The sequence below is a fragment of the Chenopodium quinoa genome, unplaced genomic scaffold, assembly GCF_001683475.1.
Source record: "Chenopodium quinoa cultivar QQ74 unplaced genomic scaffold, ASM168347v1, whole genome shotgun sequence".
NCBI lineage: Eukaryota > Viridiplantae > Streptophyta > Magnoliopsida > Caryophyllales > Amaranthaceae > Chenopodium > Chenopodium quinoa.
The window spans coordinates 2,957,995-3,013,390 of record NW_018743212.1 but is presented as its reverse complement, the minus strand read 5'-3'; the positions used below and the strand labels follow the sequence as shown (position 1 = coordinate 3,013,390).

Genomic DNA, 55,396 nt, shown 5'->3' with positions numbered 1-55,396 from the left:
AATTGGCCCTCCATTATCTTATTATGTGCTTGGAGTTGTTGGATGTTTGCATTCATCTCCGCATTGTTCCTTATTTGTTGAGTCATGAAAGTTTCAAGAACGAACTCAAGGCTAGTCTTTTGAGGAGGTGGAGGAGGAGGAGCGGGTTGGTTATATTGTGATCTTTGGTGGTTTTGATCCCTTTGGTTGGGATGGCGGTATGGAGCTTGTTGGTTTTGTGATTGAGGTTGGTTGTAGTGGTTTTGAGGTTGGGTTTGATTTTGGTTGTAGTTATTTTGTGGGGGGCCTTGGTTGTATTGCTTCCATCCCGTGTTATGTTGGGGCTTCCAACTTTGATTGTGGGATTGGGAGTATTGTTCATTCCTTTGCCCAATTGCCGCCGCTTGCTCTTGATTCGTTGAGTTGCAATAAGAGGACAAGTGATCATTTCCTCCACAAGTCTCACAAGACATGACTTGCGAGGAAGAGCTTGAGGGTGTGAGGGTGGCTTGATCTAGCTTGTGAGCTAGAATATCAAACTTTGATGCAATAAGATCTATTGCACTAAGATCATGAATTCCGCCCTTCTTTGTTTGAGGTTGCCTTCTATCACCTCCATATGCATAATGCTTGGCCACTTCTTCAATCATCTTGTATGCATCGTCCACCGATAGCTTTTTGAGGCTACCACCGGCCCCGGAATCAAGGTTGGCCCTTGAAATAGGAGTAAGACCGTCATAGAAGCTTTGTACAATGATCCATGATGTAAAACCATGGTGGGGGCATTTCCTTGTGTAATCTTTGAAACGCTCCCAAGCTTCACTCAATGTTTCATCAATGTCTTGATTGAAATTGGTGATCTTTCTTCTTAGTTCGGCGGTCTTTTCCGGAGGACAATACTTTCCAAGAAAGGCTCTAGTGACTTCGTCCCATGTACTCAATGATCCCTCTTCAACCGTTCTCAACCAATGTTTTGCTTTATCACGGAGGGAGAATTGAAACATGTGCATACGGATGAACTCTTCCGAAATGTTGTTTTGCTTGATAGTTGTACACAACTCAAGAAAGTTGTCCAAATGAGCAAAAGGACACTCATGAGGACTACCTCCGAATTGATCGCTTTGAATCATACGGATGAGTTGAGGTGAAAGTTCAAAGTTGTTTGCATTTGTGGTGGGAAGACGTATGCCACTCCGAAGTTGGAATGCGTTGGGGTGGTCATAGTCTCTTAACAATGGTTGAGGAGGATTCTCTCCCATGTTATCTTCTTCGTTAGTTCCAAAAACCTCTTCCGGATCGGAATCCGAATATACAATGGAAAACTCGGGTGTGCCTTGCAAGAGTCTCCTCACGTTTCTCAAAGTCCTATTTAGCTCTGGATCAACGGGAATAAGCGGTGATTGCTTACTCTTTCGTGTCATGCAAAGTCAAACAAAGCTAAGAAAAACGTTAGCAATGACTATCGCAATTTAAACACACATAAACAAAAATTAAGGTAAGAAAACTACTATACATATACACACATCTAGTCTCATTCAACAATAATACATTCAATGTGACTTTGCCTCCCCGGCAACGGCGCCAAAACTTGATAGGCCGTCGTCGAGCCTACCAAAGATAATAATTCCTATCTTGGTCTCACTAACAATAGTAAGGGTAAGAAAGGGTCGAACCCAAGAGAGGCGTTGAATCAACCACCGAGTACTACCGTTTAAATAAGCTAAACGAATTCTAAATTGGGTTGGTTTTTAGTAACTTCTTCTAACACAATTCAACTAAGCTAAGAGGAGGTTAACAATATTAAGAGGAATCTAGGGCTTGGGTTATACCACTCAACTTCATCACAAATCACAATTAGCATGCAACAATCAAGGTAAATTAATGGGATAAATTAGGGGAAGTCATCTAAAGCACCCAACTACTCTCTCAAGCTAGAGGGATTACTTGAATCATGAATACGACCTACTCTCGTGGTTACATAGCATAAAACAAGTGTTAAAGCATAATCACGATGACATAAACATTCCCTTGACCGGTAATCCCTATTCTCATGGCATTTCGGGTCAATCAAGCATAAGGGAGCTAACTCAAGTTCATCTCTCGATCCTTCGTTGAGAAAGCTTGGATAAATAGTTCTAGCAATGGCCATATACAAGAACTAAGCAATTAAACCACTTAAGCTCAACTAATTAACATCCCACAACAACCAAATTAGCACATGCAACAAGTAATTAGTGACTACATTGAGGGTTTTGCCCAAACCCTAGAATTTAGACTACTCACAATCCATGGGGGTTAAAGCAATTAAAGATTTCAAGCAATTCATGAACAAATTCAAACTAAGGATTAAGCTAATTAACAATCCAAAACATGCAAGAACTAGCAAATAATTAACAACAAAGTAATGAGAAGTAGAAAAGATGAGTAAGAAATGGTTACTATGAAGCTTCAAGGTGAGCAACAATGGTGGATTTTGTCTTCTACAATGATTGAATTTGAATAATTCCAAGCTAATAATTGAGAACTAACTAATGATTTGAGAATTTAATGTTCTAAGACTACAAACTAAGAGAAAAGCTCTGAAAAACTGCCTCCCCCCTACAAATGAGCTCTAAAGGGGTATTTATATGACCCCCAAATAAAAAGGACGGAGAAAACAAGGAAAGAGTTCGACTGCAGGTCTGCACGGACGTGCCAGATTTGGCACGGACGTGCAAGGCTAAGCACGGCCGTGCCAAGTTTGGCACGGACGTGCAGAGGGGGCAGAATTGAGGCAGAACGTACTGCTAAGAATCGAGCAGTTCCGCACGGACGTGCAGATATTGGCACGGACGTGCAGCTACATCTGCACGGACGTGCTTAATTTGGCACGTCCATGCAGGCCTTGGCAGAATGTTCTGAGTTTCTGGAGCACTTCTGCACGGACGTGCAAAGTCTGGCACGGTCGTGCACCCTCTTCTGCACGGACGTGCCAGATTAAGCACGGCCGTGCAGGCCTTGGCAGCTTGCTGAAGCTTTCTGGAACCTCCTGCACGGACGTGCAAGGTCTGGCATAGCCGTGCAGGGTCTTCTAAACCCCTTTTTTTCATCTTTTCTTCTATAATGCTCCTTTCCTTGGCTTCTTTCATCCATCTTCTTGCTTCTAACCTCGGCTTTGTATCCATGGGCTCCATTTGGTCGTTCTTTTGAACCTAGAATCTCAACAAAAACACCAACAACCCGTGAAGCATATGATACACAAGAATTGCATAATAATAGAGTAAAAATGAACCAAAACGCAATTTATATCAAGTAAACTAGGTTCAAAACACCCTAAAATCGTATCAAATAGCAAGTTATCAACTAACACGGGAGCTAACCGTGCTAATTTACAATAAACCATTCGTAAGTGGTGGAATTCCTGCGCATAAATAAAAAGGAAAATACAGCGTCCTGTACTCCCAGTAGAAGTTATGGTCAAATATAAGGTCGCATAACTCCCCCCCCCATGTTCATACTCAAGGTATATACATTCCAAGAGTTTTGGTGCGTAATCTCTTTCACTTTACGTTGTTTACATAGTTTTGTACTTGGTGATGACTCTCAAATCATAGCACAATTAGTGACCACATAATTTAATTGTTGAACCCTTTTTAATCTACCTCGGTGTCAAAGACACCTTAAACGCATAATGCGACGCAAATCCTATCCCTCGGTGTTTAAAACACCTTAAGTGCACCTAGCACCAAAATATAATTTAATCCTCGTGTACATAGACACTTAATAGCTCCTTCCTCATGCTTATAGCATCAATAAAAATTATATGAACCATAATAAAATTCCTTTTCAATATTCCAAACCAAATTAAACACTAGGTTTAATTAAACATGCTCCCTATCATGCCAATAATAAAAGTATGGTTCACAACCAACATGCCAACATAATTAATTCCAATCACCAATTCATCACAAATAATTCATACATCACAAATCATTCACCAACATCAATCCAATCAACAAATTCCAACCAACACCTATCATGATACTACTTGGAACTAATTAAACAAAGCCTAGCATGCCTCTACATATTCAAGTAATTACCAAGTACGCGAACGTACCTTGAATATGATCACAAAATCGCCACGACTAAATAAAATCACTCACTTGAAAGTCTCCTACAAACCAAAATTACAAAGAAGTATTAATACCTCTTCCACACAAATTTCCAGCAATATATATACTCTCTTTAAATAACTCATAAACCCTCTAAAATAACCTGAAATTTTATTTAAAACCCTTACTTTTATTCCCAATTAATGGGTAATTAGAAATCGTTTCAAGAAACTTAATTATAGCTTATATATAAAAAATTCCAACATTATTAAAACTTATAAAATTGCTGTAATTATGTTTTAAAACACCTATTTCAGTAATTTAAATCACCCACAATCAAATTCCATCAATATACATTAATTTAGAAACCTAGGGTTTTCAATTTGGGGCTTTTTAATTCAAAATCAAATCTGAAAATTTATATACAAAATACTTATTATTAAACACCATAAAATCATCACAAAACCCAAAAACAATAATTAGATTAAAGCTAGATTGAAATAAAAATCAAAGAACAATAATAATAACTTTTTTTTTTGTAAACCACCGGCGCACAACCACCAAAGCTGGCTGCCGCCGCCTGGTGGCTGCTACTGCCGACGAGTATTGTTGGTGGTGGCCGCCGGCCAGTGGTGGCGTGTGGTGGCCGGCCTGCGTGTGTGGTGTGTGTTTGGGTGGTGATTAAAATAAAATAAAATAAAATAAATTAAAGGGGAAGGGGAAAAATTAAGGGGAAAAGAAAATAAGAGGAGAGAGAGAATTTACCTTTGGGTGCACTCTACCTTAGTCATATGATGGGTATTTATACCCCTTCTCAAATTCCTCCTACTTAAAATTCCTTTACTTCCCTTACTGATCACTTTCCTAGTCAAACTAGTATTTTGACTTTAAAAATTATCTTTTTATAAAATAATATGCCCTAATATTTTTAAATCATGAAATAAAATATTTTCAAGATTATTAAAAAATTAAAAATAAACTTTTAATTAAAGTAATTCTTTTTAAATTAATGAAAACACCATAAATAATTCATTTCGAATTATTTAAATACTTTTAGGAAATACTTATTTAAATTAAAATACGTATAAAATTACGGGGTATTACACTGCCCCTCCACCTAGTGTAAATAAATATCCACTAGTAGATTTCGTATCCTTAGAGCAAGTTATCCAATTTACATCACTATAACCTTCAATTACAGTAGGATATTTAGTGTAATGCAAACCAAAATTTTGAGTTTGCTTTAGATAACCCAGGATATTTATTGATACTATACGAAACTAGTATTAAAGAAACAAATAATTATATATCTATTATATAATACAAATAAAACATAACACATACCTTTATAATTGATTCAAAATGTAGAGTATTATGACCCGAGCCCAACAAATCACGTTGTGTCCTTAAGACAATTTTGCTCCCTCTATGATACCCAAGGTTATTGACCAATTGTCTCCCATAATAAAACAGGTTTTGTTTCTTATAAAATGGTATTGTAATTATAAGAAACCAACGAACAAACTAGATTAAAGTAACTGCAACTATATACATGTAAATTAGAGGGAGTAATTTAAACTAATGTTCAGTACCCATAAATCAGAACAACCAACAATTATCTATAGAAAAATAAACATGGATGAAAAGGTGCAAGTAATGAACGACACAACTATTCATTATAACTAATGAATAGTTAATGAAATAGCACAACTATTCACATTAAAAATTACCATTGAAAAGTTACAGTTATCCAAATATACAATCCAAATAGTCATACAAATTGTCATACAACACTAGTCTACATTAGATACATAATTCTTCATTAATACAAAAATATTTACAAAATAAATATCCAACATCAATAATTGTCCTACAAGCTACTAGTCAAAGTTTGGGTGCAGACCCAAGATATAGATAGGGTATTGAGGCCAATTTTGCTAAACTTTAATGGTAAGAAAGTCACTTCACAATTAAAGATTATTCTGTTTACTTTAAAATAATATATTTAGTAAATTTAATTTTAGTTCAATAAAAATAATTTCGGTTCAGTAAATAGTTTCAATTCTGTAAAATAATTTCAGTTTGCTAAAAATCAGTAACTTTCTAGAACAGATAATCATTAAACATAATTTAAATTTAGCAAAAATAATACGACCTTATTTATTTTCAATTACAACCATAAAAAAAGTTGAACAATCCACTTGATACACTAAATTATATTGTGTTTTACAGATATCCTTCTCAAATATATATCAATAATATGGTTATTGTCTGCATCACGTTGGATACGCAATAATACTTTAAACTATATCACATCGGATACGCAACAATACCTTAAAACCATGAACACTTCAAGTTGACACCACTAAACATTGTTGAAAAATCACTTGAGATTTTAATTGCACAAAAAGTAAACAGGGTCGATTTCCTATATTAATTAAGATTGTCATTTATAGAGTAATACCTCAATCTCCTTCATAACTTATTAAATCAAATCCATTAAGATATACAAACTTTAAATTATGTCTTTCAACTGCATCCATAGTGCTATATAAGGAGTTTTCGAGGAAATAAAAATTTCAAAACAGCACTAACTACTAATCCACTGAATAAGAAAAGTTATGGCAACTACTAAGAAGTTCATGGCACTAGTCGTTGATGATGACTCTGTTAATAGAGCTATCAATCTCAAGTATTTGACTAGAAATGGTTTTGAAACTGAAGTAGCTAAAAATGGGCAAGAAGCTGTAGAGTATTTTCAAATGGGCTACAAGTTTGACTTAGTGCTAATGGACATGGAAATGCCGATAATGGATGGCTTTCAGGTACAACATATTTACTATACACTATCTCCGTTTCTTATTACGTGCAACAAAGGAATATTTTATGTCTCACAAATAAAACCCCTTTGTAACACATAATAAGAAACGGAGGTAGTATATGTATCTATGCAAAATTTACATGCTTTAGTACATATACAGGGGATACAGGGGTGGTTTTGAGCATGTGCAGGGTGGTCGATCGCACAGAGCCCTTAGTGAAACTACTATGGCCCGGTTTTTGAATTTAGTAACATATTTTTCCTAAAAAAAATGATTTTAGGGCCCAATTTAACAAAATTACACCGAGCTACTTTCAGTGTTAGCATTTGCAGCCCCGTATCTGTACATATATAATCACAAACATTAAGTCAATCATTAACAATAAACTACATTATTATTAATACCAGGCCATGCAATTGTCATGATAGAAAATTTTACGTATAGATTCTAAATAATTTATTATTTTTTCATCTTTCCAGGCTACAATGGAAATTCGAGCTTTGGGTGTGAAAAGTTTGATCATAGGCATGTCATCAACTGCTTCTCAAGTAAAGATTCAAGAGTTTGTTAGTGCTGGGTTAGATGATTTCTACCCTAAGCCTATGAATATGGCCAAACTTATAGCCATTATTCGACGCCTTGAAGACTAAGCTAATTATGTATTGCATGCATTTTATATGAAGTGTAAGAGCGTGAAATTTGGAATGAAATAAAAGTTTATAATAAATCTTGGGAATTAATAAGTTGATTATTATCATTATGAATATTATAAGTTCATTAATGAATATTTTAAGCATTGAAGCACGTATTATGAAATCTCCATTAAAGTGGCTTGTGGACTTTATCCTACAATTGAAGCATTCTACATTGAAGTGGTTTATGAGTTTTTTCCTCCATCGAAGCAGTTTCCAAGCTTTCTCCTCCATTGAAGCACCACCATCTCAACACCAACCACTAACCCATTGTCGAAGGTACTTTATTTTTAAAGAAAAAGGGAACGCCCGGAGATAAAATTAGTATCCGAATTCGTAATTAATTGATTTTCGTCTAATGTCTTTGTCTTAACAATTCTAGCTTAATCCTTGTTCATGATAATCCCAAAGTCAAATTAATCTAAAAAGGCTATATTTTGCATGGTTTTACAAATGAAAATGTCAACTTTATTAATTCGAGAAAGCAAGGTCGGTCTTCATATCAAGGGATTTTGGGTTTATTAAATTTATTGGGAAATTGGGATTTTGATTTGGGGGTATAGTGTTGAATTAAATTAGACGTTTGGGATTCTTAAATCAATTTGGAGGTTAGAATTAAAATTGATGTTTAGTAATAATCAGGTTTAAAAAATTAGGGGATTAGGAATTTGAACTGTTTATCAATTGGGTTCAAATTAGGTTTTATCATTATTCGAATTAGAGTTCATAAATTATGGTTTAATTATTAAATTAGAGTACAGTTGAGCTTTTTGTAGGAGAAATTGGATAAAAAAAAAAAGAAAAAAAAAAGAAGAAGTTGGGGACCACAAAACAAAATAGTTATTTAGATGGAAACCGTTAGTGGGAGGGTTACCCTAACTTGTTCGGTTTTGCAAAAAAAAAAAAAAAAAAAAAAAAAAAAAAAAAAAAAAAAAATTAAATGTAGTTGTTTTCAAAAGTAGTACTTTAATAGGTATTTTTGACAAAATTTTCTAGTACTTTAGGGTTCGAAAACGATGATGTAATTTGAATTATCAAATTGATGATGTAATTTGAATTAACAATATAACAACTAATTTTGATTGAGATAACATTATACTCTGTACGAATTAGTAAAGTTGATTAATTAGGTTAAATTGTAATAGGTTTAAAGTGGGTCTTTGGTGTTTTTTCCCATTTTTTTGTGATTGTTTGTTGCATTAAAAAAATGTAAATTTTTTTTCTTAAAAAACAGAAAAACTAGAGGAATCCACGTGTTATATAAATAATATTGTCTTATACAAACTAATAATTCGATCATATATACCCACAAATTTTTCGAATATTTATAAACATCGACATCTGTTCAGATATTCATCATCATCCATAAAATCAAATCGATCAATTAAGATCAACAAACCTCTTTAATCTAAGTTTACGTCTATATGAAGGAGTTGTTAGAAGATTTATTGATTACTTCAAAACCATTTACTAGTCTAGTAAAGAAGAAAAATTAAGTTAACTCCGAAAAAGTTCACTGCTTTGTTTGTTGGTGACGACTACACTAACAAAGCCATGCATCAACCTAAAATATATCGGTAAAAATGGACTGGAATTGATTTTTTGTACAGAAAAAATAGAGGAATCCACATGTTATATTAATAATATTGTCTTTTACAAAGTAACATTTTGATCATATTATCACAAAGTTTTTGGATATTTGTAAAGATCGACATCTGTTCAGATATTCTTTATTATTTATAAAATCAAATCAATTAAGACCGACATACCTTTTTAATGTAATTTTACGTCTATATAAAGTAGTTGTTCAAAGAAAATGATTACTTCAAAACCATTTTTTAGTTTAGTAAAGAAGAAAAAAAATGGTAACTCCTAAAAAATTCAATGCTTTGATTGTAGGTGATGACTCCACTAATAGAGCCATCAATAAAAAATATTTAGGTAAAAATGGATTTGAAATTGGAGTAGCTAAAAACGGGCAAGAAGCTGTAGAGTATTTTCAAGTGGGTTACAGATTTGATTTAGTGTTGATGGACATGGAAATGCCTGTTATGGATGGTCTTCAGGTACATCAACTGATTAATTGTATGCATCTTTAATAAAATTTACATGTGTTTACACATATATAATTATGTCAAAGCAATCATTAACTATATGTCTAAACACATTTACTAATTAATATTATGGCATTGTTACAACAATTAATTTTTTTTTTTTTTTTTTTTTGGGTACAAATTCTACATTGTTATGTAATTAATTTGATATGTCTTTTTCATCCACCTAGGCAACCGGGGAAATCCGAGCTTTGGGGGTAAGGAGTTTGATCATTGGAATGTCTTCAACATCCTCACAAGTGAAGATTCAAGAATTTGTTAATGCTGGTTTAGATGCTTATTACCCTAAGCCTATGAACATGGCTAAGCTTGCAGCCATTGTTGGTTGTCTTATTAATTGAGTCTCTATTGCATGATTGTGTCTTGCAGTTTATATGATGAAGTGAGAGTCAATAAATTCGTAAAATAGTATAAAGTGGTTAAAACCAAAAAATTTGTACTTGGAGTGAACTAAAATTTAAGATGTCTTGGAATTTGTTGGGTTCATAATATGTTCTGTATTTTTTTTTAAAGGTTATAGAGTGTTACAACACATACAAATATAACTCTCTGTATTCTCTCTATGACCCCCATCCCCGAAAAACCCTAGGAACTCGCCGGAGTTCCGGCGCCACAGCTATACTCCGACGAGTCTCCTCCGCTCCTTCTCCTACTTCCCTTCTCCTCTTCTTCTATCCCCTTCTCTGCGTTTAGGCGTTTCCATCATAAAAAAATCCGAGCCGACGCCCTCACCTCTTCTCTTAAAGATCAATTAATACCATATTAGAAGGTGTTTTTGTGAGTCCTTTTCCGACTAAGAAGATTTCGAGAAGGCCCTGTATAACCCAACTTAGAGTGGAAGTTTCACGTTCAAAGGATTTCGCCGGCGAAATAAGGTCTAAGGACTAGGCCTAACCACTACTAGAAAACAATCAAATTACGACGGATTGCTTCCGACGGACACGAAATTTCGTCAGAAAAAGCGAAATTTCCGATGGATTTTGTTTCCGTCGGAAATTTCCAACGAATTCAACAATTTTGACGGAATTTTGTGCTTTCCGACGGATTTTCCGTCGTAAATTACAATTTTCGACGGAATATAAATCCGTTGGAATATAATTAAAAAAAAACTTTTTTTTACCAAACCCTAAACTCCCCCTTCTATTTCCGCCAACCTTCTATTCTCCTTCTTTTTCTCTCTCCTCTTCTCCCTCGTTCTCTGCGCTTTCTCCTTCTTTCTCTTACATCTTCTCCTTCCCTTTCTGTCTTCTCTTTCCTCTTCTCCTTCCCTTTCTCTCTTCTCTTTCCTCACCTATTTTCTTCGTCACCAGCGTAGGGTTGGGGTGTTGATTTGGTCTTCTTTCTCGCCGGCGTGGAGGTGCGGTGTTCTCTAGAAATTAATGGTTATTCAGGTCAAATTCGACAATGAAATCTCTAGAATTTGGCCATAATAAACCAAATTCGAGGTGACATTTACAGCAAAATTCGATTTTAAAGGTATGTTTTCTTGTTTTATAATTTTTTTTTAATTGTTTTGTAAATTTTTGGATTGTAGTTGTGGTTTTGGGCGGTCGTGGTGGGTGGTTTTAGGTGGGTAGTTGGTCGGAATAGGTAGGGTTAGGGTGGTAGATCCGAGTTTTGTTTCGGTGGGTTTAGGGTGGTAGATCTGGGTTTGTTTGGGTGTGTTTAGGTTATGGACACTACTAGAAAACAGACTATTTCCATCAGAAACACCCAGTTTTCCGTCGAAAACGTGTTTGTAGGAAAAATGACCTTTTTCGACGAAATTCAGACTTCGGAAGAGGTTTCTCTGCCCCGAAAAAGTCCGTCGGAAATTTCCGACGGACACAATTCCACCGGAATTTCCGACAGAAAAATGCTACAAAAAAAAAGGCCCAACACCACCCCTACCAACCCCCCTAACCCGTATCACCACCCCACTAGACGCCCAACACCACCCACAACCCGACCACCAAAACCTCCACCAGAACCCCACCACAGCCACCTCTAACCACCAATAAAAAAATAAATAAATAAAATAAAAAAAACCACACAAACCAGACCCTTACCCACCACCTCCCACACCTACCACCGTCATATCCCCCAGATCTAGTCTCCTACCATCACCACCACCGCCTGAAAAACCCCGCAACCCACCCTAACAACTAGACTGACCAACTTAACCCACCCCACATTACCCTAACCTACCCAAATCCAGATCTACCACCTAAACCTACCCAAACCAAACCCAGATCTACAAACCAAATCATAACTAATCCAGCCAAACCACCCATCCTAAGCGAACCACCCCACCACCCACCTAAAACCACCGCTCACGATGCCGAAAACCACAACCCAAAAGTTAACAAAAAAAAAAAAAAACTACAAACAAGAAACAATACCTTTAAAATCGAAATTGGCTATGAATTTAACCTCGAATTTGGTTTAATAAGGCCAAATTCGACCATAAAAACATGGTCAAATTTGATCTTAAAAACCATTATTTGTTTGACACCACCACCACCACCATTTGCTTATGCTTGATAAAGAGAGGTGTGAAGAGACAAAGATAGAAGGGGCGTGAAGAGAAGAGGAGAAAGAAAGAGAAGAGGATTGAAAGGGCATGAGAATGAAAGACAGATTTCAAAGAAGAAAAGAAGAGGAGAGAAGAAAAAGAAGAAGAGAGAAGAGAGAAAGGGCGTGAAGAGAGAAGAGAATTGGGAAATGAAGGGGGCAGGGACGGCACATGTTATTAGGGTTTGTGGGTTTTTCGTTTTCTTTTAAATTAAAAAAAAATGCTAATTCCGTCGAAATTGGCCTTAAAATCAGTCGGAAATTTCCGACGGAATTAAATCCGTCGGTATTCTCTGACGGGGAATTAAATCCGTTGGAATTATTATATTTCCGTCGGAAATGAAATATTTTTCGATGGAATAAAATTCCGTCGGAAATTTCCGACGGATTCTCGATGGAAATTAAATCCGTCGGAAATTTCGTATTTTTCGACGGAATTTCATGTCCGTTGGAACATATTCGTCGAAATTGACTGTTTTCTAATAGTGAGATATGGGTTAGTTGGGTGGTTTAAGGTGGGTGGGTTCGTATTAGATGGGTTTAGGTGATAGATCTGGGTTAGTTGGGTGGTTTTAGGTGGGTTAGGGTTAGGTTGGTTAAGGTGGTTGGTTTGGTGGGTGGGTTAAGGTGGTCGGTCTGGTGGGTGGGTTCGGGTTAGGGTGGGTTAAGGTGGTGGGTTTGGTTTAAGTGGGTTAAGGTGGTGCGTCTGGTGGGTTAAGGCGGATTTGTTGGTTAGGCGTGGTGGCGGTGGGGGCTGGCAGCGGTGGTTTTTTTTTTTATTTTCTTCCTTGAAGTTTCCGACGGAATTCCCGTCGGTAATTTCCAACAGAATACGGCCCTTCAAAAATTTCTGACGGACTGTATTTCGTCGGAATAGTGTTTTCGACGGAAATTCCGTTGGAAAAAGTCGATTTTCCTACAAAATGTTTTCCAACAAACGGTTCCGACTGAAATTCTGTAATTCCATCGAAACGGGTTTTCCGACAGAAAACAGGATGTTTTCAACGGATTTTTTCCATCGTAATTTGGTTGTTTTCTAGTAGTGAACGCCTCCGTCAAAGGTCATTAGTAATTTTGCCCGTGACGAAAACGGTTAAGTTAGGGTTAGGGTTTCATGGGTCCTTGCGCTGGAGGGCTAAGCCTAACGCCGCCGTCACAAGTGGTTCGTGACGGAAACAGTGAAGTTAGGGTTAGGGTTTTGAGGTTCTTTGCTTTTATGGTTTCGAATTTCGGGTCTGAAAGGTGCTCTTTGATATGTTCTTATCTAATTATGTTTTTTCTTGTTGTCAATTAGAGTTTGCTTTACTTTATTAATTTCTTTATGGTTAATTTTAGTCTATCTTGGTTGTTGTTCTGCATTTTTTGTTGTATTGGCTATAGTTTATTGGATGGTTGTGTGCAGAGGGAGTTTGGATCCTTTGTTAAGGGTTTTGGTTTTGTTGTAGTGTTGGGAGAGTTAACAGGTGTTGTCATTGTTTGGGGGACGAACAAGAATTTGACCGTGGCTAGGGTGAAGTGTGTGTTGTGTTGGAATGATTATTGTTGTCATTCTTTTCCCTTCTCTGTAATGATCATTGTGATCGTTACTCTTGAAATTTTATATCCAAAGCAGGCGCCCAAACTTTGTTTGGGGGTTTCTTGAGCCTCGATATTGTCAAATCTTTCTTGCCAACAAGAACAACTTATGAATGAAAGGTCATGTGTCCAAGTGACCTGCTTTAAGGCTTTACTTGTTGATAAGTTGATCCCACTAGGTAAGGTTACACTAGCCATGATCGAACAATTTCGGTACTCTCTGCTCTCTTTGTGTTTTGAAGTATGTATTCGCTCCTTGGCCTATAAGGAAGTCCTAATCTGCAACATGTCCGGCCAACCCCAGTTATGTTATATTGTTTTTAGTGTCGAAAGTTGTAATGGCTTAAATGTTAAAAGTCATGTAGTGGTAAGTTTTAGTTTGTATTTCGTATTTTGTAAACTCTGATTTTATTAATATAATTTGCTATTGTAAGAAAAAATAAAATAAAATAAATAAATAAAAAAAACATTTGAGTTTTTTTGTTTTCCCTTTCACTTATATTTTATGAGTTTTTGGCAAGTAATGTATGTTATTTCATGCCCTTACCCAAGATGGATAAAATAAAATCACAAACCTGTATAAGATCAATTAACTTTATGAAGATTCTATATATCATCCCTTAAAATTCATTTTTCCTTATCGTTGATTTTTTTTTTTTAAATCACCTTTTATCCTAGGTTGAGGTTCCAATTAAAGCTACATCATCTCGACCTAGCCCATCGCTGAATTGCCTGGGCAATTGGTCTAAGTTGCACCCTTGTGCACTTATTCTAGCTGCAACACCGGGTCACTAGCCCAGTTTCAAACGCGCCCTATTAAAAAAAGCCCCAAACCAAAACGAGCGCACCCACAACACCGAACATAACATTAGAACGCAGCTCACCCACACACATTTATAGAAAACCGTCACTTCCAACCGCTCTTTTTTAAAAAAAAAACATAATTTTTTAATAAAAACCGTCACTTCCAAACTTAAATTTCTGAAATTTATTTCTCCTCTCTTTAATTTTCTCTCTCTAACAATCAAACACAATTCATTCTCTCACCTCTATATGATTTTCTCTTAGTAAAAAACTGAAAAAACAACCATGGACATTCGAGAAGAGATTAAAAATCAAACGGATTCTTCCAAAAAAAGGTGGTTCAAAGAGCATCAAATCTAAGGTCTAGCATATTTTCAATATCAAAGCTAGGAATACAATGGACATCCACCACTTATACTCTCTGAACTGATGTGTTCTCATATTTCATTGTATAATGTGTAGTGAAAAACTGGCCGTTTGAGGTAAGGTATTGAATAGTTGAATGGCTTTCCCTATTTAATGCATCAGACATGCACATTTTTGCAACTTTTTACTTCATTGACATCATTCAGTTTCTACTTCATGATCTCCCCGACTCCTTGTAACAATGGCTATTCATTATAAGCATTGCAGGTTGTTCTTGATTTAGATGATACACTAGTTTATGCATATGACAATTTTTTTTAAAGTATAGTATAAATGTTCATGAAATTTTCTCAAGAAGTCTGTTTATGCATATATTCACTTTTTGAAATGGATATGTTCACATTTTTTTTATGCATATGTTCACTTTCTAAAATGCTTATGTTTACTTTAAGGAAACCAATGCATATGTTCATAATTTGAATTCGTATGTTCATTTTCTAAAATGCATATATTTAAATTTTTAAAAAACTTATAATGCGTAGGTTTCATAATCATTTTATTTTTTCATTTCTTCAATTTTCTTATGTTCATAATTAAATACCTTATGATCATAATATTTATTCTGTATGTTCATTCCGTATGAGGAATTTATGGATGATTTTATTGAGTTGGTCAAAACTTTCTGAAATGCATATGTTCATATTTTTTTTATGCATATGTTCACTTTTTGAAATGCTTATGTTCAATTCACTTCGAGAAACCAATGCATATGTTCATATTTTTAATACTTATAAAGCGTATGTTTCATAATCATTTTATCTTTTATTTCTTCAATTTTCTTATGTTCATAATTAAATACTTTATGTTCATAATATTTGTTCTGTATGTTCATTCCGTAAGAGGAATTTATGGATGATTGTTGAGTGGGTCAGAAAATCAGATAAAATTCAATTTGTATGAATTACATGTTCACAAACCTAATCAATTGAAATTAATCACAAAATCACCACATAATAAATCGAAATTCATACATAGATCAAATTGATCGAAGCTAACCAAAAATCAAATGAAATTTAATTCATAGAAATTAAAAAAAATACAAATACAATTGAAGCTAACTTAAAAAAAAAATCTAATTACAAATCAAACAAACAAAACACTTACCTGTATTGATGATCTCTTCGGGAATAACAACTAATTCCATGTTGTAATCAACAAAAAGTGAAACAAAAAAGAAAAATAATTATATAAAAAAAAAACAGAGGAGAAAGAATGAAGAACGAAGGAGAAAAAATAGAGGAGAAGAAAAATATGATGAAAATTTGGATCAAAATTATCATAGGAAAGAAAAGTGAAGAGAGAATATTTGAAAATAGGAAACAAAAAATTTAAAAAAGGAAAGCAGAAACGCAGGAATAATGTTATAGCTGCGTATAGAGGTGTACATAAACAGGACCGGACCTGAAAACCGACCTGATCCGGACCTGTTGGGACCGGACCTGACCCGGACCTGTAGATTCAGGTCCGGTCCCGGTCCTTAAAATTCAAGGTTTCCGATCCCGGTCCGGATCAGGTCCAAACCCGGGGTTTTCAGGTCTGGACCTGAAACCCGGTAAAAATGTATTTTTTTAAAAAAAACTTTTTTTTCCCAAATATCAAAACAAGAAGTCAGTTCATTTCTAACCCTAACTTAATCACTCACTCCCTAACCCACTCAGCCAACACAAGTCACACAACACACTTACAAACCCACTCCCTCACGCTGCACACTCCTCTAGCGACCACTGAATCGCGCGACTCTAGCAACCCCAGCCACTAGAACGTGCGACTCTAGCAACCGCAACCACCACATTGCGCGACTCCAGCAACCACAGCCACCAAAACACGCGACTTTAGCGACCGCAGCCACCAGATCGCGCGACTCCAGCGACTGCAGCCACCAGAACGCGCGACACTAGAGGCCGCAACCACCAGATCGCGCGATTCCAGCGAACGCAGCCACCAGAACGCGCGACTCCGGCGACCGCATCCACCAGATCGCGCGACTCCAGCGACTGCAGCCACCCAATCATACACCAATCGCCCTCTTACTCGCTTCACGATCTACCCCGACCTTCCTTTGCGACCATCTACTTTGAAGGTGGTAGATCTGGTGGTTACTGTTGTCTAGTATTTTTGGTGTTTGGGAATTGGGACTTTAGTCAATTTATACAATTTATGTAGTATTCATGATTGATAATATCAGATTTTATGTTATTATTTATTTTATTTTTTAAATAAAAAATCAAAAAATAAATAAAAAACAGGTCTATTCAGGTCCGAACCCGGACCGGACCTGATTTTTCAGGTCTAGCCCGGAACCGGACCTGTTGAATCAGGTCCGGTCTCCGGTCCTCAAAATTCCCTGATTCAGGTGCCGGTCCCAACAGGTCCGGTCCGGTTTTGGACCGGTGTACAGCCCTAGCTGCGTATAGTGGGCTGCGTTTCATGCTGTTGCAGCTAGAATAGCTACACAAGGATGCATGTAAGAATATGCGTTACCTGGGTTTGGGAAGATTTGCTGGACATGGATTCTAAGCGTGGGCCAGCATACTTTTTTTTTAGCCGAGGCAAATTCAAAATCTAATTGTTAGTTATAACTTTGTCCCATCATGAAGATGACTCGAAATGGCAAGTATGATCACTATATCTTTTGCCCAAACTTGAGTCTAGCTTGGCCCGAAACTTTCTTTGTCATAGCTCGACCCATGATCAGGCTTTAGTTCCAATGCACTTGTATAATTTTTTTTTTTTTTTTTTTTTTTTTTTTTTTTTTTTGAGGTGGTGGGTTAGTTAAAACTTAAAAGACATATGAGACCAAAATCCCTTACGAGATAACTCGGCCCAAAACAGTAAGACACACACTGGCAAGTAGAGGAAAATGTGAAGTGACCTCTCCTCTAAAATGCATATAGTGAAAATTGAACCCTACATATATAGTTACATTAAAGTTCAAATGTTCTATCCTTTCCACCAGTTTAAGCTTAGCCAGTATATACTATATACTGTTACTCAATTGCTAAACATCGCCCGCGAATCTCCACATAAAGCCCACAAAATTAGAGTGAATTGTCACTTTTGCCCTCAAAGTAAAAAACACAATTTCTTCTCTCAATTCTCTACTTCCACTTTCTCTCTCTAAAAAACTTTCCGAGCGATGTCGAGGCGGCCCGGCAAGGAAGTGGCGGCACAGGCGGCGGGTGGACAGCGGTTTTCCGGCGAGAAGGTATTTTTTATTAATTTTGTGTTTAAAAATTAAAAAAAAAAGGTCGGAGGCGGTGGTGGCGCCTAGGCCAGACGCCACCACCACGGCGGCGGCGTCTAGCCCAGACGCCACTACCACGGCGGCGGCGCCTAGGCCAGACGCCGTGACGGTGGCGGTGGCGTCTGGCCCAGGCGCCAGAACCACGGCACCGGCGTCTGGCCTAGGCGCCGCCGCCGTGGTAGTGGCGTCTGGGCTAGACGCCGCCGCCACCGTCACGGCGTCTGGCCTAGGCGCCGCCGCCTTTTTATTTTTTTTTTTAATTTTTTTTTGGTTTTAAATTTGAAATTTAATTTTCGAAAATAATTATTTTTTTTTTGATTTTTTTTTAAATTTGTTTTTCTTTTTTTTAATTTTAAATTTTATGTTTCTGATTTTTTTTTTATTTTGTTTTAAATTTTGTTGGTTTTTTTTAAAAAAATTTTATGTTCCTCTTTTTTTTTTTTTAATTTTTAATTTTATGTTCTTGTTTATTGTTCTTGTTTTTTTTTTTTGAATTAGTTTTTTTACTTAAAAAAAATTTTATGTTCCCTTTTTTTTGTTATAAATTTTTTTTAAAATTTTGATGTTCTTCTTTTTTTAAGTTTTTATAATTTTATATTTTTCACTTTGTTATTGATGACTGCAACAGGCAGAGCTGTTATTGATGAACTGCAACAGGCAGAGCTGTTATTGATGAACTGGAACGGGCCCTTGAGCAGTGGCAGTGGGCGTCACAGAGAGATTATTGATATGTCGGCAGTGCATTTATAAAACATTTTCCTAGTTGTTTGTAAAAGTTAACATTATCTGTTCTTATAATTATTATTTTAAGTTCTTAGAATTTGACATTATATTTTTAGTTTTTATAACTTTTATTTTAAGTTGTAATTAGTGGGCATACGAAAACTAAATACAGGTTCACATTTAAATGGGAAAACTAAATACGAAAATTAGAATCCGAAAATTAAATAAATGGGAAAAACATAGCAATAGCAATATTAGGTCACATAGAAAAGGCAACTAGATTGTTCCACTGCTGCACCCGGTCATGATATAACGCATCCCAGCCCTCTACGCTTGCTGTACGAATGGTGTACCACGTTGGTATAATCGGTGGGACCGGAAAATCGGGTGACAGGTCCAGTCGGATGAAATGTCTGTATGACGGCCCCAGAAATCCAATAGCAACCTCTCTTACCGGTCTGGTGACGGTCTCACGCGAACACCAAGGCAGAACCGTGGTACACGGATAGTAAGCTCGACCATGCAAACCAAGGCCGAAATGCATCACTGCACACTTGTAGATGTTTGCAACGGCGAAGAGATCAAGGGGCGCGTCGAACCAATGATTTTGACCGCAACGTCCTCCTCCCCACCGGATACGCTGCAGAGACCTATCCAAGTCCTGTCCGTACACGTGGCGATAAACAGCTCGGTTTGAGGCGATTTCACTGTACATCAACTGACGCACTAAACCGTAGTTGTCTTCACCCATCTGAAACACATCAGCCACAATCCGAAATCCACAGTTACCATCTGCAACCACATCATTCCACCCGTCCAGGAACGGCATCATGATGTTAGGGATCCTGTCTTTATATGGAAAATGTTCAATGTCCATTCTGCCTGTTGCACACATCAAAAAACACAATTAACAAGTTAGCAGAAAACTAAACAAACACTCTAAAAAGTAAATTAAACTAAAGTACCGTACCGGTGCCGGGCATATTCACCGACGAAGATGTTTGACTACCACTTGATGACGATGTACGACCACGGCACGTGGCGATAAATGAAGAACTTGGTTTGTCCAATATTTGACAAACTTTTCCCTCTGAGGCACCCACTGCTGCATCACATAGTCTACGATTGCCGGGCACCATTGGTATGCATCCTTGAAGTTATCCAAGGCTCGGTCGTACTCTGCCTCCGTGGTAGCTTGCAGGATCTTCCGCCACTTACCATTTACCAATCTCTCTGCTGAATCTAAGTTCTTGTTGAAAAGGTTGTAGGCTTTGACTTTCACGCATTTGTTGATGTGCCATGTGCACAGTAAATGGCTCGACTCCGGAAACAGCTCCGCTATAGGGGCAAAGAGACCTCCCTCACAATCGCTGACGATGGCCGATGGCTGAACACTTGGGCCGATGTAATTTCTCAACTTCTCCAACACCCAACGGTAACTCGCAACCGTCTCATCCTTCATAACTGCATAACCAATCAAAAAGTTCTGGTTCGTTGGAGTCATCCCAACCATCTCAACCAGTGGAAACTTATACTTGTTTGTCTTGTACGTTGAATCGATCAGAATCACAGATGGCCAAGACGAAATCATATCAGCACAATCAGGATGCACAAGGAACAAATGATTCACCTCCGATGTGTCTTCATCAGATTCAAACCAGTACAGGTAACCACGTGCTTGTGCCTGGTGTAGAAGCTGCTGTATAGGGTTCCTTCCCTCTGACCGTTCAAACCTCAATTTATGTCTGACGTTGTAGATGTGTCTTCGGTTTGGCTGGTCTTCAGGAAATTTCTCCAACACAGATGCTAATATTTTAGCAGGCTTCACTTGAGCATCACTCATTTCTTTTACAATTAGTTTCGCAGCAGGACTTAGGCCACTTAACTGTCGATGACCCACTTCATATGCGATCATCTCATGGTTGTGATACCCCCATTTACCGTAACTCTTCACTTCCCAACCGTCACCCCTTTGCTGTTGTCGAACCTTTACTCTGAACTGACACCCACAACCTTTCCGCTTTGTATCAAACCGAATCGCTTGACTGAAATCTCGTTCCTCCCTTTTGCGATAACGGTCGCATCTCAAAATGCGATCCATTCTACCATCCCGTTGAGATTTATGAGTTGCTACTACTAAACAAAAACCTGATCTAATTGCAACCTGTTTCGCCCAATCAACCGCTTGTTGAGCATCTTCGAACAGACCATCGTGTACAAAAATCCCACTATAATCATTTCCGTCTCCACCATAATCCTGCAACAATAACATATAAATATAATCACATAAGAGTAGATTAAATTAATACATTTGACACAACATTAGCACAAAAGCAAAAACAATAATAAATTATAAACAACAAACAAAGAAATAAACAAAAAGTATTCAAAAAAAAAAAAAAAACAAAACACAAAAATAAAAAACATAAACAAAACTTTAGATTAAATAAATAAAAATAAACCAAAAAAATAAAAACAAAAAAAAAACATAAAACGAAAAAAATTGTAAAAAAAAAAATAAAAAATAAATAAATTAAAAACAAAAACAAATTAAAACAATTAAAAACAAAACAAAAAAAAAACCAAAAAAAAAAGAAAAAAATTGTAACACAAAAAAAAAAAAAAACAAATTTTAAATTAAATTAAAAAAAAAAAAATAAAAAAAATAGTGGTGGCGCCTAGCCAGGACGCCGCGACCGTAGTGGTGGCGTCTAGCCAGGACGCCGCCACCGTGGCGGTGGCGCCTGGCCAGGACGCCGCCACCGTGGCGGCGGCGTCTTGGCCAGACGCCACGGCCACGGTGGCGGCGTCCTGGCCAGGCGCCAGAGCCACGGTGGCGGCGTCCTGGCTAGGCGCCACCACTACGGTCACGGCGTCCCGGCAGGACGCCAGCCGCCAATTCGTGGTTTTAGATGGCTTCGTACCTCCTTTTCCGGCGTCAACGGCGTCTCTCCGGTGCATCTACCCGACGTTGAGGGCTCTTCGGTTTCACTCGGCGATCCAGTCCTGCTCCACATTTTTTATGAGTGAAAAATTTTATTTTCGGTAAAAATTAAAACAAGGGCAATAATGTCAACATTTTTAAAAAATGTGGGCTTTATGTAGAAAAACGCGGGCGATGTTTAACAAATCCCATACTGTTAACCACTTCACTTCATCGATCAATTATACTCTCCCTCTCTATTCCACATACAAAGTTATTTTCCATTTTTTTATTTTTGTTTTTATCAAACTAAAACGTTAATCGTGTTCAGTAAATTACATTCAAGAAATAAAAATTGGGTCAAAATATTTGGACCAAGAGTAGTCAATCAATTTAAAACCGATCCGACCACAAACCCAATATGAGATTACCAACCCTAAACTCATATTTTTTTTATTTTTTTTAAAAAAAGGGTAAATTATGAAGAGGGACCCTCACCCTATCTCAGGAATGGGGCTATGAGGAATTGAACCCCCATCACTTGGGGCTAGTTCCTCACCAACCCTAGACTCATAGAAACCTAGAGTATATCAATTTGAGTACTCTGTACTTCTGTAGTTGTTTATTGTTAGGTTAGCAACATAAATAAAAGTATGAAACAAGAAAGAAAACCGACATAAATAGTCATCTGAAGAATTAAGAACAAGTTGATCAAGTTGTTTAAAAACAATAAAACATCCGTCAACCGTAATCTACCCTTAGTACGGACTTTTAAAAATTCGTCTCAAATCCCTAAATTTCCTCCCTTTTCTCCGACTCTTTCTTCTTCGTTAACTCCGCCTCCAAATTCTCCCTCTTTCTCTCTCTAACTTTCTCTCTCCTCCCAATCTTCCTCGCCGGAAAAAACCCACCTTTTTCCCGGCGACAAACAATGTCTCAGTCCACCACTTTCTCTCTCCTAACCCCCACCAAAATCTCCCCTTTCAAAACCCTCCTTAAACCCTCTTTCCCAACCCGCCCATCCTTCCTTCCGGCCCGACCCGGATCCGAACCTAGATTCCACAACCCCATCTCCGTCGCCGGAGCTCCGGTGATTACTCCGGTGATACCCGAAGAACCATCATCTTCGTCGTCGTCGTTATCGACATCGTTGGAGATTGATCATGTGAGTTCGGCTGAGATGAAGGAGAATGGGTTTCGCAGCACGCGTAGGACGAAACTCGTGTGCACAATTGGGCCTAGCACGTGCGATTTCGAGACCATTGAGGCGCTTGCTGAAGGTGGGATGAATGTCGCACGTTTGAATATGTGTCATAACACGAGGGAGTGGCACAAGGAGGTGATTGAGCACGTGCGGAAGTTGAATGAAGAAAAAGGGTTTGCTGTTGCAGTGATGATGGATACTCAAGGGAGTGAGATTCATTTGGGTGATTTTGGTGCTGCTTCCTCTCTTAAAGCTGAGGTCTTTTTTTTTCTTTTCTTTTGATTTTTGTAAATTTATTGTTTGTTTTAATTTGCAGAATTGACCTATAATTGAAATTGATTGACAAAAAGAAGATTTAAGGACCCAAAAACTCGGAATATATTGGATCTTACAAATTAGGAGTTTAGAAGTATCTTATGTGGGACAAAATTGATGTGACTAACAAATGAAAACCTTTTTTTTTTCTTTTACGAAAAAATTAAAATAAAATTAAAACTTGTTTTTTAACACTGCTCCAAAAAATTGAGAGATTTTGTTTGGTTGGTTCTATAATTATGTGTGTAAGATTGTTGTTTGTTGGGCTTTTTTGTATTTTTTTTAATTGTTGTTGTGTAGTTAATTAGTTATTGCTCTGGTTTTTATTTGATTATGATTTTTGAAGAAAGATGGAATTTAGTGAGTGAGGTGACCCTGATTGATACCAAAGTGGAATGACATTCTGTTTGATTAGTGTGATGTAGACTGATAATCACAAGAAGAACAATACTCCATAGTTAACATTCTGAATTTAGTTAACTTACAACTTGTTCGTATCGCCCTTAATGATTATATCAAGAAAAGACTACAATGTTGTATGCTAAAGATGTAAGAGATAAAACTTGATTGATAGTTATGATAATTCAACCAAGTTCTTCATAGAGTTAAAGATGACCATCAATTGAATTGTGGACTACGTAGCATTTTAGGGACAGAGTAATTATATGTTACTTTGATTTGAAAGACTCCCAATGGATGTTAAGTGGATACTGAATTGGTTTTTTCTTCTCTTGAAGTCTTCTAGTATTAATTAACTTATCATGAAGTCCACGGGTTGGGTCTATGACTGTGGATTGGATGAAAAGTTTGAGTGAAGTAGATCACGAGTAAATTACTTAATTGTTTTTTTAACCTGGAAAAATCGGTATTCTCAATACTTAAAAGCTGTTAATTTAAATTTATTATGAAGTATACGATTGTAACCCTTTTGCAGCTGTGAAAACTAGTAATCATGGCAGGGCTCTATTTTTTTTTATTTTTACTTCTAGATAGTAAGAGTTATACTTGTGCATGGATGAAACTAGGAAGGATTTGTAATTCATGGTTAGTTTGGAGTAGACAAGAGATGCTCGACTATCTCACCTTTGTGCATTATAGAAGATACATACATAACATAGGCTGTGTTTTTTTGTTTTGTTGTTGTTGTTGTTGTTGTTGTTGTTGTTGTTTTCCTCTCTCCAGTTTCAAATTACCAAAATATGTGCTTATGGAATATGAATGTGAGCAAGGAATCTTCAATATCCAATTTGTCTTTAGTTTAAAATTTAGCAAAAAATATATTTATCAACATGCTTTATATACAAAGAGGCTACCAAACTGATTACACTAGGATTGATCACAACCTTTTTAACTGATGTGCATTTATTGACTTCTTTAGGATGGTGATATTTGGACCTTCAGTGTCCGTTCTTTTGATGAGAGTCAGCCAGAGCGCACCGTCAGTGCAAGCTATGATGGATTTGCTGAAGGTATGTCTTATATTACTATCTTGTTGTGGAAAGAGCCATAAAGCTGTTGTAAGTAATTTAATTTTGATCTTATTCCAAATGTAATAGATGTTGAAGTGGGTGATGAACTTGTTGTGGATGGTGGTATGGTCCGTTTTGAGGTTGTTGAGAAAATTGGGCCTGATGTCAAGTGCTTGTGCACTGATCCTGGATTGCTGTTGCCTCGTGCGAATCTTGCATTGTGGAGGAAAGGAAGACTGGTTCAACAACGTAACAGCATGCTCCCAACAATCACATCTAAGGTTGGTGTCTCTCATCCGACCTTTATCATCAACCTAAATATCTTTTGTATTTTTTATTTATTCATTGTGAGGTATCGTGTATTCTGAACCAAAAACCTTCTATGATCCCTAGGATTGGCTGGATATTGATTTTGCTATAGCTGAAGGTGTGGATTTCATTGCATTATCTTTTGTTCGATCTGCTGATACAATCAATCATCTGCGGAGCTATATTGCTGCCCGATCTCCTAACAGGTAGACATTTCTACTTGCTATTAATCAATTCTCGGAATTCCCTCAGTCGCATTTTTTCCCTTCAGAAAAGCAGCTTTGTTTCTTGCTGGAGTTGTATTCTGCTTGAGGGAAAAATTCAAAACTACTAAATCTACTTATGGATTCGTGGTGTGTTATTTTAAAGGATACACTATACGGGTGGTAGTGCCATTTGCGAATTAGGGTGTTTGTGGTTTAATGCCAAATTGCTGATAGTAGATGCTCCTCAAGAATCTAAAATCGTGCTTTATTGTTTATATCTGAAATACTTTCTATAATCTAGTTTTATTTTGTTTATTGTAGATACTTAAGCAACAATCTAAAGCTGCTTGTGTAAATTTTGTGCTCAACCCATCAATTTTTTGTTTTTGATTATTTTTTTGGCTCCCTTCAGCAATTGTCGCATGTCTCTTTCAATTGAGAGCTTAAATCTCAATTTTGATGTGCAGGGATGTTGGTGTAATTGCTAAAATAGAGAGTGTTGACTCACTGAAAAACTTGGAAGAGATAGTAGAAGCTTCCGATGGGGCTATGGTTGCCAGAGGAGATATGGGCTCACAAATACCTCTAGAGCAAGTTCCATTTGCCCAGCAGAAAATTGTTCATTTGTGCAGGCAGCTGAATAAGCCTGTCATTGTTGCCTCACAGCTCCTTGAGTCCATGATTGAGTATCCTATACCAACTAGAGCAGAGGTTGCTGATGTTTCTGAGGCTGTAAGGCAGCAAGCTGATGCATTGATGCTCTCTGGTGAATCAGCAATGGGTCTTTACCCTGACAAAGCATTAACTGTTCTTAGGAGCGTTAGCGTGCGAATGGAAAAGTGGTGCAGAGAGGATAAGTTTAGTGAAGAATTGGAATTAACAAATATATCATCATCATTTTCAGATATCATAAAAGAAGAGATATGCCGGTCTGCTGCCAAATTAGGTAAGCAAATAATCTCAAATATTACAAGTAAATTGAAACTGAATCAAGTTCCGATTTTTTTTTTTTTTTTTTTTTTTTTTTTTTTTTTTTTAAATAGATATTTGTAAGTTTGTAACTAATCAATGGTTTGGATCTTTGTTTCAAAATTCCACGACAAAGATTACAGGTTATGGTGGTTTTTTTTTTTAAGAAAACCATTGTAGACTCTTCAAAAAATGGCTAATTTAGACGTTTTTGCTATGTTAGATTCTTTTGATGTCTTTTGTGGATTAATGTCATCATATGGTAATAACTGTGTGATTTACAATTCCACAGCCAGCAGTCTGCAAGTGGACGCCTTGTTTGTTTACACATCAGATGGACACATGGCATCTCTCCTTTCACGGTGGCGACCAGATTGTCCAATATTTGCTTTTACCCCCACTCCTTCTGTGCGGAAACGATTAAATCTGCAATGGGGGTTGATCCCTTTCCGGTTAAACTTTTCCGAAGACATGGACACTAATTTGAGCAAAACTCTGTCGTTGTTGAAAATAAGAGGCATGATCAAGCCTGGAGACCGTATTGTTGCTGTGTCTGATATGCTACAATCTATCCAGGTAAGGATCGTTCCTTGAATGCCTGCCTGCTGGTTATGTGATTGTGTTCGGGATGAAGTTCAGCAATTTGTAATTTAATGGATATTTAGGGATTATTTGTGTGCGTGAGAAACATCTGATATTCTACATTCCTTGTGATTGTAGAAGTCTTAAGGCTGTATTATCACTTAGGTATATAGTGCCAACTTTGATCCTAGATTCTTAGATCTACTCGTGCATCTTTTTTCTCCCGTCTTTTCTTGATGTAATTTTAAAATGACTTCTGATGTATTTTTAGAATTGGTGTTTACAAAGTATTTTGTTAACATCGAGCGCATTTTTGGTGAAAAACACCCTACATTTGTTTCTTAGATTCATTATCAAATGTCATTGTACAAGGAAGGATGGAGGGTATGGGTATGCGAGTAGCTATCATCAAAATACTCTGATCCTCTTAGCTACGGAGTACCGAGTACGAGTATAAACTAAGCCATGCACGACAGGGACATGCCTTTTCTCCTTGCATTTGGGGTTCTTAATAACTCTCATATGGGTTGTCAAAGCTCTTAAAAGACATAGAGATTGGTCCATAACTCCAAATCCAATTTTCGATCAGACTAAACCAAATCAAATCGGACCACTATCTTCAAATTTACATTTGGTTATAGGCCTTATAGTTAAATACTTGTATGTTTAATTTAGAAAAGTTCGTATTTGGAAAATGCACGTTAATACGGAGTAATTATCAACTTTCCTAAACAGGAAATAGCCAGATGGGCCTTTTAATGATATGGACTACATGTGTTGGAGTGGCCCAAGTAGGTTTTGGTCCAATCTTAGGAAATTAGAATTCTTGTTACTCATTTTTATTACTCCGTGCTACTTTTTATTTTTATTTTTAAAGATTAAGCATATGCTTCTGAAATTCTATATACTGTAATAACCAAGATTTTACGCTGAAATGAAGTAGTTAGTGAACAATCATGGACATAACCGTAAATTTACAATATTCTAAAGCAAATCTTAAGTAACTTTATATTTGGTGCAAAATCTTAGATTACTTTAAAAATGTTATCTTTCTCTTTGAAATATTAGGTACTAGTGTACTACATCAAGCATCACTTCTGATTATGACTTAGTTGATAATAGAGGTGGTTATTGGACAGGGTAGCCCAATGATAATAGGGTCAGGGCCAAGCTTATAAGACTTTTAATGGACAGGGTTATTAATGGACAGGACCCTTATTGGATAGGGTCAATATCGGGCCAACATGTTTTTCCAATTTAGTTGATAAAGAAAATACATAATGTAAAAATAATTATATAAATTAATTTGTATTCATATGTATTTAATAATGGCTTTGTTCAATATTTATTTTAATTGATATTTTGTAGGCCCGCCCATTATAGACCCGCAACCCACATTGGCCCGGCCCTATATTGACCTTATAAAATGTGACCCTCTTTGACCCTGACCCGCAACCGACCCGCACCGATCCTGACCTGACCCGCCCAATAACCAGGTCTAGTTGATAACAATGGGTTTAGAATTTTTCTCCTTTCAACCATATATTTGTTGGCATGTCATTTGATTTACCAATTTTTATGTCCCATTGTTTTAAGAAATTACTTTTGATTACAAGATTCAATGAATTAATTGTGACTAATCTTTAAATTTGATACTGACACTTGTTTCATAATAATACTTACTAGTAATATAGTTTTAATGACCAGTTTAACATAATTATGAACAATGATATAGACACAAAAGGTTAACTTTGGGTAATTTGGGTGTAAATGGTCTTAATATGGACAATTATTGTTTTTCATAGCTTTTGCTAAATATGCTTATTAGTATCCAAACTCTGAATTCTTAGAAATAACTCATGGTCGCCTATTTATTTGTAAAGTAACATGCTTTATGTTCATTTTGTAAAAATATACAGATTTATATGCACTTCTCATTAGGGCCATTTTTTGTTTAAATTGAGTTACCTATAAGCGGTAAAAGTCACTATGAGTGTTTCAATTGTGTGTACAATGAGTAAAATTTGGCTAAGTGCATAGCCCTATTGTTTTTAGTGATGAACCGCGGAATCCGTACGGGAAGGGTTGTTTACTTGAATCGCCTCTAATTTTTTTAATTGTTCAAATGTTTTTACTTTAATACACTTACTCCTCTAGTTCTGTAAAAAATGTTTTAGTTCGATCCTTGCAATTTTCAAGACACACATTTGAGCATTAACATTTTGAATTGTGTAATATAAAAGTAAATATTTTTAAAATAAACATCGAGACTAATTTAACAAGATGTTTTGTAGCTTTAATTTGCTTTTACTCTATTTATTTATCAGACTGTATGTACTTAAGGTCAAAATTCCTCTATCTCCAAATAATACATTCCAAACAAGAACAATTTCAAGAAACAAAATATGCTAAACAACAAAACTGTAGGCAAAATAAGCTCAAATACACAAATTCAAATAAATTCAGTAATGTTTAGATAATTTTAGATATTTTGAGATAAGTTAAACCAATCTTTTTACATTTTCTTAATTGGAACAAAAAAATACAAACTATTAGTGTTCAACACTAAACTAAACATGACTTAACCTAATTTAAGCAATGCAACTAAATTTATTTACGTCCTATGTCGGTATGTGTAATTATCCAAATGAACAAGCTCATTTCCATCTTCCTATAATACAAATGTATTACGAAAATACTCAGACCTATCTAGTTCATGTAGCGTGTACAGTAACAGGCTTGAGCAAGTACAGTTATGGTCAGACCCACATTAACACTCTTTACGTATTCATATTAAAATATTTATCATTAAATTAGTGTGAAACAATTTCACGCACCGTAAATAAATTGGTTTAAACATGTACACTAAATCCTGTTTCCTGTATCCCTGCAGCATTCGAACTATGCCTTCCACCCTTTTTCATCTCAAAGTCGTGTGATTTTCTTGCCCACGGATTTCATCAATTTCCTAAAGCAGGCTTCTTCACTGTAACATTTGATGTCCTTTTCATGATAATATAGTTGCCCATGAAAGGAATTGTACCACTATATATACCCTATACGTGACTAACGTGATCTTTTTGACAATTGAAAGTTATGAGTACAATAAAAAATTTTGTTTCAATAAAAACCGCATTACGTTATTCTTTTATCTTTAAATTTGTGTGAGAAGTAATTTAGCGGAATTAAAATGAGACGAAAGGAATATTAATTAAAATTATATTTAAAAAAAATAAAAAATTCAACTACTAAGCACAATTTTTAATTAATAAGTTTAATAAGGATGGGTCCGGATTCATCAAAATGTTAGGAGTTGTTTGGTTACACAAAAAAAATAGGAGAAGTGAAAAATGAGAGAATTGTAAATTTATGGGAATTGTGACTTCCCACAAAACATTAATTACCTAACCCTCCTTGATAAGTCAAAATTCTCATGATTTGCATCTTTTCTCATGCCAACCAAACAACTTTATACAATTCCCATAAATTTGATGTAGGAATTTAATTCCCATGAAATACAAATTCCTATAGGAAGTAAATTCCCATAGCAATCAAACGACATCTTAGTCGCTTTCACTAAATTTATTCGTTATAATCGTCAACTTAATTTTATTCTGCACTCATTACAACTCAAAAGTCTTACTAATTCTCAAGAGTTCTTACCGTTGATGCTTCATAATTTACTTTATTTTACCTTGTGCTACACATTACACTTTAAGGATTTTAACTTTTGTTTTTTCAAAGACTCTATATCTTTGTGTTTTTTTTTCTTTTTTTTTTTTGACCTATACTATACTTTGTTTTCTATATTATAGTCACTTAGTTAGCCCCGTGTATAATTCATTGCAACATTGCTCTATTCGATCAATATAGTTCTCGCTATTCTCGTCACATGAGTCCACTTTTATACCTCAAACATTTATTTAAACACTTTACAACGTTGTGTAACATTTATAAGAAACTTGAAGAAATATATTTTGTTAAGTGCTCAAAGTATATATTGCTGAATGGCAACGAATAAAGAATTCAAAATTGAGCAATTTTTTTTAATTTTATGTTTCTGTTTGTATCAATTTGGATAAGAAAGAGAGCAAGCTAGAAAAAGCTAATTTTGTCACGAAATTTCTTGTTGATGTAACTTGTCTAATCGTAAAAATAAATAAAAGAGAGAAAAAATGCTTTACAGAAAGGGATAAAGAGATGGGTCAGAAGTGGGCCTAATAGCAATAGGGAAATGTAATGAGTGAATGGGCCACTTCAGGATTAAAGTAGGCCCATTAGACATAATGGCATCAGTTTCTTTTCCTTATTTTGGGAGTATTTCTTTTTCTTTTTTATTTTGTTATCTTTTATGCTATTCTTTCTTTTTCCATGTTCTTGCTCCCACTTTTGAGTGAAATTGTTGGGAAAAAGTAGACATAGATCATTTGCTCATTGATCATAAGGTAACCCAATAGTTAAATATCATCATTAATCAAGATTTAGTAATTGAGTAGCAAAAAATATTAAGTAATTTAATGCACTTAATTATAACTTGATTTTGGCACAAACAAAGATATAACAACTTTGTTAATTTTGTGTTTAATACACTGTTTATTAACTTCATGGTGTGCACTAGTTTCATGAAATGAAACAATTAAGGTAATTAGAATGTTGACACATAGTATAATTGCATTGCTTGGTTCATTAGAAGCTTCCCACCTTCCTGATCAATTGAAGTGATAATCAATCCTCATCTCATAGAAGTAGATCTATTAATTAGTATCTCCTTAAACGGTTATAAACTTATATGTTTCTTTTCCGCAATATCTATACATGCATAATGCATACTGATCTTGAACAATGAATTTGGGGATGAGATTGCATAACCTTATTCTATTCCAATCCATGGTCATTTATTCTATTTTTCTAAAAGGTACATGAACAAATGTTTATATGATGACATTATTATACACTACATTCGGAAACGAACTCTACTCATCTTTAAAGGAGATGAGTGACCTAACCAATTGACCATTCTTGGTCTCAAACCTCAAGACTCTCAATTCATATTCGTTCTACCCTTCTTAATTAATTAGTTTACACTTCATTCGTATTAAAAAACAAAACAACATCTACTTGATTATTAACATGAGTTTTATAAGCTCTTCTCAATTCCTTGGATAAACTAGGACTAGCTTAGTGGATAGGGAATTAGGGGAAATGCATGTAACGAATTGAATATGGTACCACAATAATATCAAATGGGGAGAATAATTGATTAGAACATTGTTGATGTTGTGCATCTATAACTATTGATGAAATGATTTTCATCATTTTTAAAAGACATTACATGTAACATGATCCTAAAAACATAAAAATCTAACGTAATCAACTATTTGAATGATAATTTAAAAAAATTGCTAACTATTTGTGACACTATTAATTTAAATGCTTGGGTCAGTTGTTAGTAAATTGTTATAGTTTAATCATATACGTCTCTAGTTTGAACTTGAATTCGCAATAACTGTTCAAAGACTTTTCCTCAATCGAGATACATATAAATGTTCCAACTCGAGTCTTGATTAGTTGAACTCGGTCTAAATTATCATCGCGTGGGGTATCTTGAACAAAGCAAATCATATCATATAACATTTTAATTGTTGTAATAATACTTATTCACCAAAGCTGTATATAAACACATCAATTCACGAACGACAAAATACATTGATTAATATTGCCTGAACCAAACTGATCATACATATCATGAAAGAAAAAAATCAATCATGTTTAGATTATATCATAGCAGACAATATAACACATGCCAACTCAAATGTATCTTTGAACAATAATCAGTATTAATATAATTATGTATCCATTTGAAATTTAGTAAAGCATATACTATAATATAGTATGTCTTGAATCTAATAATCCCTAACCAACAAAGATACATGTACAATTCCCTTGCCCCCTATCCTGGGTTCAATAAGGATTGTACCAAAATAATAATTGGGCACAAAAAGAAATAATAGGGCAGTTGAGCACCCACTTATGCAATGCAGTTGCCATTCATGTTAAAAGGTCCCACACCAAATATTAGACTTCTCATCCACCCCCCTAAGTTTTGGTTTTTCTTTCTTGTTTTATATGTACTCCCTTTGTTCCTTGAAAGTTCGACTTATTTGAATTTTACAAGGTCTTTAATATACATTTTTAGTCGTGAATATGTTTAATTATGAATATGTTTAATTATGTATAGGTTATAAAAAAAAATTAAAAATTGAATATACATTAGATACATCCAACAAGGTTAGGTTCCATATATTTATCTATAAAAAACGCTCAAAGTTATGTTATTATGTTATTTTAATCACAAAATTAGTAATAAGTCGAAACTCTCATGAATGGATGAAGCGGTATATATTATGGTATATTTTTCCTTTTTCTTGATATTTTTTTAACTGACATGAAATTTATTATAATAAGGGAAAACATTATTGGAGGGGACCCAGCTAGTGGCTAACATCAAGCATCATATCCAGTTCTACTTCAACTGTAGTGACTTGATTGCAAAGGCAACATCTGCCTTTGATTCCTGGGATATACATTTTGCAGTCCTTGTGTGTTTAATAAGGCAATACTTTATTTTTTACAAAAAAAAAAAAAAAAATAGAAAAAAGAAAGAGAGAGAGAATACAATATGAAATACGTACTGTTAAATTGATTTGATAAATTATTAATTACGAAATATATTACTATCAAATTAATATTCAATCTTTGAGTGAATGATTAAATAGTTAGAAGTATCTTTTATTTTACAATGATAAGTGTAAAATGGTCATTTAAACACTGAAATACGTATATAATCTTCTAGTCGTTTTGATTGATTAGGTCACATGCAAGAAACGTTATTTCCTAATATATTATATTATCAACCATAACTAGAAATTCTTTGATAAGCTATTTTGGTCATATATGCATTTTTTTTTTTTCTCTTTCTATTTATGTTTATGCACTCTCCATGAAAGATGGAGATGGGCAAAAATGGGAGGTACGACCCTTCAAAATAATATTAGATATTGAAGTATTTTACGTGATTAAACACTATATTACAAGTTTATTACATGAATTGGAAATATATTATCTCTTACACTACAATACGTATGCAACACAACGAGAAAATCTAAATTGATTTTTCGTGATTGTAATAGTTTGTTTTTTTTTTTTGTTTTTTTTTTCTTTAAAAAATAAAAAAAAAAAATAAAAATCTGCAAATTATAACGTATAAGAATGCACAACATTTTTCTTATGGCTTAGCATATACATATCGTACAAGAACAAGGTTATACTTTATGTGGACCATAAATCAAAACGTTATCCTCTTAGTAACTTGCTCACTTAGTTTAGAATGCAATTCCATTATTACATGTATAATTCCTCTATCTTTTACATCCAAATACTCAACATGATGGAGTTTTCATGTAGGTATTTCAACTTCATACTCAAAGGTATTAAATTTTATCTGTATACCCTATCATGTATACCAAATACCTTATCTAGCTCTATCCGTAGTAAAAAAGATTATACTCCCTTTGTTTGAAATTAATAATTACACGTAAAAGTGTAAAAAGAAAGTTGACATTAATAGAATTGTTTCATTTAAATTCTATCAATATATCACTATGTAAATTATGAAAAGTTGGAACAATATGATAACTAATTTTGATTTTAGAAAACGAGTACAATTGAACGAGCTAGCTAGATATTGTTTAAAACATCATCAATCAAATATTAATGAGTCATCTTCGTAATGATCTGGCTAACAATAAGATAACATTTGAGCCACATAATCCCTATCTTAAACATGGACCCTACATAAACATAATTAATAATTATATTTAGCTCTCATATATAATTACTACCAACCACAAATTATTGGACTAAGGTTTATCCAATAGGAAAAGAGTGTGTGTATGTGGTGGAATAGAGAGAGAAAGTTAATTATAATGGGCCGAACAAATTTTACTCCCATGATAGTACGGCCCATTTAGTGAGACATATTAATGAGCCCATGGGCCCAAAAGTGGGCTCCCTTTTTATTTCTTTTGAAAGATAGACTATAAAATAATCTTAACAAATTGATACTACAGAATATACGATTACACGTCAGCTATCCTGTTTTGACCAAGAAGTTTTAGCTGTATTAGGTTGACTGACATACTTTTAACTTCGTAAATTTTTTATTTTTAAGTTTTTTTAATTTTTGGATTGATTTAGGATATGATGACTCTAACTTTTGGACCGTTTCCAGCTTTGTCAATTGGTCAAACTAAATAATACGGTGCTTAGTTATATTTATCCGGTTTACAATTTCGTAAAATCTAAAATTTTTATGTTCTTCTCTGTAACTTTGACTCATATAACGTGATCTTACAATAATGTCAAAGATTATACTCGTACGGAATATTAAGGAGTACTAATTGTAGCATGTATTCTTGTTATGACTATAATTTATTTTATTTCTTTGGATAATATAAACATATACTTAATATTACACCTAAAAAGTTTCATTTCAGATCAATATAAACATATTGAACTTTATAATTTCATGAACATGATTGCCAGGAAAAATAAAAAAATAAATATATATATATATCAAATTTGAGTGAAACATGTATAAATCCGTATAATTTTAAAAACGCAATTGTATTTGTTTTTACACATATGTATACGGTTATAATACAACTTTTAGCAAACATCTTTCATACAATAAGATGATAGTCAATCAATCAAATTAGTAATTCTCCTTGATCGGTATATGTACACTCGAATTTGTACCTTCACGTGTTAGATAATTCTTTCATGAATCTATCTACATCCAAGATTATTGTGATATCTAAGCTACAACCTCAATTTTTTTTTTAATAACATATTATCAAGTAATATAATACTTGAGCAGTAGTTGAGCTAATACATGTACAACTAGTGGGAATTATAGAAGGGAAATATCACCCAAAAGAAAAACTTCTTTTAAGGATTTTAATGTGCTTACTTATAATTTGGCAATAAATCAAGGGAAAATGGGTAGGGTTTACTTAAAAAATTTGGTGATGGAGTTAATAAGGTTAGTGAGATCCATTAGGTGAGACATCTTTGGGTAATTTAATAATGACAAAGGTGGCGGGAGTAGTTAGTGGGGGTAAATACGATCAACTCCGTTAAAAAAAGAGACATTAGAACGTAAAACAAGGAGATATGTGGCTATTCAGGGAAAAAAAAAATCTAATTGCAATAACATTCGAAACAAACAAGGAAACTTCAAACATAAAGTAAACATATAAAACATTAATAATTATCTCATTAATGCACTGGATTGTGTTTGGACGGTTGAGTGTTATAGGTTCAAATCACAATCTCTTACTCTAACAAAACTTTACCAAATTTAACAGCTTTGGAGTCAAATTAATCTGACAAATGTGCGGTAACTATGGAATGACGGAAATGTACATTTGTCGTGTCGAATTGCTAAAAGACAAATAACAAAAATCACTATACCAGAAACAAAAAATGTATTGCCATTTGTTAGTGGTTCCCGAAGTATCCTCAACCTCTCAACTCGTTTTTAACCAAACTCTCATTGACATCACAATACTCGATTTTCTTCTAACTCAGTTCCACACTATTCCATTATTCTCATTTTGAGGCCTACTTTATACTTTCAACTTGAGGAGTCGTTTGGTTGGGGGATTCATTAAAAGGAAAGGAAATCAACTGCCCTGATTCCCCTTGTTGCTGTTTGTTAGCCGTTTTTTCCTATTCCCTTCTTCATTACCCCAAATCCTTCCAAGTTGATTCCCCACCCCTAGGTATTTCCATTCCCATTCCCTAGCCACCATCACATCACCACCCTCCTGCCTACCCAGACCATCGAAAAACCCACCACCGCACTACCTGACCCTCGCCGCCTCTCCTCCAACCCTCACAAAACTCTCCCCTTCCCGAGAAAACATCTCCCAGACCCATAAAATCTTAGAAACTCCTCCCTATCCTCATAAAATCGTCGTTCGTCCATCCCATCCCCTGGTGGGGGATAGGCGGACAACGGTTTTGCTAGGGTTTCAAGGGTGGGGGGATGGGTGAATGACGGTTTTACAGGGACAGGGAGGAGATTCTAAGGTTTTACAGGGTTTTACGGGTCTAGGAGATGTTTTTCCGAGAAGGGAAGAGTTTTGCATGGGGAGGGGAAGAGCGGCGAAGGTCGGGGGAGAGGCGACGAAGCGTGGCGGTGGTGGGGGAGGTGCGGCGAATGGTGGGGTGCAGTGGTGGACCCAGGATTTTCCGACTGGTGAGTCACAATCGATAATCAAATATGTAAAAAAAATTTTTTACCAAACAACCAAATAATAGTACTAAAAAATACATCCAAATATTCAAACAGTACAAAATACAACCAAATGTTCATATAATACTACAAAAGACAACTAAATAGTAATGCAAACTTATTAAAATAGTTCTCGACGAGTTTTCATGTTTTGATATCGATTCATGATATCTTCCATGCTAACATTCAAAAACAAATCATTCTCCAAATAAGTAATTAAACAATCATTCAACATTTGATCTCCCATGCTATTTCGTAGTTTGTCTTTCACTTGCTTCATGCCAGAAAATACTCTTTCCACACTTGCCGTTGCGACAGGAAGAAGCAACACCAACTTCAAAAGTAAATAGACCCTATCATGAGTTTCAGACAATCCCGTTTCAACCAATTTGATTGAAAGATCACTAAGACCCTTCAAATTCCAAAACCTTTCATCTCCTCTAACAGAACAAATGTAACTATTAAGTGTATGACCAAAGACTATCAATTCTGAACTTGGAAATTCATTAGGATAGAATTTTGCAAGCTTAATCAATTTTTCCTTATCAAACTTAGAAAAACGATCCACAGGACTCAAACAAGACATACACACAAGTAGTTCTTTAGTTATTTTGGGAAATCGATTTTCAAGTTCTTGCAATTGAAGATCAATGACACCAAAAAAAACTTCAACTCGAAAATGATGTAGATTAGACACTTGTGGGCATTTACCTCTAAACAACCTCCTCCCGGGAACAACATATTTAGCCTCCATATCTGGAACTGCAATGTCATAGTCACCAATAAAAGAAATTACCTTTTCCATATGAGAATCCCATCCTTCATCTCTCATTTTTTGCAAATTAGTCTTGGTTACATTAACCATGGCCATTGCATTCACAATGTCTTGATCGTGCTTTTGTAAGGCCACATTCAAAGCATTTGTTATTGCAAATATACTAACCATCAAGTGTGCCACGAACACAAAATCAAAGGACATCAGAAGATTTGTAAGTGTTTGAGCTCTATTAGAATCTATTGTATCAGATACTTTTGCAATATCCTCAAGAGAACCAAGGATTACAGGGAATAAATCAAGTACATTCAAGATTGTCTTGAAGTGAGATCCCCAACGAGTATCACAAGGTCTACCTAATCCACGTTCTTGATTTAAACCTGAACCCGTTTCAAGTTCACCTAGAGACAATGCATCCACCACTCTTTGAGCTTGATTTTCACGAAGAAACTCTTTCCTTTTTGGTGAACCCCCCACAAAATTCAAGAGAGGTGCAAGTACATCAACAAATAACCAAGCACAATCTGAATTCTTTTTAGCAAGTGCAACTTGAGTTAATTGAAGTTGGTGAGCAAAGCAGTGGACAAAATAAGCTTCTTTACACTCATTCTCTATAAGAGTCCTAAGGCCATTAATAGAACCTTGCATATTACTTGCCCCATCATAACCCTGACCCCGTACTTGAGAGAAAGACAAAGAATGCTCCATTAATAAGGATTCAATAGCAGTTTTGAGAGTCAAAGAAGCAGTGTTTACAACATGCACAATACCAAGTAAACGCTCACACACTTCTCCCTTTCTATTAACATATCTCAAACAAAGAGCCAATTGTTCCTTGTCAGAAACATCAGCGGACTCATCAGCAAGGATAGAAAATAAACCACCATCAATATCTTCAAGCATTGCTTTAGTGGTCTCTTTTGCACATGCATTTATGATATCTTTTTGGACTTTAGGAGAAGTAAGTTGACAATTACTAGGAGCATTTTTGAAAACAACTTTAGAATATTCAGGATTACCTTTGGAAATAAGGGATAAAAGTGAAAGAAAGTTACCTCTTCTTAAGGAACTTTCTTTTTCATCATGACCACGGAAAGGCAACCCTTGGAGTAAAAGCCATTGGATAGATTCAATTGAAGCTTCAAGTCGCGTCCTATATGCATTTGTACTCTCAGCGGTTTGTTTTGTTAAGGCTTGTGTGATGCTTGAATTTTGTTTCTTGAACAAATCCATAGCTAAAATAGCATTATTATGTGCACTCAAGTGTTTACCGACATGTTTTCTTATTAAATCCGATCGATTCCATGATTTGAAACCATCACTAACAAAAGCATCACCTCCAAAGACATTTTCATCCTTGAATAGATAACAAGGGAAACAATAGGCAGCATCCTTTTCCACACTATACTCAAGCCAAGTCCAAGTATCAAACCACTTAGCACAAAAGCGACGATTTTTGCCAAAAATAGAAGTTTGAGGAAATGTAAAGTCTTTGGGCTGACAAGGCTTTCTTTGAATGTAAATTCTTCTCACTAAATCTCTATCATCTTTATGAAATTGACTCATTTTTCTCCTCTTTCCTGGATCTTGTGGAAGATTAGCAAATTCATGTTCACTTAATCTTTCTCCAAAGATTGGGGCATTAGGAGAACATTGGCCTTGTTCATTTTGAGGGGAATTTTGAGTTGAATAATGAGATGGAGATGAAAGTTGCTCACTTTCTTGAGGTGGAGTTATAGTTTGTTCATTTTGTGTTGGATGTGGAAGAGAAGTTGGAGTAGGATTCTTTTTAGCAAAGAAGCTAGTAATGTTTTGCATTTCATTTGGAGTATGTTTTCTCTTTATTCTGAAATTTGAATAAATATTGAACTAAATCAAGCAATATTCCCCAGAAAAATTATTTGAATAAATATTCAACTAAATGGTCTAAATCAAGCAATTTCACATAATGACATAATCACATAAACATATTACACAAAACACAATTACACAAAACAGATTTCACATAAGTAATAACTAATAAGTTCAAGAGATTTCAATTACACAAAACACAATTACACAAAACACAATTACACAAAACAGATTTCACATAAGTAATAACTAATAAGTTCAAGAGATTTCAATTACACAAAACACAATTACACAAAACACAATTACACAAAACAGATTTCACAAAAAAAATCAATTGATGATTAGTTGATTACCTACCTTGCTAGGCGGAGGCGAGCAGCGGAGCAGGCGGAGCAGCACTGCAATAGGGCCACGGGCAGTCGGCCAGCACCGCAGCACGGCAGTCGGCAGCACTCAAGTCTCAGGCACCGAGGCACGCACTCAGCAAGACAGCAATTCGCCAATTCAGCAGCACAGCCAACTACAAATTAACAAATCAACCAAAGTTTAAACCAAAGTTTAATAAAATTAACAAATTAGACTGAATTAATTTGAAGATTAGAAATTAAAAATAAAAATTAGAAATCAACTTACTAGCACCGACGTTTCGAGTAGCGATTTCACGAAGAGGACGGAGTCCACGAGTCACGACCACCGAGTCACCGCTCACCGACGTCCGACTACCAGGCGATTAGGCGAAGAGAACGGTGGCTGCCTGGCTGCCTGGCTGAGTGGCTGGGACGAAGCGAAGAGGCGAAGTCACGAAGAGAAGAATGGAGATGAGCGAAGAGGCGAAGTCACGCGAAGTCACGAAGAGAAGAATGGAGATGAGGCGATTAAGAATGGAGGCGATTAGGCGGAGAAGGCGAAGTCACGAAGAGAAGAATGGAGGCGATTAGGCGGAGAAGGCGAAGTCACGAAGAGCACGAAGAGGCTAGGGCTTGAAACTGATTTTTTTTTTTTTTTTTTTTTAAATAACTTAAATTTTTTTTTTGGGCCTGGTGAGTCACTTGACCCACCAGGTCTAAGCCCAAGTCCGCCACTGGTGGGGTGGCTGGAAAAGGTAGGGATTGAAGGAGATAGTTTGTTGTGTCGTGGTGGGACTGGTGGCTTGATTCTCTTTCTTTTTAAAACAAACAACATAGGAAATTTGAGGGATTTTCATTCCAATCTCTTTCTTTTCCTTTGTTTGTTCCACTCCGTTTACCCCACGCCAACCAAACGACCCCTGAGTGTAATGACAATACTTAAATTCGGTCTCCATAATTTTACATAGATAAAAATGCAACTCCAAGAAATTTGGGTATATATTGGATATTAAGCAATTTTTATTCTATTGTATTGTGACAATTTATTTGTTATTTATAAACTATTGTAGAGTAATGTGATAAAAAAAAGTTAAAGATGTACGAATTTGTAAAGATATTTGTAGAGAATTAAAGATACACTTTGTTCTGATAAAAAGAACACTTTTCTAACTTTTTCCAATTTTCTTACCACAATAACTATTCAATTGGACATTACATTTTAACCTCAAGTAATAGGAGTCAAATTGTTATACTCCAAAAAAGTACAGAGTACTACTTATTGATTTCACCTTCTACTCCGTATTAAATTACTAGTATTAAGATGTTTTCCTTAAAAAAAAAACAAAAACAAAAGCTAACCAGCGCCTCAGAAGCATAATTTTGTCATCAATTTCAAACATAATACTTTTTCCGTTCTAGTAATATTGCAATGATTGGGCTTTTACACTATTCATCATGTTTTTTTGACCATGTATTATGATTTATAGTAAAGTAAAATATAGTTATGTGGGGTCTTATTAGATTCGTCTCGTAAAATACTTTCACAATATCAACTTTTTATAATTTTTACTCTTATATAATTATAGATATTTATCATATAAAATGTGCACTGGGAATTGGGATGAGTAATTTCATTCTTGTTGCAATATTTGTGAAACAGAGACAATACTATTTTAAATAATATATTAATTAAATATCTAACACCCCAGAACGCCTGTGAACAAGATAAAAAAAACGACTATTTTACCAAATTTCACTGAATACTTAATAAATTCACCAAATGCCATCAAGCTTTTTAAAATTCACCAAATGCCATTGATCTCAACATACAAAACGGGGCATATGTGCTATTTTTTTTGTTAATTTTGAGCTTAATTTGAACCCACAAAAGACTAAATGACCCCCTAAACCTTACCCCCAATCAATTTTCATGGTTAAAAAATAACAAGGCTAATTGAAATTTTTTCGACACACAAAAAAGAGCATTTACGCTATTTTTTTTGTCAATTCCGAACTTAATTTGTAAGCATAAAGGGTCAAAATAACCCCCAAAACCTTATCCGATCAATTTTCATGGTTTAAAAATAACAACACGCTAATCGAGATATTTTTGTAACACACAAAACAAGACATTTACGCTATTTTTTTTTTGCTAATTTTGAGCTTAATTTGAATTCATAAAGGGTCAAAATGACCACCAAAACTTTACCCAAGAAATTTTCGTCACGAAAATCAAGAAAAAAAATATTATTTTTATAAATTAAAATAAATGATTAAATGATCCAATCATATCATGACACGTGTCATGATCTAATCTTAATAACTAACGGAATTAACGACCGTTAGCCATTAATGATATTTGATGATTTTTTTAAAAGCTCGATGACATCTGGTGAATTTTAAAAGCTATAATGATATTTGTTGAATTTTTTAAATATTTAGTCACATTTTTGGTGAAATAGTCATTAAAAAAAAACCACAATGTTAAATTTTGTATTTGTTGGGTGAATGGTGATCATTGTGGGACTTACCGATGTCATGTCACTCACAGTCACTCCTTTTCAAAAATAAATAAAATAATTAAAACTTGTCATATCACAATTTCAAAGATAATCAATTTCACTCACAAAAATTAAAAAAGTTACAATCAACCCCCAAAATTACGATCGCACCCTTCCTATAACTTTACCTTTCTAGACGAACTCCTGTCCACTTTCACCTCTCAATCACAAATTTCTCCAGGGGTAATTTCGACATTTCCTTCCTCCAAACCACACTTCACATACATCCGCCACGTGGCAAAGACAGTTTTGAAACTCCCCGCATTACGAGGGGGTTTGTAAAAAAAAAAAGAAAGAAAAGTTTATTACAGTACTGTACAACATTACACCCCAACTTCTAATAAAAAAACCAAGAAAGGGTAATTTCGTAATTTAGGCACCTATGTAGCGTAACCAACACTAGAACGTGGCTGAAAACGGTCGTACCACGAAAACACAAATATCCCCCGAACCACACCACGTAACAATTAGCTTCGGAAATCCCGAACCTAATTTATCCCACCTGCCACGTAGGATGTAAACGTGGAAATGGTCAATCCTAGTCAGTAACACTCCTATAAAAATTACATCGCCTCCACTGTCTCCTCTTTATCCTTCTTCACACATAAACACTCTCACCCTCTCTCTTCCTTTTTAAACCGATGAACTAAAACCACCAAACTCTAAATTAAAGAAAAAAAAAAATTAAAAAGGAAAAAACTTTCATTTTTTCCATTTTCTCTCTCCTCCATGAATATTTAGTCTAACCGCTTCACCTCTCTCTGAGAAATAATGGCAGCAAATTCGTGTGAGTTTGAATTTGAACACTGATTTTCCCTTTCTTTTTTTTTTTATTGAAGTGTTATTTTATTTTTTCCTGATTAAGAAAAAAAAGTTGAGTTTACTTAGGAGAGTTTACAAGTTATTCCATGCTTTACCTCGCAAATCACAAGGTGTTGAAGCATTTCTAGGGTATAATTTAAGCTTAATCTTTCTCGGATTCCGTGAATTATATATATAATTATAGTTATAATTGTAATCAATAATTAATATTTAGGATAAAAAAATTGGTAATCGGTTTGTTTGGAGATGCGAGAAATGGCGATGAAGCGCGATTTAAAGATTATCTACAACAATTGATATTCGAGAAAAAAAAAGCGTAAAAATCGAGCTGAAATTCGTGTTTTTTGGGAGGTTAAAATGACAAAAATGGAGTACCGAGGAATTAAGAAAAGCGAAGCTTCATCAGAGTTAGTGTAAACAAAGAGGAGAGATAATTTTTGAGGTTTTTGGTGTGGAATTTGATCATCAACATCATCATGCCGTTATCGATGAAGATTCAGCCGATTGACGCCGGCGCCGGCGAAATTCCGGTGGCGGAGCCGGCGAAGCAGCCGTTGGTGAAGTCGCGGCTTAAACGGCTATTCAGGATCTCGGTTTCTGAGCCGACTGTTCCGGTGGCTTCGTCGGAGATGTTTGAGCCGAGTTCAGTTTGTTTAGCTAAGATGGTTCAGAATTTCATCGAGGAGAGTAACGAGAAACCCTCGCAATCGTCTGCGGTAAGGTGTGGGAGGAACCGGTGTAATTGCTTTAACGGCAACGGAAGTGACGGGTCCGACGGTGAGTCGGATAACACTGTGTCCTCCGCCGATGTCTGTGACTTTCTCAAGGTAAGCTGAAAATTGGCTTAATTTGATTGTGTACTCGATTGTCGTCTCATCGTTTTTGATCGTTCGGTTGGAACTAATTGTGGTTGTTGTTGGTTGTCGAGTGCAGAGTTTGGTGGTGTGTGCGAGTGTGAATGAGAGGAATGTGTTGGCTGATACGGCCAAGATTGTGGCGGAGAAGAAGACATGCAAGAGAAAAGATGAGCTTAGGAAGATTGTTATTGAAGGTTTAATGGCGCTTGGGTATGATGCTGCCATTTGCAAATCTAAATGGGAGAAATCCCCCTCTTTTCCAGCTGGTAATTTAATTTCCTCTCAATTCAAATAAATTTTAGCTTAATTTGGTAGTTTATTTGTTCTAATTGTCCTGATTATATTCCAAATTTGATGTCTGAATGCGAAATATAGAAGTTTTAGTTCTTGATTTTTGTTAGCAATTTGGAAATTTCCCAGTAATATTGTAGTATAAAGATTAGATTATAATTCTCTACATTTCTGCCTATATAATAGTGATTTCTGTTTTAGGATGGTTTATATATATATAAATAAAAGTTCTTATCATATTGGTCTCTAAATTTCTGCCTGAAAATTAGTGATTTCTGTTTAATTGGGGTTATATAAATTAAATAATTTGCAATAATAAAATCAATTGATTGAAGTTTTGGGGAATTTGTGGAACAGGGGAATATGAGTATGTGGATGTGATTGTGGGAGGAGAGAGACTGATAATCGACATAGACTTCAGGTCAGAATTTGAGGTTGCAAGATCAACCAAGACCTACAAATCAATCCTTCAGGCGCTCCCTCACATCTTTGTGGGAAAATCCGACCGCCTTTCGAAGATAATTTGTATTCTCTCTGAAGCTGCTAAACAAAGCCTTAAGAAGAAGGGTATGCACATCCCTCCTTGGAGAAAAGCTGATTATGTTCAGGCTAAGTGGCTGTCTCCACCCACCCGAATCGCCCCCGCCTCAACCACTGCCACTGTCACCGCCACTCCGCCCCCGAGCCCACTCTCCCCTGCTAGCTTTGTCATCAATTCCGATGGGCCGAGCCCTAATAGGGCCGCGGAGTCTGATCACCACCAAGCTGATGAGTCAGAGCAGAGCCGGAGCTCGCCACCATCGGAGTCGGTGTTCGAGATGTCCGAGAGCTCAGGTGAGGAGGATGTCAAGGAGAAAAGGAACAATAATCCCAAGAAAGGTCCTGAACTTGAGGTTGTCATCACTGGTTTAGCTTCTATCATGGAGGAGAAACCATAGAGAATGAAAGAAGATGAAATTTTGATCCTTTTTTGTTTTAAATTTTCCCTTTTTTGGTCCCAAATTTTCTTTTTTGAGGGAGTTAGTTTTTGGGTAATTACTATAAAGAAGATGCAAAAGTTTATAGAGGGGTTATGTTTAACTACTACTTACTACTACTAGCAACAACTATTACTACTACTTGATAAGTGAATTGCATGGGTGGGTGGTAGCTTTTGACCTCTAGCTCTCTCTCTCCCTTCAATCCCTTCTGGTTTTTTGTTGTAAGGGTTATTATATTACAATCTCTACCTACTGATATGAATCATATCAATAATATATAATATACAAAAAAGCAGCAAATATATTGTCATATACAGTATTACACCTTAAATCTTTGTTCATTCGATCTTAATTTTCGATTATGTACACCTTTGATCTCGTTTTCCATCATTCGATATCTGTTTATTCAATTCGTTCTCGCTGCTCTCTGTTTGTTCGACCCGTTCGACTCGTAATGTTCGATTGTGTATGTACACCTTTGCTGTTTGTTAATGTTAAGAGTGTGAGGCTTAATTATCTGATGTGCAGTAGCTTAAGACAATTTGAGAATACAGCAAAGACAAAAGGGAGAAGAAGAAAAAGGGAAAGGAAAGGAAAAGAAAGGTGAGAATTCTGAATTCAGCTTTATTTTTGTTGTTTAGCTACTACTATATCCTTTTTTCAGGCTAGTTAATATTTTAATTAATTACTTTCTTGGTAAGCTGGGAAGTGGAGAATCTAGTGAGGAAATTGAATTGAACCCTCGTGCTATCTCGATTATTGTGGGTGAGAGATTGAAGGTGGTGTGAGAAAATTTATGTTCATCACACTATTTGAACATTATAATAATAATAAAAAAACATTATTATATATCTGCCATTGTTCTTTATTAATTCAATTATAAATTAATCTTAATTTTGGATAAGATCAAATGGTTTTTAAAGTACATAAGAAACTAGTACTTCTAATTAGTTTTTGAGTTTTTTCAGTACAGATTCTGGGTTTGATCAGATTAGTTTGACTTGATTTTTTTTTTTTTTTAAATGTTGACTAATTCCTTCTTTGTTAATTTTTTCATGTGAACACTTATAATATGGGGTTTTTGTTCTTTTTGTGTTTCTTTGCTTGTTACCGGGTAGGTTGTGAGTTTGATCTTTCACCTTCTTTATTAAGATGAAAAAAGAAAAAGATGGTTCTTTACTCTTTAGGGAAGCCTCCCACATTCAGTCAATCTAAGCTCTCTCCTTTTGTGGTTGTATGATTCTTCACTTGTAGCAATAAAAAGGCGGTGTTTAGCCTCGTTTTAATTTTGTTCGACTAGTCCAGAACTTTGTCGTGTCCATCATAAACAATCGAACGACATAGACTCGAAAATTATTAGGATTATTATGGGGTGGTGGTGGTGGTGTTGTTTGGATACATGAATAATCTTGGTTATGGACTTATGGTTAATCAATCCTTTTCCTCGATGTTTAAATATGTTCAAAATGTGTCTCCTTTGTGATGGGATGCCTGGTGAAACGTTATTCTCTACAAGTAAAATAGGGATTTAAATGGTTTCAGGAGAAACAGAAATTAATATTATGATGGGATTTTATTTTATCAACTTTTTTTAGGCTGACAAATGGAGTATATTTGGTCACCAGGAGGAACCAACAGGAGGAGCCCACTATTTGTGACCCATTGTACACGCAAAGAGACTACTCGTAGTTAATAGTCGGTGGGATCCACTTTTTTTTTTTTCTCTTCATGCATTATTTTTACTCGAACCTTCGCAATTTGTTTTTTTCACCTTTACCCCCTTTTTTCAAATAAAGTTAATGTTACGTGAATAAATTTTTTACCACACCAGCTCTCAATATCATGTTAAAGATCAACTCAATTAAAAGTTAGTTTGATGGTTAAAACCCATAATTACTGTTTTGTTTCACGCATATGTGTTTTGATATTTTAGTTGAATGAATTTGATAAAAGGGACCGTATGACGTATGTTGTAGATGTGAGAGTAAAGTCGTGATTTCCATATAATTATAGTATGGGACAAACAGAAAATAAAAGGGTATGATGGGAATCTTATTTTTACTGTATTGCATTTTTAATATTCTTTTTTACCCTTTTCTTTATTTGGTTTTATTAAATTTATTAATATTATATTGGTGAGGTGGGGTTGGAGTGGAGGGGTCACCAACTTTGGTTGTTTACTCAAATTTGAAGGAAGGGTCTATTTGAAATTGTGCATAATTATAATTCCTGTGCTTCACTTTCAGGCTCTTTTACCTTTAGCTTTGGTCTTTTATGTGAACCCTATCATCAAGGGTTGTTGCGCATAAAGTTTGCATAAGGTGTTTGCTTGTTAACGGCTACATTCCCCTGTTTTTTCTCTACCTTTTTATTCTTTGAAGGTGAGATTATTATAAACTTATCTAGATGCTAAATATCTCAACTAATTATGTTGGGTTAGATGGTTTTTTTGAAGGTAATTTACTCTAATAAATTGGTTTGAGTCCTACTTAAGAGTCTTCGCCACTCTTTCTAATGATGAAAAATCGATTATAATTAGGAATTTTACCGAAATTAAACTTACCTAATGTGTCAAAAACTTGAATTACATATGCAATATTTTGATGAATATAGTCGAAAAAGGATTTAACTTTAATTAGTAAAGCACACTTAATTCATTACAAATTTAATAGTGAACTTCATTAAGCATTGATGAATGATAATAGCCGAACTTCATTAAGAAATGTTTGTCTAATTATAGGAGTTTTACTCGTCTACATACTTAATTCCTTTGTGTAAATTTTTTTTATCAACACTCTAGAAGAAATATCGCCAATCTTTTGTATAGTATCTCTTTATTAGGATTCATTTCCTTATTAAGACTTATCCGAACCTATTTGTCACTATACGAACATAAATATTGTTGTAAAGTAAATTGAACTTAATAACCCTTAATCATCTTAAATAGGAATTCTTCTTTCCTAAGTACTAGTGTTTTGTGATTAATTTATGTGGATGATTGATGAGCGGTGAGCCGCTAGTAACAAGACCTTCGGTGAATCGAGCTTAAGTAAACCTTTTTGCTTATCTAGTAAGTGTTCGCAATGTTTTCCTTATCATTGATGATTATTGTAACCACACTATACGCAAAATTAGAATACTACTCATGGTTATTATGAGGTGTTTATACTTACGTTGAGCTTGTCCAACTTTTGAGACTTGCCTTAACGTTATTTTTTTTTTCTTTTTAGAAAATAAGGAAACGATTAGCAGTTATAAGATTGTCGTCTCTTAAGACAATAGCCTACTACGTATTTTATATCCTAGCTACATTCTTCGTCTAACCTCTATACTATAGTGATTTGCAACAAAATCCGCACGGCTATACATACTAGAGGTTGTTGATCTCATAATATTGCACCAGGGATACTTTGCCTTTACATGCAAACTATAGACTCATAGCAGCACTGCATACATTAAAAACACATAACTTCATCACATCACTGCACTCTTCCATCACCTCTGAAATTTATTGTAAGGAAATCAATCAGTAAATGTTCTTGTGTTACAACTTTCATGAATTTGAGTAAGCTTAGCTAAGTAGTCTGATTGTATATTCATACACCTCGTACTTAGGAGGGTCCACATTAACAGAAAAAAAATTAGGAATATCTTGGAAATTGAAGCTTAGTATATTTATGAATATTAGAACTGGTTGAAACAATCATTGCATTTTTTTGGGGGTTAAATAATTTAATTTAGTGATGTTCAATTTTTTTCACCAAATTTTTTGAAAGCTATATACTTGTCTTTTTGCTATGGCTGAGTAAGTTGATTAAATATGTGACGTAAGAAAGAGGGATAAAATCAGAGTTATGGGTTTTGGTTTATTCAGAAATTGGAGTTGTATATTATTGGCAGGAAAAACTAATCAATTTTACTCTCATATTTAAGAAATTATTAAACCATTTTTATGTGAAGAAAGCAATGTTTCACCTAACTTTCTGACATCTATTTCTCAGACTTGGTAGTTTATCAATAATCTTGCCCCTGTCAACAAATTTAATTGCTTCTTGCCTGTCAGAAACCTTATTTCCGATTTTTTATTTTTTATTTTTGTTTCCGGGGTGTACGGATACTCAGTGGCGGACTTGGGCTTAGACCTGGTGGGTCAAGTGACTCACCAGGCCCAAAAAAAAATTTTAAGTTAATTTAAAAAAAAAAAAAAAAAAAAAAAAAAATCAGTTTTCCCAAATTCACGAATTCAGTATTTCAGTTCATGGCCTTCAATCCTTCATGCCCTAGCCAATTCGCCTCTTCCCTAATTCCCTTCAAGGCTTCAATCCTTCGCCATCATCAATCACCTATTCACCTCCATAATCGCCTCCTCCAGTCCTCCTCTTCGCAGTTCGCAACTCGCAACTTCGCAAGTAAGCATCTTCCTCACTCCTCAGTTAGTCAGTTCCTCTTCGCAGACTCGCAGTTCGTGCCTTCGACCCTTCGTCAGTTCGTCTTCCTCTTCGCATAAATTCAGGTGAGGTTAGTCTTCCTCTTCGTCTTCCTCAGTTAGTCTTCATCTAAATTTGTTTAATTGTTGATAACTTGATAACTTGATTGTCTTGATAATTGCTTGATTGCTTCGCTAATCGCTAGACGCCCAGTGGCCCTAGACGCTGCCTAGACGCCTACTGAGTACTGATTATTGTTAATTGTTAATTTTGTTATATATTGTTGTGATTTTGTGAATTGTTCAATGAAATTCTGAATGGTGAATTTGTGAAATGTTTGACACTTTAGTTCCTCTTCGTCTTCCTCAGTTCCTCTTCGCATAAATTAATTAATTAACTTAGTCTTCATCTAAATTTGTTTAATTGTTGATAATTGATATTACTTGTTAGTTATGAATTAGTAATACTAAATTTGATTCTTTGAACCCTAAATCCCTAATTGTTCAATAATCAACTCAATTGTTCAATAATCAACTCAATTTCAATAATCCCTAATTGTTGTGATTTTGTGAATTGTTCAATGAAATTCTGAATGGTGAATTTGTGAAATGTTTGACAATTGACACTTTACATACTTGTTCAAGCTGTGATGCTGTGATGCTGGCCTGCTGCCCTGTGAGCTTGTGATTTCAAGCTGTGAAATGGTGAATTTGTTAATTGTTCAAGCTGTGATACTGCCTGCTGGCCTGCTGCTCGCCTAGTCGGCAGTCGCCTGCTGCCCTGCTCCACTGCTCGAGAGTCGAGAGCGTGCTCTGCGCTCACCGCTCTTCGCTTCGTCGCTTCTTCTAAAGTCTAATCTCCTATTCTCATTTTGCTAGTAAGTTGATTTCTAATTTTTAGTTTAAAATTCTAATCTTCAATTTAATCAAGTCTAATTAGTTAATTCTATTAAACTTTGGTTGATTTGTTAGTTGTTCACTTCAAGTCTTCAATCACTTGTTTGTTTGGTAAACTTTGAACCTTTTGTTAATGAGTAATGACCTTAATGTAATAATGTTGTTGGGTTTTAGATGAAATTTGAACCTTTTTGACCATGTGAATATGTGATTATGTGAATTGTGGTTTGTTTGGTAAAATGATCTTTGTAAATAATTTTTCTGGGGAATTTTGCTTGCTTTAGTTGATTATTTATTCAAATTTCAGAATGAAGAGAAAACGCACTCCAAATGAACTGCAAAACATTACTAGCTTCTTTGCTAAAAAGAATCCTACTTCAACTTCTCTTCCACATCCCACACAAAATGAACAAACTATATCTCCACCTCAACAGAGTGAACAAACTATATGTCCACCTCAAGAAAGTGAACAACATTCATCTCCATCTAATTATTCCACTCAAAATTCCCCTCAAAATGAACAAGGCCAATGTTCTCCTAATGCCCCAATCTTTGGTGAAAGATTAAGTGAACATGAATTTGCTAATCTTCCACAAGATCCAGGAAAGAGGATACTTGATTATCGATTGTGAACATGAATTTGCTAATCTTCCACATACATTTGGTTGTATTTTGTACTGTTTTGAATATTTGGATGTATTTTTTAGTACTATTATTTGGTTGTTCGGTAAATTTTTTTTTTTTAGATACTTGATTATCGATTGTGACTCACCAGTCGGAAATTCCTGGGTCCGCCACTGCGGATACTCCGATTATAAAAGGGACTCGATTTCAGATCTTGCATGTAATATCGCTTGGTTAGACTTTAACTAACGAAGGTAGTTGGCATATACCGGAGATTAGTAAGCTTGGTTAACCTACTTTGTTTAAAATTATATTGTCTTGATCTGTTACAGATTAGTATTGTTGTAGTATTGTTGAGGTGTAAAGTTTAATGTATGATTTTTAAAATACAAGGGATGTACAGAAAGTCAATAGATTTTGTGCATTATTCTCACTAACTAACTACTTAACTGACATTTAAGGGGTTGAAAAAAATGATTAGAGAGAGGAGATTATTGTAGTATCAAGTAAGGGATGACAATAAATTAATTAGTGGTGTTTTATGAGTTTATCTCGATCACTTGAAGTTTAGGTGTACGACTGTACGATGACCAACTTGTGGATGATCGAGCTCGGCTTAAGGCGAGTTTTAGTCGAGTTTAGATCAAGCCGAGCTTGAATAACTTATGAGATTCTTTAATGAGAAATCAAATTATGAATTGTAGATAAAAAACTAACAGAATATTTATTGCAAAACAACTTTTTGTACTTATTTTGAAATTGGAAGAGCTTTATTATTGTTTGATGCTTTAATTGTGTTAATTTTTCTACATTCTTTGTTGACTCTTAAAGTATTATCAAGCTCGTAAGACTTGAGTTTGAGTCTTCTTGAAGCTAGGTATATTTGGAGTAATTGAGTTTTGATTATGTAGCTATTATCTAAACACTATGAAGAAGTGCTGCATTAGGTTTTTATATAGAAATATAGAATTGATAATAGGTCATGAACTTAGTAGGTTAATAACTGTTTCGGGTGAAAACAATGGGACCTTGTCGAAGGTCCGATGAAAACAATGGGGTGTTGCCGAGGAAGGCCCCTCCGATGCTAAAGTCAGTACAGGGTGTAGAAAGAGAACACTATGCAAGAGAATTAATTGCTTGAGGCTTTGCTTTTTTTTTTTAATGTACAAATGTAATATTGACGGCTTTTATACCTTTACATATATGGAGAAATTGGGCCTTAGCCCAATTGGCTTGCCTTGAGAACTGATCTTTGACTTTAGCACAATTGGAGAGATGAACCTTGACCTTGGGCTTTTAATTGGATCATTTAATGCCTAAGCCCAATTGGACTAAATTGGACCCAAACAACTTGCCCCCCATACCCGATTTGGAAGGATGACGGGTCGGGTTTGATTTAATCAGAAAAGGAGGGAAGTGAATGATTTAATTAATCCAAAAATTTGAATTTAAACCGTAATTAAACCGTAATTAATGAGATAACAACAGTTAAGGCGGATAATTGTGGAAGTTGGACGGATAATGGGCAGTTTAATCGCAAGGTCGTGTGTTTAACGGTTACTTAGCGGGGTATTTAAGAGAAATTGAAACGCGGACTCCCCGTATTCCCATTTCTGGAGATATAATTAGAGGCGCGTCATCTTTCCTCACTTATTCACCAACACAAACCCAGAATTCTCGAGAGAACCCAAGAACCCGCATCAAAACTTCGCAAATTCCCCGAGCATTAAGCTTAGAAACTGAGATTCGCCACTACCAATTCGTAAATCGGCAACTTTCGCTTCAGATTAAGGTAAATTCCTTTGATTTTAGTTTATTTTTCTTCGAATTTGAACTCCTTCCCCTTTTTTCGACTTTTTTCTTCGAAATTATCAATGGCGAGAGGAGTTAGGGGTAGAGCCCGTGCTCCAAGAAGAGCAAGGCCAATTCCCGATCCCAGGAACAGGATTGGGACCTGGAATGGACAAAGAGCAGTGATAAGTCCTATTTTGCACATGTTTTAGGTGGGTATCTAAGCTCATTTTATTACAAAATTAGAGATCTTTGGTGCATATTTGCATTATTTGCTTAAGTTGTGCTCTACTACTCTTCGTTTGTGTGTTTTGATGAATTTCAGGTGATTTATATGCAAATGGAGTATGGTTGGCTAATATTGAGTATAATAATCATGGAGTATGAAAACATATTGCTTAAGAATATCAAATCATGTGTTCGAGACGAACTTGAGTGAAAATGAAGCAAAACGTTGATGAAATACTTGACAAATATGACACCTGTTCACTATTATGCTCATAACTTTTGATATACAAATGATAATGGAGTGATTCAAATTGCATTGGAAAGTAGACTTGAAGACCTTTCCAACGATATATTACACGCCTCAAACAGAGCTCCGGATATGAAGTTATGACTGATTTAAGATGAGTTAAATACAAACTATTTGCTGCAGCCTCTACGTGCCCGATCGGGCATGGTCCGCCCGGTTGGACCGGGCACATAGGAGTTAGATGATTTTTGGTATTTTCGAAGGTAGAAAGCAATTTATGAAGACCGCCCCACGCGCCCGATCGGGCAAGGTCAGCCCGGTTGGACCGGGCACGTGGTGGAAGAAGTGCTACGAAGGAAAGCAACTCCGTACTCTCACCGCCCGATCGGGAGGTGCTTGCCCGGTTGGACCGGGCACAGTTATGCGACACTCCGTATTATTATTTTCTTATTTTTAGGTCATTAAGGGTATAAATACCCCTTGTAATCTTCATTAGAAAGAAGTTTTAAGTTTTCCATTATTCCTCTTTCTCTCTCTAGAGTTCTAGTTTATTACTTTGAAGCAATTTTAATTCTTTCCATTAGATTTGAGCATTGTTTTTCAACAATTTAATTCCTTTCAATTGAAGAATCCTTGGTATTCACTTCTACTTCATTCTCTTTCAATTATAATTGCTTTTCAATTATGTTTTCCATATTCATGATTGTTATTGTTTCTTTCAATATGTGTGAGTAGATTTTCTATTCCAAGATCTAGGGTAGCCCAATTATGATTGATGCATGAATTAAAACTTTAAATTCCCCAATAATAATCCCAATTGACATGCTTAATTGATTGTGTTTATGCCAATACTAGATTAGGAATAATTAGTATTGTTATCATCCCTTTGTTCTTATTGCAACGGAAGTTGGGTATTAACGGGATTAGGTTATTCCAATTAAGGGTTTGAAGATCATCACGGAAGTAGATGATTGAATAATTAGGAATCTAGGCATGGTGTTTAATGTCCCTTATTCGCTTGATTCCACGGAAGTAGGCTTGATAGTTAATTTGGGAAGCCATTGATAACTTGGAAGAGACCTTTGGTATTATTATTAGGGATTGCTTTTCTTCTTGTCAATTGATTTATATATTGGGGGTAGATTTATTAGTTTATCAATCATAATCGTGGTAATGCTTGATCTTGGATGCTTTAGTTTATTGATTAATATTTCCTCTAGTTAATTGTGTTATTTAATATATTAGTTGATTATTATCATCCATTATTGATTGGTGACGTGCTTAGTGATTAATTGAGTCTGATTAATTGAATGAACCATAGTCTCTTGGGATTCGATCC

The 55,396-nt window shown here is 35.3% G+C and overlaps 6 protein-coding genes across 6 annotated transcripts; 4 read left to right on the top strand and 2 right to left on the bottom strand.

Annotated features, from left to right (window-relative positions):
* Positions 1-6,691: 6,691 nt before the first annotated feature.
* LOC110734623 (two-component response regulator ARR22-like) lies at positions 6,692-7,542 on the top strand. Its single transcript, XM_021914782.1, has 2 exons — positions 6,692-6,895; positions 7,372-7,542. Exons 1-2 carry the CDS (start codon positions 6,692-6,694, stop codon positions 7,540-7,542), a joined length of 375 nt encoding a protein of 124 aa, XP_021770474.1.
* A 1,904-nt stretch (positions 7,543-9,446) lies between these two features.
* On the top strand, positions 9,447-19,050 carry LOC110734622 (two-component response regulator ORR41-like). Its single transcript, XM_021914781.1, has 3 exons — positions 9,447-9,650; positions 9,869-10,022; positions 18,929-19,050. Exons 1-3 carry the CDS (start codon positions 9,447-9,449, stop codon positions 19,048-19,050), a joined length of 480 nt encoding a protein of 159 aa, XP_021770473.1.
* A 131-nt stretch (positions 19,051-19,181) lies between these two features.
* Positions 19,182-20,545, bottom strand: LOC110734431. Its single transcript, XM_021914584.1, has 2 exons — positions 19,994-20,545; positions 19,182-19,905 (listed from the first exon to the last, which is right to left on the bottom strand). The coding sequence occupies exons 1-2, from the start codon at positions 20,160-20,162 to the stop codon at positions 19,283-19,285; spliced, it is 792 nt and encodes a 263-aa protein (XP_021770276.1). The 5' UTR covers positions 20,163-20,545; the 3' UTR covers positions 19,182-19,282.
* Positions 20,546-22,742: 2,197 nt separating this feature from the next.
* Positions 22,743-27,310, top strand: LOC110734430 (pyruvate kinase isozyme A, chloroplastic-like). The gene is made up of 6 exons (XM_021914583.1): positions 22,743-23,408; positions 24,844-24,934; positions 25,022-25,215; positions 25,328-25,449; positions 25,917-26,395; positions 26,711-27,310. Exons 1-6 carry the CDS (start codon positions 22,878-22,880, stop codon positions 27,010-27,012), a joined length of 1,719 nt encoding a protein of 572 aa, XP_021770275.1. The 5' UTR covers positions 22,743-22,877; the 3' UTR covers positions 27,013-27,310.
* A 9,131-nt stretch (positions 27,311-36,441) lies between these two features.
* On the bottom strand, positions 36,442-39,953 carry LOC110734621 (zinc finger MYM-type protein 1-like). Its single transcript, XM_021914780.1, has 2 exons — positions 37,668-39,953; positions 36,442-36,504 (listed from the first exon to the last, which is right to left on the bottom strand). Exons 1-2 carry the CDS (start codon positions 39,951-39,953, stop codon positions 36,442-36,444), a joined length of 2,349 nt encoding a protein of 782 aa, XP_021770472.1.
* Positions 39,954-43,490: 3,537 nt separating this feature from the next.
* On the top strand, positions 43,491-46,175 carry LOC110734428. The gene is made up of 3 exons (XM_021914582.1): positions 43,491-44,543; positions 44,650-44,839; positions 45,222-46,175. Exons 1-3 carry the CDS (start codon positions 44,193-44,195, stop codon positions 45,800-45,802), a joined length of 1,122 nt encoding a protein of 373 aa, XP_021770274.1. The 5' UTR covers positions 43,491-44,192; the 3' UTR covers positions 45,803-46,175.
* The last annotated feature ends 9,221 nt before the right edge of the window (positions 46,176-55,396 follow it).

What these genes read in the sequence shown, in the direction of transcription:
- LOC110734623 (XM_021914782.1), top strand. Translation starts at nt 6,692, where the DNA reads ATGGCAACTACTAAGAAGTTCATGGCACTAGTCGTTGATGATGACTCT. An exon ending in CGATAATGGATGGCTTTCAG is followed by an intron (nt 6,896 to 7,371) that starts GTACAACATATT and finishes TCATCTTTCCAG; the next exon opens with GCTACAATGGAAATTCGAGC.
- LOC110734622 (XM_021914781.1), top strand. Translation starts at nt 9,447, where the DNA reads ATGGTAACTCCTAAAAAATTCAATGCTTTGATTGTAGGTGATGACTCC. An exon ending in CTGTTATGGATGGTCTTCAG is followed by an intron (nt 9,651 to 9,868) that starts GTACATCAACTG and finishes TCATCCACCTAG; the next exon opens with GCAACCGGGGAAATCCGAGC. An exon ending in TAAGCTTGCAGCCATTGTTG is followed by an intron (nt 10,023 to 18,928) that starts GTTGTCTTATTA and finishes TGACTGCAACAG; the next exon opens with GCAGAGCTGTTATTGATGAA.
- LOC110734431 (XM_021914584.1), bottom strand. Translation starts at nt 20,162, where the DNA reads ATGGTGCCCGGCAATCGTAGACTATGTGATGCAGCAGTGGGTGCCTCA. An exon ending in GGTGAATATGCCCGGCACCG is followed by an intron (nt 19,906 to 19,993) that starts GTACGGTACTTT and finishes TGTGTGCAACAG; the next exon opens with GCAGAATGGACATTGAACAT.
- LOC110734430 (XM_021914583.1), top strand. Translation starts at nt 22,878, where the DNA reads ATGTCTCAGTCCACCACTTTCTCTCTCCTAACCCCCACCAAAATCTCC. An exon ending in CTATGATGGATTTGCTGAAG is followed by an intron (nt 24,935 to 25,021) that starts GTATGTCTTATA and finishes CAAATGTAATAG; the next exon opens with ATGTTGAAGTGGGTGATGAA. An exon ending in GCTGCCCGATCTCCTAACAG is followed by an intron (nt 25,450 to 25,916) that starts GTAGACATTTCT and finishes TTTGATGTGCAG; the next exon opens with GGATGTTGGTGTAATTGCTA.
- LOC110734621 (XM_021914780.1), bottom strand. Translation starts at nt 39,953, where the DNA reads ATGCAAAACATTACTAGCTTCTTTGCTAAAAAGAATCCTACTCCAACT. An exon ending in TGCTTCTTCCTGTCGCAACG is followed by an intron (nt 36,505 to 37,667) that starts GCAAGTGTGGAA and finishes TTTGTCTTTTAG; the next exon opens with CAATTCGACACGACAAATGT.
- LOC110734428 (XM_021914582.1), top strand. Translation starts at nt 44,193, where the DNA reads ATGCCGTTATCGATGAAGATTCAGCCGATTGACGCCGGCGCCGGCGAA. An exon ending in ATGTCTGTGACTTTCTCAAG is followed by an intron (nt 44,544 to 44,649) that starts GTAAGCTGAAAA and finishes TGTCGAGTGCAG; the next exon opens with AGTTTGGTGGTGTGTGCGAG. An exon ending in ATCCCCCTCTTTTCCAGCTG is followed by an intron (nt 44,840 to 45,221) that starts GTAATTTAATTT and finishes TTTGTGGAACAG; the next exon opens with GGGAATATGAGTATGTGGAT.